This window comes from Cryptomeria japonica, chromosome 3 (assembly GCF_030272615.1).
Source record: "Cryptomeria japonica chromosome 3, Sugi_1.0, whole genome shotgun sequence".
Classification (NCBI taxonomy): Eukaryota; Viridiplantae; Streptophyta; class Pinopsida; order Cupressales; family Cupressaceae; genus Cryptomeria; species Cryptomeria japonica.
In genome coordinates, this window is record NC_081407.1 from 402,861,041 (window position 1) to 402,933,129 (window position 72,089).

General features: G+C 34.9%; 3 protein-coding genes across 3 annotated transcripts; all 3 read right to left on the reverse strand.

Moving 5' to 3' along the window:
• Nucleotides 1-11,451: 11,451 nt before the first annotated feature.
• LOC131874219 (uncharacterized) lies at nt 11,452-12,078 on the reverse strand. The gene has a single exon (XM_059217491.1). It carries the CDS (start codon nt 12,076-12,078, stop codon nt 11,452-11,454), a length of 627 nt encoding a protein of 208 aa, XP_059073474.1.
• Nucleotides 12,079-27,736: 15,658 nt separating this feature from the next.
• LOC131045099 (stigma-specific STIG1-like protein 2) lies at nt 27,737-28,612 on the reverse strand. Its single transcript, XM_057978628.2, has one exon. The coding sequence runs from the start codon at nt 28,553-28,555 to the stop codon at nt 28,163-28,165; it is 393 nt and encodes a 130-aa protein (XP_057834611.1). The 5' UTR covers nt 28,556-28,612; the 3' UTR covers nt 27,737-28,162.
• A 23,976-nt stretch (nt 28,613-52,588) lies between these two features.
• Nucleotides 52,589-52,993, reverse strand: LOC131045111 (protein GRIM REAPER). The gene has a single exon (XM_057978646.2). The coding sequence runs from the start codon at nt 52,991-52,993 to the stop codon at nt 52,589-52,591; it is 405 nt and encodes a 134-aa protein (XP_057834629.2).
• Between the last annotated feature and the right edge of the window lie 19,096 nt (nt 52,994-72,089).

Consider the following 72,089-nt stretch of genomic DNA (forward strand, 5'->3'; position numbering starts at 1 on the left):
AAGTTTGTTGGCCCTCGCCCTAATATTGAATCGGTTAGGGAATGGGTTGCCCGAAAATGGAAAGGGAAAGGTCAGATTGATGTGGTGGCAATGGCTAATGGCTTTTTATCCTTCTCCTTTTTGTGTGATGAGGATCTCAGATCTGTCCTTGCGGGGGGTCCTTGGATGTTGGGTACAACCTCCCTTGCCTTAAAGAAAAGGGAACCTAGTTTTAATCCTAAGTCTTGGGAGTGCAATGAGGTGCCCATTTGGGTCTGTCTTCTTGGACTCCCTTTGGAGTATTGGGATGAGGCAATCTTTGCGGGTCTAGCGGCTTGCTTCGGTGAGCTTCTTTATGTGGATCCGATGACTGCGACAAAAAAGAGGTTGGTCTATGCTCAATTGTGTGTCAATGTAAAACAATCTACTGATTTACCGTCTGAAGTCACATTGAGCTCAAAAATTGGTTTATAGGTGCAGAAGGTGAAATATTAATCTATTCCTTTTGCTTGTATTCATTGTAAAAAAGTAGGTCACTGGGTGAAGGAATGTCCGGCTAAGCCAAAACCCAAAAAGATCTGGAAAAAGAAAGTTGAGGGTTAGGGTACTAGCCAGAACCAACAGGTTCCTCCTATGGGGGAACTTAGTGATGCATTGCAAAAGAAGGAATCTGAACCGGCTAAGGTACTACCTTCATCTGTGCTAGATAAATCAAGCTCGAATGGGAAGGAAATGGTTTGTATTCCCCCACAGGATGACCCCCAAGTGAATATTGAGGATTCTTTTCAAAAGGATAATGGGATGTCTATAGACCCCCTCATTCAGTTGGTTATTGATATGAGTAGCAGTATGGAGCAGGATAAGATTGAGAAATTTGATGGGTTGATGGGGATTGATATCCATATGGATATTTCAGAGGTATCCAACCCTTTTATTCAAGTCAAATCCAGGAATCGAAGAAGGATTGCGTTGTCTCCTATTACCAATGGCTTAACTCTAGGAGCTTTGGGTGCTGCAACCAAAAATTGACAGAGGATGGATTGTGGGTATGAACCCAAAGGGGTGGGAAGACCACCAAACAGTGTAAGTAGGGATAGGCAAAGTAAAGCCCTATTGCAGATGAGGTTCAAAAAACTATTCAGGATATGGGGATAAGATCCCCCTCCCCTATCAAATGAAGATCATCTCATGGAATATTAGGTGTCTTAATCACCCCCACAAACATGATCTCCTGTCCAATATGGTTAGAGATCATAAATCGGATATCTGTCTGATTTAGGAGACAAATATGCCTTCTAGCAGAGCGGAGAGAATCAAGTTAGCCATTTTTAAAGATTGTGGTGTTCATTGCTCTGATATAGATGGAGCCTCGGGTGGTTTAGCCACTCTATGGAACCTAAGGATCCTTCAAGGTATGGTGGTTCTTACTTGTGCTAATCATATTGCTACTATATTCACTAGTCTCAAGGATGGTTCTTCTTGGATTTTATCCAATATTTATGCCCCTAATGGGAGAAGTGCCAAGAGAAATCTATGGGGTTCCTTGATTCAGGCTAGACTTTCTTTCTCAAATGATAGATGGATTCTTATAGGGGATTTTAATACTCCTCTTTCTAACTCAGAGAAAATGGGCGGTGCTCTGATCCCTGAGGAGAGTAAATAGGATCTTTATGATATGATCAATGCTCTTGGTTTATTGGACCTAGATCTTATTGGTGCTAAGTTTACTTGGTCTAATAGAAGGACTGTTTCAGACCTTATTCAGGTCAAACTTGGTCGAGGTCTTATTTCGCCAGATTGGCTTAAATTTTTTTCTTGTAGCTTGTCTTCTCTCTTTATAATTGGATCAGACCATTTCTCAATTATCCTGAATATGGTGCCCCTTTATGGCAGAAGATCTTTTCCCTTTAGATTTGAGAAAATGTGGACCCTCAATCCGAATCTTCAGGATAAGATTTCAGAATGGTGGGACGTTATTATTTAGGGGACTGCTATGTATAGAATTGCTAAGCAACTGTCCAATGTTAAATCCAATATTCAAAAGTGGAACAAATCTATGTTCGGGAATATTTTTCAGCAGAAGGAGAACCTAAAGAAGGAGTTGGATGATATTTAGTTTCTTATTCAAGGATCGGGCTACAACCCTTGCATCATGGATAAAGAAATTCAACTATTGACTAAGCTTCATGACATTATTTCCAAGGAAGAGGAATATTGGAAACAAAGATCCAGAGCTATATGGCTTAAAAGTGGGGACAAGAATACTAATTTTTTTCATATGACCACTGTGAAACACAAAAATACCAATAGAATTAAGAAGTTACAGGTTAACAATAGGTGGGTGGATAAGCAGGAGGATTTGTGTAAGGAGGCCATCGGTTTTTTCTCCTCCCTCCTCTCTGAGTATGGTCCTCTGGATCTTGAGGCCCAGGAGGATATTCTTCAGGAGATTTTGCCTAAGGTCACCCTGGAGATCAACAAGGATCTTATCAGAATCCCAAGTTTTGAAGAGGTTAAGAAAGCCACTTTCTCCTTTGAAGGGAACAAAGTGTCAGACTCAGATGGTTTTCCGATGTTTTTTTTTCTGAAATGTACTGGCAGATTGTTGGTAATGATGTTTTTGAGGCTGCTAGAGAGTTCTTTGACTCTCGTTCTCTTTTGAAAGAGTTGAGTGCCACCTTTTTTGTTTTGATCCCTAAAAAAACTGATGCTAGCAGCTTTTAGGATTTCAGACCCATTAGCTTATGTAATTCAATTTATAATATTTTCTCTAAGATTTTGGTTTTTAGATTCAAAGCTATCCCGCCTATGTTGATTTCTAGACATCAAAATGGTTTCATCCCTATTCAACAGATTTTGGATTCTATTATTGTGGTTCATGAAAATACCCATTCTCTTTTTTGTAATAAGAAGCCTGGTTTCCTTCTTAAGCTCAATCTTTTGAATGCCTATGATCAAGTAAATTGGCAATTTTTGATAAGAGTCATGCAATCTTTTAGTTTCTGTAGTCAGTTTCTTCAATTGGTTGAACAATGCATTTCAACGCCGAAGTTTTCCAGTACTCATTAATGGTGCCCCCTCTGGTTTTTTCTTTGCCTCAAGAGGTATTCGGTAAGGTGATCCTCTATCCCCCTTTCTCTTCATCTTAATTAGTGAAGCTCTGAGTAAGGTGATTCAATGGGAAGTCAAACTGGGCATTTTAAAAGGCCTTAAGCCTTCCTCTCAAGATCATGTATGTTCCCATCAAGAATTTGTTGATGATACTATCCTTATGGGAGAGAGTTTTGTTAGGGAAGCTAAATTCTTGAAGGCCATTCTTTCCCTGTATGAAAGAGGATCTAGACAGAGGACAAGCTTACCCAAAAGCTCTATCTTCTTCCTCAACACCCCTGCTGATAGACAAAATAAAATTGCTAACATTTTGGGGTGTAAACTTGGCACTCTGCCGGATACTTATTTGGGCCCACCTCTATGCCCTGGTTCTCCTCTGGAGACCTTTTGGTCAAGCATTATTGACATATTTCATAAGAAGTTGGCAGGGTGGAAAGGTGCCCTCCTTAGCCAAGTTGGTAAACTCCTTATAAAAGCCTCATTGCAGAAATTTCTGGTCTATGCCATGAGTTTATTTAAAGTCCCGACAAAATTTGAAGAGCACATGGAAAAGATTCAAAAGACCTTTTTGTGGGTTGGGTCTGAAACCAAAAACAAATTGCATCTTCTTTCGTGGGAACATGTGTGCTCCCCTAAAAATCTTGGTGGCCTAGCCCTCAAACACATTCGAGACTTTAACATGGCTTTGCTATCCAAACAATTATGGAGATGTCTTAAAGAGGATAATGAATGGATCTCTATATTCCATCATAAATATCATATTCAAGGAATTCAAGATACCCTAGAGAATTACCTATTGCCCTTTGCAACTTCTGATTTGTGGAAGAATTTTTTCAATTTGAAGGATATTATTGCTCAAGGGATGAGATGGCATGTTGGAGATGGTAGAAAATATCCTCTTCTGGGATGACTGGTGGGCAGGGGAAGGTTCCTTATCCACCTTCTCATGGGCGAACAGTCTCAAGGACAGATGTGTTAGACTTGTTGGCGTCTGGGTTGTTGATTATATTTGGGAGGGAGAGTGGATTGATCTTGTCAGTATTGATCCTTCCCTTTGACCTGTCCAGGAGTGGATTTCACATATTCATATTCCCTCCTTTCTTGCTGTTGACGAGATTTTTTGGAGTAAATCTCCCTTTGGGGTCTTCTCTATGGCTCATGCTTATCAAATCATCACTATGTCCCTAACTTCGGCCCCCTTTTGGGCTGGTATCTAGAACAATGTCCTAATCCCCAAAATTAATATTTTTTTCTGGCTCTTTATGCAGGAGAAGGTTCTGACCATTGACAATCTCTGTAAAAGAGGTATGGCTATCCCCAACACCTTTTTCTTTCAGCTATGGGAGTTAAGGTGGACTTGGTCGAGTGATATCAGGGATTGCTGGTTCCGGTAGGTTTTTCCCTTGGGGAATCCCTCTCTTAGGGTGCTCTGAAGCTGTATGATGCCTCACATTGCTTAGGGTCTATGGAAGGAGAGAAATAATAGGATCTTCAAGGATAGGGAGGCCGTACCTATTGTTGTGGCACATAGAATACATAACAGTATTAAGGAAAAATTCCAATCCTCTTGTCCCTGCCACAAAGGAGACTCACAGATTGATGTGTTGCAACATGATTTTGATATCATTAGGAGATGGAACTTAAATTGGTATTTCTTTCTCCTGACTGCCAAGACAAGACAACCCATTAGTAATGTTATTTGGATCCCTTTGACTAGTGGATGGATTAAAATTAATGTGGATGGGGTAGCTAAGGGTAACCCTAGGCTGGGTGGTTGTGGGGGAGTTGCTAGGAATCACAATGGTAAGCTTGTCTCAACGATGTAGCTCCCTTTGGACACATAGAAAAGCCACTATGCTGAGGCTCACGCGACTTACATTGGGTTACAGATGGCATTTAGACAAGGGTAACTTAACCGTGTTTGGTTGGAAAGTGACTCAATGAACATAATTAATTGCATTAACAAACACCAGGAGCCAAGCTAGACAATCAGGCATCTGATCGAGGATTGTCCTATCATGATTGCCAACCTGGAGGACTTTAAAGCTTTGCACATGTATTGGGAAGGGAATTCCTCCACCGATTATATGGCAAATCTTGGGGTGGATTACGTGGAGGCTGAATGGTGGACGAAAATGGAAAGTTTCACAAGGAACCTATGCGAGCTGTCTAGAAGGGATGCCGAATTAAGCGACCACTCATTACCAATTCATAATGACTGAAAGCCATTGGGATAATTTTTTCTGGTGGAAGGACTTCTCGACTACCGATTCTTGCTATTTTAGAGGCTTCGCTTGTTTCTGGGTTGGTTTGTTGTTGTGTGGTTTGGGTGTTCTTTCCGGTTTTATCAGAATTGTGCATTTCATGGGGGGTGATAAGAACAGGATGAAACCCACCTCTTTTGAAAACTAGAAAAGGAACTCTGTAGTTTGGAATGAGATTTTGGATGGAGGACTGGTGCCGTATATTGAAAGGTTGAAGGGGTACTCGCCGAACACCACTTAAGAATTTGTGAACGGATGGGATAATGGTATCCTTAAGGTCTATGATGCTGATTTTAGGATTGATGAAGACTTTATTGCTAAAATTATTGGACTGCAGACAGAGGGAAGGAAGTTCTATAGAGAGGAAATCTGCAGATGAATCTATATCCACCTTCTTCGACAAGTTGAAGGAGAGGAATAAGGTTCAGAAGATGGCTGATGGTGGCTACAATTAGAAGGATCTTCAGATGCCTTGGACTGATGTGGTAAAAGTGATCATGCGATACATTACTCTTGATGGTCGGTATGCGAGTATTTTTTCCTATCACTTTGTCATTTTGAATCACTTCAAACATGATAGGAAAATCTCCATCCCTTTTTATCTTTTGTCTTCCTTAAAGCATAGTCTATAGAAACATGCTGAGAATGTGGACAACTCGGTCCTCCATGAGGTCCTTATTTGTTTCATTATGAATTATGCTAAGGCCCATGAAGTCAAGTCGTCCCCTATTTAGAATACCCATGTTTCTTCTTCCAAATCAGAGGTCCAGGTAGTTTATGATACAGATTCAGAAGGGGAAGATAGTGGGCTTGTCAGGGATTGGCAGGATCAAGACTTTTCTGATGATCTTGAGTATTGTCCGCCTACAGGTGAGGGGCCCATTCTTACCCCTGGGATAGGTAGTAGTAGACGCAATAAGCACCCTAGGTGAGCCGCTAGTAAATACAAAAAATTAGGGACTAAGCCTACTGAATTTGTCTCTTCTAGACCTAAGAAGCCCAAATCTGGAAAGGGGGGGGGGACAACATTGATAATGAAAAGGAGATTAAAATTGAAATCCCCATTAACGTTAATCCTAGGAAACAGTGAAGGGATGTCATTGACCCTGACCTGGATGATTTTATTTCCCTTGCGGCCAACAGTCAGATGGAGTGCCTCCAGAAAATAGTTATGGAGATACAAGTCCTTAAAGAGGGTATTAAGGGTATTGTTGATACTTTTACGGACAATCTGGGACCAAATAAATCGAAAAAATCATCCAACTGACCCAGAAAGTGAGCGAGGATGTGGACAAGATAAAATCGAATCATGAAAGTAGGATATGGAATTTGGAGGTGAGTGTTGTAGAAATCAAAGGTAGTCTGAAAAATCTGGTTGAAATCAACAAGACCACCATGAATAATAGTTCAGAAGGTTTGTTGAGGGTCAACAACATGATTGCGGATTACAGGGTTGATCCCATTGCCAGTGTGACACCTTCAAACTCTAAGTAGAAGAATATTGTGAAGGGTGCAGGTGGTTAGACGTCTCAATCCCAACTACGACTGGTCCGTGTACTCGTACCAAGAGCAAGGTAACTCTAGATTTATCATGGACGAGTTGGAGGATATCAACAAGAAAATGATTCAGAAGAATGCAGATTTGTTGTATTCTTATCAATAGGTCTCTGTTTGTGTTGGTCTTAATCGTTGGTCTTTTGTAGATTATTTTATGGGCTTGGCCCAATTTCATTTTTCTTTGGCTGTTGGTTTCAAACTTTAATGCTTATTTCCAGGATTTTGGTAAAACTTTTGGGTTTCGGGTCCCTGTAAAACCCGTTTACCTTAATAAAAACATGTCACACAAACAACCAAGATTCAAACTTCAAGTTACTCTCTACCATATCAACAATGAAGAGTTTCTTACCTTGGTGTTAACAAGTATTGGAAGAAAATTTACTATGTTGGTCACTTCCTCTCATTCCTCCTGCTCCTCTTCCCATGTAGGCAATTTTTCAAATTCACTACTTGTTGTAGGTTTTTCAAGACTGGGTTTGGTTCATCTATGGATTTGGTGGTTGATCTATCTCCCACCTCTAGTATTTTGCCTAATGATGTGGGTGTTTTTGGGCCTATTGTTGTTAGTTAAGTTCTCTTTAAGAATGCGACTTTTTCCTATCTGCTTGCCAAAGGGAAGTATTGAGGTTTACCCCTATGCTAAGGGGTTCTTCATGGTTTGTTTCAATTCAGTTGATGATTGTGACATTATTCTGGACTCTAGCTCTTGGTTTTGGGGACAACATGCTCTTCTCCTCAAGCCTTGGGTGGCCTCATTCAAGTTTCTCTTTAAGTCTTTTCACCAACTTCTAGTCTAGATCTACCTTCGAGTTTGGTTATACACTTATTCTTTCAACCATACAACTTTACCCTTCCTTAACCTATAATCTCTATGCCAAATTGTCTTAGAATAATAATACTTCTTTTGTAATCATTTTTTATAATCAAACTACTTCTTATGATAATTCATATAGAAAGAAATCAATTATATAAAATTTTACATCATAATGTTTGGATGAACATGAAACAACCAAAAATAAATCATCCGTCTTTAATGGAGGTCATTTATTTGTAAAAGGGAGATCATTTATTGACTTATTCTTTTTAATTTTTCTATATATAGAGACCCTCATGTAATACCTTGTTCTACTACAATTCCAATATTTTATTTGAATTTTATCTTAACTATTAGATATATCTCTATACCCAAATCTCCTCCCCTTAACTTTTTTTTAACTCTCCTATGAATGAGAGGACATCACTTGAAATCATAATTCATGATTGTAGGGAGAATATACCAATAATCGGTAGATCCAACCATGCTTCTAATGACTTTAAAACCTATTTTGATTCAACTAAGAATTCCTATGACACCATATTAAACTCATAAAATGTTTACATTTATTGAGAATGGCAAGCCACAACCTTAATATCTTTTTATCGTTGCAGCTATCTCACCGAAACATGCTCATTATTGATGCACTCCATACGTGTTATATCCTGCATGCTACACGCTCCAACATAATAGAAAATTCAATTATAAGCCTCCTCCATGTACAAAAAGTATATTGAACAATTTTATATGGAATCTATGCTAACATCTACTAGTTGAAAAAGATTAGTGGATTATTGCATTAGTAGACATGAGTCACTACAAAATAGTTATTGGAGAAGTTATAATTTTGTATCAAGGAAAGTATCATATATATATATATATATATGATACTTTCCTTGATACAAAATTATATATATTTAGGATGAATTATGATGACTCAGTAGTTCATATGAATATTTTCAATATTATGGTAGGTAAATTACTTTTTATTGATATAAAAATTGATGATTAAGAGAAGTATATTACTGTTTTTTATTGTTTACTTAATTTTTGGAATGATTTAGTTATAGTAATTACAATTATTACTTTTTAAATTAAAAAAAAAGATGTAAGGACAATCTCATTTTTAGAAGAGAAGAGAAGAAAATCTATTAAGGATTATCAATTGAAGCATAATTGAAAAACTCTGCGAGGACTCATGAGTACTTGCAGGTCATTTGCTCAGCCGAGTCACTCGCGAAAAGATTCGCAGACATAAAAACCCAACGTATTTAATGTAAAATTAATATTGAGACATGAATTTTTAATACTATGGTGTTAAATTAATACTATTATGACTTAAATAGTTTTCTATTAATATATGTTTATTCAAATATAATTAAAAAATAAATTTAATGACATTAAATTTATATAAATGTGTGTTTTTGAAGAATATTTAAAAAAATATACTTTCAAATGTTGGATAAAGTTGCTGAGTTATTGCCGAGTTTTTCCCCAAGTTTTTGCGAGTCCTTAGTTTTAAAAATATTTTGTGCTTGCCGAGTCCGAGTTTTTCAGCTATGATTTCAACAATTTCTTTCAGTTGATTATTTGGGACGCGGTTTGAGGTATTGCAAAATTATCATATATTGTTTAGAATATCAGTCTCCAATTGTTTCCATACATACAACTCACGAATGGTTATAATGTGTCTTCGACATCTTTTGTCCTATACATTGAACTGGAGCTTATCGTGAATGAATCATGATTTATACATAAAACTAATAAATAGTAAGCTATGTTTGTTCTAATAACTTTGTCCGTTCTTTGTTGTGAGGGTCCAACCATTGTGATATTTGTCTCTTACGGTGAAGGCTAGTAAATTTAAAAGTTATGTTGTTTCTTATAGTGAAGGCTAGTAAATTTTAAAAGTTATGTTGAACATGGTTAATGCAATCAAGTGTGGAATAATCATGCAAAGGAAATTAGGTTTTATAAGATAAATGTGATTTTTAATAAGTAAATAACTGCAGAGGGGCAACACCCTTGTATTAATAAAAAAAGAGAGAATACAAGGCCTGATTCAGTGAGAGCGGTAGGGGGAAAGAACCAGGAAGAAAACCCCCTACCTTAGCTCTATTCTTTAATCAAAGAAAAACCAACAATGAAGGTTGGATGATTACAAGACATCAGATACTAACCTCTTAGAAGTAGATAATAGAGGCTTTAAAAATAAAAACAAAAAATAACAAAATCAGAGAAACCGGAGAGAACAATGACAACTGGAGTCAAAGGGAGTCTTCAGAAACACCATCCACAGGAGCATGAGCCGCATCCAGGACAATAGGGCATTCGATGCCACAGTTTGAGTGAGCTGCCGATTCTACCTTCTCCCTAGGGAGTCGGTAGTCATTTGGGAACCACTCCTCACTAAGCCCAAACCCCCAGTCATTACCAGCCACCAAATCTCCATTCGCCAAAATCCCAAAATCATCAGCACCTGCTAGCTCTTCATCACGAAGAAATTTTGCCCTCCATTCCGACGTGAAGCCATTTTGGATGCCAGCCACTTTAAGCAGAAATTCAATGTTCCTGGTAATGACAGGCCAGGTTGCTTGAAGAGTGTCAAAGTCCAAAGAGTTAAAAATCACAAGCATCCTCACCTCCGCCCCATTGCCTAAAGACATATAGTAATTTTGGGGAAGCGGAATTCTTAGATTGGCATCAATATTGTCCAATACAACATCAATTTCTCCCAATAGGCGATGTTTAAACATCATTTGAGTTAACAACTTTTCTCTCTGCTTGCTAGTACCCATATATATCACCATTGCAAGGAAAAACGCTGAGATATCGACATTGGCTCTGTACTTGTGATAAGCCATAAGGAATTCCTTTCCCAGAATCCTCTTAAGGCTGTGGAGAATAAGAGGATGTCGAGAGAAGAGGACCTCCTGTAGATGTCTATCTGTGATTTCGTCCAGGAAGTCCATTTGGAGACAAGTAGCTTCAAGGAGAATTGGGGTCTCCATAGCAGGTCATCGAGAAAAGAAAGCAACTGTTTGATGGAAAAATGAGGGCATTCCATTGTTAAATAGAAAGACATCAAACCAGAGAATACGACACCCGACAAGTAGTTCATGCCAATTGAATACACACACGCGTGAAATGCCAGTGTCCAAACAACATCTGAGCCAAAGCTCGTCAACTTAATGTCGACCGACTTTAACCATCAGGTGATCATAAGCAAATCTTGAAAGGATCTAGTCGTAACTAGATATTAATTAAAGTACACTTATATCCAATTGCCATGGGGCCTAAACCGGCACAGATCAATGATGACGACAATGTGTCACATCTCGGTGACAAGAAGAAACCTTAACGGGATATCAAATCAATCAGTCGATCTATCCACCAGAAACCATGACCATTAGGTTAAGGAGTAAAGCGGCAACCGGGGAGGCAATACACTAGTTTGCACCACAACCGGTGATTAATACAGAGAAAAATAAATCGGAAGAAGAGAGAAGAGAGCAACCGGCAAGAGACTCAACCAGAGAGCACCCCCCTCAATGAGATAGTGAGGATACCATGTCAACCAGTGGAGGCAATACTACGTCACCAACCGGCCCAACAGAGAACCATCATCTAGAAGGAGAAGACAATCGGTAGGAGCCACTATCGACAAACTCAATTGGAAAACATCATTGCTTAGGAGGATAAGCATGCCATAACACCAGTGGAAGATCAGGGGGGGTCACCAACGACTACTGCCAATTTAGAGAGTCTGTCAGCCTCTCCATTACCTTCCCTATAGATGTGGCTAACCCAAAACTCATCAAAGGTGGCTAATAGCACCATAATCGGTTGAAGCCACTTGTTAAGGCGCCAACTAGGGATTTTATTACAACGGATCACATTAACCACATTTAATGAGTCTCCCTCTAGATGGATTCTCTGCACCCCAAGCTCCTTCCCTAACTGAAGACCTCTTAAAGCCGCTCTAAATTCAGCTTCATTGTTAGTAGCAACTCCAATCTTTTCAGAGATTTCTTTTATACAGATACCATCAGAATCCCTCAAAATACAACCAATACCACTTTGACCCAGATTTCCTGTAGAAGCACCATCGAAGTTTACCTTGCTCCACCCAGACTCTGGTGCATCCCATTTCACCCCCATTCTTGGATTGATTTGATCCACCGGGGTTCCCAAGACAAAAAGCGGTGGAATGAGAAGATTTGGAAGAGCCAACTTAATCTTCCAATCCCAGTTCGTGTACAAATTATTCTTTAATGATTTGGATTGAGCAACCTTATTCAAGAGCTCAGTCAAGTGGTTCTCAATTTTCCCACAAAGAGACATTAAGCTCATCTCTTTACCTTGGAAGATTCTACGATTCCTTTCTTTCCAAATTTCCCAAATCAGAAGCGATGGTAGGATATAAAGCAAATCAGTAAAAATAGCCTTTCCTGCCGGTTTAGGCCATTGCGAAAACCACTTATCCAACCCTGATGGGAAGGGGCTGGAGATTCTCAATTTTCTCATGAAATACCACCAACAGTGGCTGGAGAATTTGTAGTGGAGAAGTAGATGATCCGCAATCTCTTCATGCTCTAGACATAAAATGCATCTGCTGGGTTCATTGATACCCATTGAATAGATCCTTTCTTTAGCTAGGATCTTTTTCTGACAAGCCAACCAGGCAAAAGAGCCTGCTTTGGGAAGGAGGTGTCGATGCCAAAAAAGATTAATAGGCCAATCTTTTTTTTTCTATAGCTGCTTCTTTAAATTTGTAACCAAAGCATACTTTGTATTTACCATCATAGGAACCACACCACCTAATAATATCCTTTTTAGGGGAAGGGAAAATAATCCTTTTGTTGAGGATGTCGGCAAACAAGTCTTTCTGATGCTGATTCAAGTCCAAGGGATCCAAGGAGTTCCATTTCCACTTAGCAATACCATTTTCTTGGATAGGATAACCATAATCACAAATATTGTGCCCCCAAAGGCGACAAGTTTCTACCATAATAGGTTATAGTGAGGGATTGAGACATAAGGCATCTTCACCAGCCCAAGAGTCAATCCAAAAGGAGGTATCCCTACCATTTCTGACATCCCAGGTAACCTGATCACTTATGATTTCCCTGCTATCCACAATAAAATTCCAGATGGCCGAGCCTCTGGGGGGATTATTTATAGTGAGAATCCTTTTTGGCTCCAAGGAGTCCAGATATTTATGTTTTAAAAGCCTTGCCCATTTTTGCTTCCCACCACTACAAATTTCCCAAACCAATTTTGCACCCATAGCTAAATTCATAATCGAGATTTGGCGAATGCCAGCACCCCTTGCCTTTTTTGGTTGGTAGATCTTTTTCCAAGCCACCAAAGGAAATTTCCCTTTGTCATCCGAACCATTCCAAAGGAAATTTCTCATTAGAGAGATCAATTCATCTTCAATTGCCATCGGTAATCTTAGGCAAGCCATGGAAAAAACCGGTAGCGCAGAAAGGACCGGTTTATCATAGTGAGTTTCCCAGTAGAGGATAACCATTTGCCTTTCCAAATTGCAAGCTTGGATTTGCACTTATCAATAAGATGCTTCCAATAGTGAGTTCTGTTGCTGCCAATGAAGAGGGGGGTTCCAAGAAATTTCCATGGGAAGTTTGCAACTCTGAGATTAAGAATCCTTGATAATACACCTTACAAGTTGATCAGAGTGTTGAAAAAAAACACTTCAGATTTGTGCCAATTGATTTTATGCCTGGAAGCCATACAGTAGTCATCGAGGCATGATTTAATTGTTCTTGCCTCCCTCCTACAAGCCGAACCAAATAGAATGGTATCATCGACAAACTGCAAATGAGTCATTTTTTCAACCCCTGTTGCCACATTGACTCCAATCTAACACTCATCTTGCTGAAGAGCTCTTATTGATCGACCTAAGGCTTCAACCATTATGATAAACATAAATGGTGATATTGGATCACCTTATCGAGGAAAAGAAGCCATGAGATGAGCCATTAACCAAAATAGAGAATTTGGGGGAGGCCAGACAACTCGTGACCCATGTGATCCATTCCTTGCAAAAGAAAAATTTATTAAGAACTTCAAATAAGAAATCCTTGTCCACCATATCATAAGCTTTCAGAATATCCAGTTTTAAAATCATACAGGAATCCTTGGTTTTCTTGGCCGTGTGAAGCGTTTCATGAGCAATGATAATGCCTTCCACAATGGATCTTCCAGGGGCAAAACCACTTTGTTTATTTGATATGATGTGTTTAAGGAGGGGCTTCAATCTGTTAGCTATGATCTTTGTTACAATCTTATAGACCGTGTTGCATAAAGCAATGTGCCTAAAATCACACATCTGTTGAGGGTTTTTCTTTTTCAAGATTAGAGTAAAAAAAGGTGTGACTAATAGCACCTAACATAGTCATTTTCTTTCTTGATTCTTCTACTGCAAGATGTAGATCTCGAGCGATGATATCCCAGAAATGATGGAAAAAAGCAGCAGGGAAGCCATCAGGGCCAAGAGTCTTATCAGGTTTCAGCTGGAAGGTAATTTTTCTTACTTCATCAATTGAAATAGGAGTAAAGAGAGTTGTATTTTGACTATCAGATATTATGGATGGGATTGAGTTAAGAATTCTAGCTCTTGCTTCATGATCAATCTGGTGATCACCATTCAATAAAGAATCAAAGAATCTTACAGCTTCTTACGCAATGTCCTCATAGTTTCTGACAGTGACTCCATCCGTTCTCATAATCTCCGATATTCCGTTTCTATTTCAAATGGCAATGGCCCCGATGGAAGAATTTGGTGTTTTTGTCACCTTCCTTTAGCCATAACTCCCTTGATTTTTTGACGCCAATGGATTTCCTCACACCGAAGGATTTCGTTTAGATCAGATTTGAGAGTATTTTCTTTGGTAAATAAATCCTCATTCATTCCTGAAGTAATAACAGAGTTGGTTATTTCTTCCAGCTCAACCTTATTTCTTAATTTCTCCATAAGAATATTCTTGAATTGGCTCTTATTCCATTCTTTGATCTTAACCTTAATATACTTGAGCTTCTTATTGAGTATGAATAATCTCGAATGGTTCCCAAGAACCGGTTCGTTCCACCAAACAGATATAAGATCATATAGCTCAGGCACTCTGAACCACATTTTCTCAAACCGGAAATGAGTACCTCCCTCCACTTGTCCCATAGCGACCTCCAGACAGATCGGGTAGTGATCTGATCTGATAAGCGGGAGAATTGATGACTCTAAAGGTAGATTTTGACCTAGCCACTCACCAGTAACAAGAAACCGGTCAAGCCGTTCAACAATATTAGTAAAACCCACTCTCCTGTTCATCCATGTGAAAACTCCATTTTTAGGAACAATGTCTAGTAGGTGATTCTTCTCAACAAATTCTGAAAAGTCCTTCTGGGACGTACCAGTCCTCTGAATACCCCCACTTTTCTCAATGCCGGAAAGGATCGCATTAAAGTCCCTACCCACCACACAACTACCATCGGTAATACTGTTAAGTTTGATGGTTAAGAGATCCCAGAGAGCACGTTTATCACTAGCAGAAGATGGTCCGTATACATTAAAAAGATTGAAATTCTCAATCCGTCCAAGGATAGTTAACAAGCAATGTTGCCAATGCTTATCTTCCCCAACAAGAAAGATCCTAACATTCATGGGATTCCAAATGATTCCCAAGCCACCAGAGGCTCCATCCGATTGCCTAAACAGACCATTCCACTGTTTCCAAACTCTCATTTTAGCATCAGTCTCAGCCTTACTCCATTTAGTTTCTTGTAGTAGCCAAATATCTCCTTTGGTGTCATCAATCTGGTGCTTAATCTTATAACATAAATGTACGAAATTTAGTTGATTTTAAAGCTGTCCATTCAAAAGGAGAGAGAGAGAATCGATGAATGGGTCTACACGCAATTGGCTGAACCACTTGCAATTTTCTAACTAATAAATCTTCACAATCTCGCTGTCCACTTGCATGAAAAGAGTCATTTTTCTTTATTTTTTATTTTCTTTTCATCTGATGCCATGACGCCCTTGAAGAGGTGTAGAACAATATAAGTATTGCCAATATTTAAAATTAATAAAAAACAATAATATCATACCAATCCGATGCGACTGGTATAAAAATGTATTACTACTTGTTTAATTGGGACGAACAGCTAAGAAACTACACTACACGACTAACTTTTGTCCATCATTGAGTGCCCAAAAGGCCAGTCTCGAATGCTGAATAAGTCACCAGATATATTTGTTTTATTCACTTGAAGTCGGATATCTTATCCACTAGATATGTCCTCGAAAGCCGACCGCTGACTTGGGTTTAAGTGAACTATAATGTACCGATTCCCAATATTTTATATGAATAAAGAAACCAGATATTATATCGAAGTCCCGACTATTATACAAATTCCAGTAAATGGTTGATTTTATCACTGGACTCTACCCAGCTAAAATCACAGGCGAAATAGTGTACATTTCAGCTGTTTTGATTTCGTAGCCTCTTTAAAAGCTACTTTCAAAATAACAAATTCTATAAAGAGAACAATGTCAACAAATATGTTGAGTCATCATAATGCTCACGTTTCCCATCAGTAATAAGCTCAACTTTCCTAACGTAATACGATGTTCCTTAACGCATGTGAAATCTAGGAGAAAGTAAGTAGTCATAGAAGTTTTGTATTCTGTAACCTTTTATATATATATATATAATTTCAGTCTAGTTTTGACTCTAAAATAGAATCTGACGTAATGTTCCTAGGGCCTCTATCTTGTTTTGACTAAGTTTAATAGCATAAGAAAACAAGGGTTAGAGAGTATTTATAGTCCTTGTTAAAAGTTGTAGTTTTAGAGTGACATTTTGGGGGAGGTAGGCAAGATGTGATTATAGAAGACATTTGAATGGTCAAGGTTCCAAGTTATTGTATGCGGGTTAGTGCAATAGCAAATAAGATGTCAATAAAAATAAATTCTTAAAGTTATTAAGAAGATGTTATATGTATTGCATATGTAATTAGTTGTTTTGTAGATATCTAGATAAAGATTAAGAAGATAATGTAATATATTTAATGTGAAATGTTTATGTTCAATGTGTCGAAACATATTGAATATATTTCATTATTTACATCTTTAATTTTTTTTTTAGTCTTGAGGATAGCCATTAGAAATTTTGATTCATTCCCTTTCAAATTAAACTTTTTAAAACATAGATAATAAGAGCTTAACTTTATTAAGAATCATAGTTTATCAACTAAATAGCGTTATAAGGTTAGACTAGTAATGCGCTTGCAACTACATTATTAAATAGAAAATTTCACTTTGAGTACTAGTTCCAAAGTTGACATGTTAGTGAAAGACACTTGCAATTATTATGTTAGACAAAAGGATTCACTTTGATAATTAGTTCCAAAGTTGTCATGTCAACACAACTTGTAAATCTATAATATTGAAAGATGTTAAAGAACATGTACAACTTATGCATTATAATAACAAATATCTTGCAAGAATTAGATACACTATAAGAAACAAACATATACCTTAACGCACACCATACCCATCATATTGTGTACTCCAATTTTTTTATTACTAAATACTTTTTAAAATTTGTTAAACTACTATGTGACACTTTTAACAATGTGGTTTTGATAACCCTAATGTTATTATGCACATTTAGACATGGCAGTGACATAAAATAAAAGGTTATCTTTAGAGCTATTTTAAATATGTTAGGTAATGGGAGGTTGAGCATGAAGTAGGTGGTTAACTTATATCCAACTAGGAAAATAAATTCAAAATGTTTCATACACCAAATATGCAATAAATAGAATCCCTTTGTCACACCATTATCAAGATCTATAACTAAAGATCATATTCCTTTATCTATATACATATATTCTAGGCTCCATATGGAGTTCAATAGGTAAATGATATTATAAAACAAAAATTAAGGAGTGAGAGGCTGCATAGTAAGAGGCAAAGGGAAGAGGTGTGTGCAAACTATTAGGAACATGAGTAAAGGAGAGGAGAGCTCATTGTATGGAGAAGAATATTTAATGCATAAAATTAGGCTTGTAGATATAAGTATAACTGTGTAGAGCAAATAGAACAAAGGAAGCAATAAGCAGAGAGAGGCCATCTGAAGGCCGTAAATTGTAATTTCATTTTGTAGATGTAATTTGTTTAAAAGAATTGAGTAAAGGGATGATTTTATATTGCAATCTTAGTTTGGATCATTTAGTATTGCCTATATGAAATAGTGAGTTGTGTTTTAGTTCTATGAGGCCTATATTTTGTCTTCCATCAATTATGCTTTGATGGATGTCCATACCTTGTTCCAAAGCTCCCATTTTATCAGAGGTAGGGAGGATGCTGGCAAAGGTCGCCTCCTGCCATGTGTGTCATGTCGTCAAGCGACTGTTGTGCAGTTTGGGCATAAATCCAATTAAAGATATGCACAGTGGTCAAATTAAATGTCAATTCTTCTCTCCATGATTTATGAATAACTATTGATGCATGCTCTTCCTTACATTAAGCCCGAGACTTATGCAAAACTTGTAATTGCATGATATTTGCACGCTCTAAGCGTTCTATACATAAGCTAACTAAACCAGATTATAGTTAATCTTTTTATCTCCGCAATCTTCACTTCCATTTTTGAGGCTACATATTGTATTTAACTCAAGCTTTGTATTGTAAATGATTATAGAATTTCATTCATATGCAGATTTGTTTTCTACTTTGTTTTTCTTTTTGTTTCTTCTAGCTAGATCTATTATGTGCTAGGCAGCTACAACTATAAAATTTTACATTTATCACCATATTTCAAGCGAGGCACATTTTTTTTACTGCACTGTCTTATCATTATATTTCAAGTCAAGCACAATTTTTTTTTTTTTTTTTATTGACAATGGCAGGGAAAATAGCCTCTCTTTCCCATCTTAGAAGTCTCAAACGTGAGACATTTTCCCATAAAATAACCTATTTGCTAATTATCTAAGAATTAAATCTTGAATTTTGTGTGTGGGCAAGGCAAAAATAAAACACATAAAATAATTATAATTTTTTGCACTTAATTTCTAATTCATTTGCTTACATAAAATTGTTTTATATCTACCTTTTTTATAGAGGTGTAGAGAAAATTTTAGAATGGACCAACTTACAAAAACTATAGAAGATACTATATGAAAAATAGATTTACATGAGTCAAAGAAGGAACTAACTAAAAATTTAACTAACTAAACTGTGGTAGAAATTTCCTAAATGTTACAACATTAAAATAAATAATAGAAATTTCCTAATCGAATAGAAATATAAAAAATTTCTAATCTAGTAGAAATATAAAAGTTTCCTAGTCTAGTAGAAATTAACAGAAAATATAGAATATTCTAACAATCCACCCTAATTTCTACCACTAATTACATCAATATTTACAATGCCCAAAATTACTCTCAAATTCTCAAATTGTTCTTGTGCTAAGGCCTTTGTGAATATATTTGCAAGTTGTTTCATTGAATTGCAATGTTGTAGATTGATTTCACAACTGTTGACCAACTCACAAATGAAGTGATATCTAGTGTCAATATGCTTTGTCCTTTTGTGATAAACATGGTTTTTTGAAAGTGCAATGGTGGACTTGTTGGCACAATAGATTGTAGTAGACTCCTTTTGTTCATGCATTAGATCCTTCAAGACTCTTTGTATCCATACTCCTTGACATGTTGACGTTCCTACCACATACTTTGCTTCTGTTGATGAAATTGTCACTATAGGCTGCTTCTTTGATGCCCATGCTACAACACCTATTCCAAGATGAAACACATATCCAAATGTGCTCTTTCTGTCATCAATAATGCCTGCAAAATCACTATCTGTATATCCAACCATCTAAAAATTATCTAAATTGGAATATAATATGCCATGATTCATAGTTCCTACAATGTACCTCAAAAACCTTTTTGCTACTTGCCAATATGAGTTCTTTGGTGAATCCATGAATCTACAAATCAAACTAACTCCATACATTATATCTGGCAGAGTTCCAGTGAGATACATCACTACCAACCAATTTTCTGAATATAGTTGAATCAAAATCTATCTCATTATCTTCTCTACTTAGTTTTGTGCCTATTGCCACGTGTAGAAACTGGACTGCAATTTATCATTCTAAACATTTTCAAAACATCCTTTGCATATTTACTTTGACAATTGAAAATGCCTTTATCATTTTGAGTGACTTCAATACCAAGAAAATATTTCATCAAACCCTAATCTATCATTTCAAATTCTTTCTTCATTGCAGATTTAAACATGTCTATAGAATGATTTTGAGTAAAAATCAAATCGTCAACATATAAACAAACAATTCAAATCTAACCTTTCTCATTGAGTTTAGTGTATAAAGTAGGCTCACTAGAGCTTCTGTTGAATCCATTCTTCACCATGTATGAATCAATCCTGTTGTACCATACTCTTGGTGCTTGCTTCAATCCATAGAGTGCTTTCTTCAACCTGTAAACTTTTTCTTCAAATAATTTTATCTCATAACCTGGTGGAGGTGGTTAAGCCATGTCACAAATTCGAGCGTTACGTTGCACAACACAAGGAGACCAAGGGTGCACACCTTGCAATGATCCCCCCCAGAGCAAGCAAGGGGTTTGAACTTGTGACCAAGCTCTGATACCACTTGTTACAAGTATGGTTGTCGTTGCAGCAAAATATCAACTTGTTAATTCCCGATACAACCACTAGACTTATAGAATCCACAGGAGGTGGTTAAGCCATGTCACAAACCCGAGCGCTGTGCTGCACAAAACAAGGAGACCAAGGGCACACACCTTGCAACAATTCTAACAGTATCAAGTCTTGTTACACATGCAAAAATTTCATTGTAATTAACCCCACATTCTTGTGCATATCCCTTAGCTACTAATCTTGCCATAAATTTTTCAACTTCTCCACTTGCCTTATACTTGGTTTTATAAACCCATTTCACACATATGCATTCTTTATCCCTAGGAAAATCAACTAATTCCCATGTATCATTTTTCTCAATTGATTCCATTTCATCATTCATTACATCAATCCAATATTTCTCCTTAATTGCATCTTTAAAATATATAAGATCTTGAATAAATAAAGCAAAGTTTGATTGCAAATCTATCATTTCTCCTTGATCATAAATCTCTTGTAAACTTCTAGTCTTTTTTCTTCTAATTCTTGATCTCAATGATTCGAGTGTAGGATTCGAGTCATTACTTACTTGTGAATTAGGAGAGGAATGACTAGACGATTCTCCTTGCTCAACTTGCCTTTGCGACTTTTCTCTTTGTGGACTTCTTGATAGACTTCCTCCTTGTTCATTTAATTGTTCTCCTTGGTCTTTTTCTTCTTGTTCATCATATGGTATTGGTGTTGCACCTCCAATTGTCTTGTCTATATTGCCATCCCAAGATTCTTCTTCTTTGAATACAACATCTCTACTTACAATGACTTTCTTGGTTATCAGATTAAACAACTTATATGCCTTTGATTGTTCATCATAGCCAATAGAAATAATTTTTTCACTCTTATCATCCAACGTACTTTTTATTTCTTTAGGCACATGTACATATGCAATACAACCAAATACTCTAAAATGAGAAACATTATAATGCTTACCACTCCATGCCTATTGTGGAATTATGTTCCTCACAATCTTTGTTGGACTTTTGTTCAAAATATAAATTGTTCAAAATATAAACTGCACAAGCAACTGCTTTAGCCCAATACTCATTTGGTAGATTCTTGCCTTTAAACATACTTCTTGGCATCTCCATTATTGTTTGATTTTTCCTTTCTGTGACACCATTATGCTGACTTGTGTATAACTTGTAGTGAATTGCTTCTTTATTCCATGATACGTACAATAATCCAAAAACTCTTTTCACTTGTATTCTCCTCTTCTAATCGATCTCAATACTTTGATGGATAATCCACTTTGTTTCTCAACCAATGCCTTGAATTCCTTGAACTTGCCAAATGTCTTATATTTATATTTAAGAAAGTAAATCCATGTTTTTCTACTATAATCATCAATAAATGTCAAAAAGTAAATGCTCTCCCCTAATGATGGTATTTGCATTGGACCACATAGATCTGTATGCACAAGTTCTAAAGGTGCCCATGCTCTACATGAATTTTCTTTTGGAAAAATTTCCCTATGCTTCTTAGCCAAAATATAACTTTCACATGAACTTATTGGTTCTTTGATGGGAGGTAAACCTCTTATCATATTCTTCTTTTACAACAAACACAATCCTTCAAAATTTAGATGTGCATACCTCAAATGCCATACCCATGATTGATCTTGACTTGATGCCTTCAAACTTGCTCCGATCTCCTCCATCATTTCACTTTTCATGCGAAGTGGGAACATTTTGTTATTTGTCATTTCAACCTTTGCATTCACCATATTACTTGGAGAAATATCAAATATTGTGCAAACATTATTCTCAAAAGCAACTCTATAACACTTTTGAATAAGCTGTCCCACACTTACCAGATTATGCTTCAAACCAGGTACAAAATAAACATCAATAATAGTTTTCTTACCAAGTTTTGTCATCACATTAATTGCACCTTTTCCCATGACTTCAACAATATTGTCATTACCCAATTTGATTTCTAATTTGTCTGAAGTATCCAAATTCTCAAACAAATCTTTATTTCCAGTCATGTGATTACTGCACCCACTATCTAGAAACCAAATATTTCTTGAACTTTCTTGAGCTACATGACATGTAATGAACAAAGACTGTGAAATACTCTCAGAAAAATTTGCATTTTGCTTTCCCATATCTGCTTGTTTCTTTTGACATTCATTTGCAAAGTGTCCATACTTCTTGCAGTAATAACATTGAACATTAGATTTGTCATACCTTTGTGATGGCTGATTATTATTTTGTCCTCTAGAATTGAAACTTAGATGTCTCCTTTCTCTTGGATTTGGACTACTCAGACATTTTCTTTCATAGTTGGTTCTTCCTCTGCTCCTGCCAAATGTCATATGTGTCTTAACTTCATTCTCCAATGAAGTATTGTTATTTCTGTTTACCCTGTATTCATGAAGTAACAAAGATCCAAACAATTCATCTATAGATAATTTTGATAAATCTTTGGTCTCCTCAATGGTTACTACAACACTATCAAACTTTCTTGGCAAGATTCTGCTAATCTTTTCTACAACCCTCTGATCTGATAACTCATCACCATTTAGCCTAATTTGATTAACAACATTCATGACACGAGCTAAAAATTGATCTACTGAATCTGAATCTTTTGTTTGAAGATTTTCAAAGTTTCTTCTAAGTTCTTGCAATTTAGCTATTTTAACCTTAAATGTACCTTGATGTGTAGTTTCTAATATCTCCCAAACAATTTTGGCTAAAAATGCATTTTTAATTCTTTTAAAAATAAACTCTTCCATCCCTGTTTGTATAAACTACAAAGCTTTTCCATCTCTTTCTCTATTTTTTTGAAGTTCTCTTCTCTGATTATCATTTAATTCAGACTCATCACCTGGTTCTGAAAATCCTTTTACGACTATACCTAACAACCCTTGAGACCGAAATAAAATCATCATTTTTATTGCCCAATTATCATAATTCTTACCAGTAAAAAATGGAATTTGGGGTTGTACATAATTGATGTTAGATGCCATACTTTTAATCTCTTTGATCTTGTCTATCCTGCACTTTACAATCAACAACCTTTCTTTCTTCCATGATCAACTTGACTCTGATATCACTTGCGAGTGGATAGAGGCAATAATAAAACACAGAAAATAATTACAAATTTCTGCACTTAATTTCTAATTCATTTGCTTACATAAAATTGCTTTACATCTACCTCTTTTATAGAGGTGTATAGGAAATTTTAGAATGGCTAACGACATGTTCCCATGTGGCTGCTTAGCTTATTTTTGCTAGCAGCGACTGCTCAACTTTTTTAGGAAATATCTATGAGTTAGTGGCCCCATGAGTATTTATTTTTTTGCTTATTTTTAAGAGAAATCTTAAAATTGGTATTAATAATATTAGTAATAATTTGTGCACAAGAAAAAATAGAAATAAAATGTTAAAAAAAAAGAGGGAAACAAATTTGTGGAGCCATGTGGCATTTTTGGCAATATAAGCCCCCCTATTTTCCCATAGCTTATTTTCAATTCCTAAATAATAGCTGCTCCACTTAAATAGCAAAAGATTCTAAATTATCCTTTACCAACAATTTTAAATTTGCATGGGAACACTCCAACTGCTTAAAATTAAGCAGAAAATGGAGTTAAGCAGCCGCATGAGAACATGATGTAACTTACAAAAAATATAAAAGATACTATATGACAAATAGATTTACACGACTCAAAAAAAGAACTAACTAAAAATTTAACTAACTAAAGAATAGTAAAAATTTCCTAAATATTAGAATTTAGTAGAAATATAGAAATTTTCTAATCCAACAGAAATATAAAAGTTTCCTAATCTACCAGAAAATCTAGAATACAAATTTAAACAACTCTCTTACCAAGATAACACGTAATATCTTTACTAGTTTGGTCAGGGCCTAGAACACTAGTATTCGCGTACAGAAAGATGAGTGTGAAAAGAAGAAATAAAGTGCAGAGATTGAAAATGGCCGAATCTAATGTTGTATCACAAGTCATCGCTGAATTAAAAAAAACAGTGAGTGGACAATCAGCAAGCCATTGACTGGCGGGTGTGGACAATGTGGAAATGTAGAGGTGAATTCCGACTACTTATTCAGCGGTACGTTCACCATCCCCATAGAAAAAGGTTTAATAATTTTTTTTAATATACGTTTTGATGTTCCTTTGACCTAATGTATAAAGTTGATTTCAAATTGCTTAGGCAAAAGTGGGAAATTTAGTTGTTGAGAATGAGAAGACAGGGTAATCAGTCGATGTGCACACTCTGGAATTTCTAGAAGCTCAAGAAAACGTTTACTAAAAATAGCGATTCAGATTCGATGATTGAAGTCATTCTCACTAAAATAGTGTACATTTCAGCTGTTTTGATTTCGTAGCCTCTTCAAAAGCAACTTTCAAATTAACAATTGTATAAACTTAACAAAGTCAACCTATTTTAAGATTTTAATTTGTCAAGTTACGTAATGCTCACGATTCTCATAAGGTCAAGTTTTCTAACGTAATTAACGCAAGCGTGTGAAATATAGGAAAAAGCAAGTAGTCATAGACGTTTTGTTATATATATATATATATATAATTTGTCAACTTTGACTCAATCTTCCTATTGCCGCTACGTTGTTTTGAGTTAGTTTAATGGTACAAGGGAAACAAGGGTTAGGGGTTATTTATAGGCCTTGTTAAAACTTGTAAGTTCGGTATGAAGGAAAATATTTGAATGGTATAGGTTACAAGTTATTCTATTCTAAGTAGTTTAATAGCAGATAAGATGTTAATCTAGAATGAATTCTTAAATTTATCAAAATCTTATTTGGTCAGCATATGTAACTAGTTAAACTTTCTAGACATCTAGATAGAGATTTACATCATGTAATATATTAAGGCTAGTACTATAATATTTATGTGCAGTATGTCAAAACATATTGAGTATATTTCAATTCTAATATTAATTAAAATTTACACTTTTAATTTATTTTATTATAATCTTGAAGATAGCCATTAGAAATATTGATTCATTCTCTTTAAAGTTGAACCTTTTAAACATAGATAATAAGATATAAATCCTATTAAGAAGCATAGTTCATAAAACAAAGAGATTTATAAAATCAGATTAGCAAGACACTTGCAACTACAATATTAGAGAAAAAAGAACACTCAAATACTTTTGTTCCAAATTTTTCTTGTCTAGATGAAAGAACTTCAAACTATAATATTAGACAAAAAGATTTGCTTTGATACTCATATCCAACGTTGACATGTTGACTTAACAAATGTAATTATACAACTGTGAATGATGTTAAATAATATATGTATCTTTTACATTACAATTACAATAATGTTGTAATAATTAGATACACTATAAGAACATACATATGCCTTGAAACAAACCATAGTTAACACAATATCCCCCAATTTGTCTATCACTAGGTACTTTTATGTTAGTTTATCAATGCAAGGTTTTGCACCTTCTTATAGCCAGTAAACTAATATCTAAATTTTTTAACAATGTGGTTTTGATAACACCTAATGACACATGGAGATGGTAGCCAATATAACTAAAATAATGTGACATAAAATAAGGTTTATCTTTGGAGTTATTTTAAATATGTTAGGTAATAGAAGGTTAAGCATGTAGAAAATTGCGGTCTTATATCCAACTAGGCAAATAGAGTCATAAGTTTCATACACCAACAATGCAATAACATGAATCCCTTTGTGACAATATAATAAAGATATCACTAAAGATTATATATCCTTTTATCTATATACATTAAGCTAGGTTCCATATACAATTGAATAGATAAATAAAATTATATGATATTAAAATAAACACGACATAGTAATACATGAATAAACCCATATACTTCTTATGTAAATCTAAAAATATACCTTTCAAATATTTTCAAGGATTTGATAGTGCTAATTATATTTCACACTTGAATAAAAAAAATGTGTTTAGAAAGAAATATGATATCTTTGAAAACACACACAATAGGCCAGAATATAAGTTCACAAATAAATCTTGGCTGCAAAATTCACAACGCAACAAATTAATCATCATACTATGTCCTTACAAGAAATTATTCACTTACATGTTCACACCAATATCCTTTATTAAATTACCCTTTAGTTTAATGTGGTAAAAAATCTACATTTACTTTTCTTATCATCATCTTTCCCTTGGCTTGCAATGAGTACTTTAAAATCATTGTTAATAAAAATAATAAAAGGGAGGTTTCATTTGGTGTTTGGTTCTCATCCAAATATATCATTGGGAGGGTCACACACAAGTCATGTCTTGTGAGTAAATTTAGAATCCATTTCATTATAAAAACAATAATTTTCTAGTATTTTTTATTTTTTAGTAAAAATATATAAAATATTAAATGAAAATCAAGAAAATATTACAGCAAAAGAAAATTGATATACAAGACAACAAATATATTATTGTAAAATTCCTACCTATAATTTCTACTTTAGAGAATCCCTATTCAACTAGGTGGGCTTTATACTTTTCATATCTCTTTTTTTTTTCCAATTAAATTTGTCAATCTTTATCCTTGTATCTCTAATAATTTTACATTATTTGTAGATCCTTTTCCACACAACTTACTTAAAATAAGTCCATCATAAGAAAAAGAAATTGAAACACTTAGAATAAAATTAAAAATAAGCTTTAAGATATTAATTGTAAGAAAACAAATGTAATAAAATTTGTGCAATATAATTTGAAACAAATATCAAAACAAAAAATAAATTTAGAATGTTTTGTGATACATTCTTTTATGAATTTTTTCTTTATCAAGATAAACATACTTTAATGTTCTTTTCTTTTTATAATTTTCATCGTCTCTCTTAAATGAAATGCTAACTAGTTTTCAAGATGACACATAACTCTCTTTTGTACTATCATATGCACATCTTACAAATTCATAATTCAAATCGTTAAAAGTTATTCCATTTCTATGTCTTCTCATTCTATACTTTGCATATTTTTGTTTTTCACCCTACAAGTTATTGATGAATCTACTCAAGATACGTATGTTTCCAAACATTCGCGCAGCCTGGATGTGACTATAATATTTGTCAAATTTTCCATCATTAATGATCTCCTTATCCATAATTCTGTATACTGTATTCTCCCGTCATATAAGTTTACCACTCTGTTTAACTCAATGCTGTAAAACTCATGATAGAATTGCAAAATGCTGTTGACATGGAACATCCAACACCCCGCACAGTTATTATTTTATATTTGTAAACTACACTAAAGCAATCTGTTCATTTGCCTCAACCAAACATTCATTCTCCAGAATTTACAAAGAAGATATAAGATAATTCCATAGTCTCAATCACCTTATTTACTACTTTGATCTACTACAATACGTTTCACTGGCTGTGAATCATTCTCACAGCTCAACTTGAATCCATTGTGTATTGCTTTCAGCATATTATTCAATTTTCTGCACTGAAGGAATAAACAACTTGCTACTGCCTTGAATACAATCAAATGATGGTTCTGAGCTTAGCAAACCATTATTCTAAAACAATTCCTCCATAGTACTGAAACGCTTATTCTAAAACAATGCCTCAATACTACTAAAAGACTGCAGATTTAGCCATCTATTAAAGAATAATAAGTTTGAGTGCAGAACACGAGAATTTATTTTTTTAGCTCCTCAGTGTTCCTTCCTGTTTGATTTGTGAGTGAAATAGCCCTAGCTGTGTGCATATCCACAAATACCAAACGCACACTTCTGATGATGACAACGGTTGGAGCAACTTCCGCAGTGAGATTTGTCAGTGTTGAGATCAACGCACTTTCCTTTACAGCAGCTTAACCCATAACCGCATGCATGCCCACATTTCCCACAGTTTAATGAATCAGAAGTAACATCAACACAGTACTTTTTTGAGCAGCATTCCCAGTTTCCGTGTGTATACCCATGAGAACGAGCATACTTTGAACAGCTTCCCTCATCAGCACCACACCAAGCGTTTTTGTTTGCAACACGGCTCTTAATTAGAAAGGTGGAGCTCAGTTCTCTGCCATCACATCCAGCATTACTCAGAATTACAAATACAAGCATGAACAAAACTGATAACTTCATTTTGATCTAGCAAGATACGCACGGGATCACAAACAGCACTTTTTTAAAGAGAGGAGATTTAAGGCATAGATTGTAATTGCTCTCTCCGTAGTATAAATTGGCTATTTATAATGCTAGTTACTTGTTGTATTGATTTGAATGGTACGAGGGAGGGTCAATGCAGTAAACTTAGAGAAAATTAAGCATAACAGTTAGGCATGAAGACATGGAATACTGAAGAGTAACGTTGGCTGGAGCCAGAGGTTTTCCATGGATGTATCTTAAACCAAACCCGGTTCCGCGGTTTTAGTTGCCATTTAACACTGACGTGGAAGCTCTCCCAGGTCGGTATATTGACTGCCGCTGTTGGACTACGTGTATCAGTATTACCATTTGCTTTTAGTAGGCAAATGTGGTAATTGTTCGCTAGGCGACATTGACAACCAGTTGTACTTGCATTCCAAGTGAAAAGCAAGTGGAGTACATCAAACGTCGATAGGGGAATTCAGTTGGCACGATTGAAGAAAACCAGGAAATCTTGTTTTGGCTTGGTTGCTACGTTAGTCATCTTTTAAGTATTTGTACATCACATTATAATTGGATGTCGATGGAAAGGCTCGCGTCTAAATTGGCTGACTGACATAAAAGTTAGTCGCACATTATATACTATTGATCGTTTTTAAAACGGTTGTAATTTTTCAAGCAGTCACTAACATGATGTACGTTTATACTATTTTGGAACCAAAATAGATACGTTCGATGAAAATAATTTATAAAAATATGTAATTATGAATAATTTAAAATTTACGAATTTTTGTATTTTTTATTCTTTTTTGGGTTCAAATAAGAAATTTTTTGTTGGAGATATGAGTGATAATTTGGATATAAGTTAATTTAAAAATAAAATAAAATATATAGATAGATAATTATTTTTTTAATAGATATAGATAGATAATTATTATGAGCTCAAAATTAATGTGATAGAGGATTTAATTTGTAGGAAGAAGATATGGATGAAGCAAAACAATTGGATGAATAAGTTGGAAATACAATTATAAGTGTTTATTAAATAAATGAGGAAATAAAAAAATATGCAAGACAAATTTAGGACTATCATGTGGATGAAGCAAACCACTTAGACGAAAGTGGTATTATGCCAAAGAGTTTAACCCCACTTCGAATCATGACAAAAATATATATTTAAGAGTTATAATTAAGGGGAAATGAAAGTTGTTAATTGTATGATCACGTCATCATAGATGCTGAAGTAATAGATAAGCAATACCTAAGAAAGATTGGGAAACAAGCACATGCTTATTTTGCATGAAATAGTTGATGGAGATAGAATGACACATCATCATATAATGTACAATCAAGGATAATTTCTATATCTTGTATTAAAACAACTTAAATTAGACCATTTAACAACTTTATTTTAGGAAGCAAGACAACAAAACCACTAGACCCAGTTCCAGAATCAGGAGTAGAAGCAACAACAAGGGTACCTCCAGATTCATCATGGAGGAGCTGGAGGAAATCAACAGGATTTCCATCCAAAAGAACAAGGATCTGGTGCTCTCTCTTAACTAAGAGCTTTTTCTTTTGTTTTGTCTTATTTGTCTGTGTTTCCTTTATTTTCGTGACTGCTCGGGGTTGCTCCCCTGTTTTGATGTTGTTTCATGTCGGTTTGGTTGATGGCCAGCTGTTGTAAAACTTTAGGTTTCGGGTCCTTGTAAAACCCGTTTATCTTTATCAAAAATAGCTTTATTTCAAGAAGCAAGACTAGAAAAAATTACAAGTTATTTGATCAAATATCATCATATAATATTTGACATTGAGAAGAATGTAAGAATTCCTTGAAGTTGCAGCTCTTGGTCCCTTAGACTTACAATGTTATTATAATATTTCCTTTCATTCATTTAACACCACACCATGTATGCCCAATGATAATTTAAAAAAAAAATCATTAAGTTTTTCTATTTAACTTCACCTTTATTTTAATTCAACCACCAAGATGTAGATTGAACATTAATAGTTAAGATGTTAGCTAGCAAGGTTATAATGCATAGGGGAAAATTTTAGTTTGCAAGTAAGAAGTAAGAAGACTAGCCATTGGTTAGTTTTGTGCACTTCAATTTTTTTAATAAAAGTTGCACATAGTACAATGTAGGTTATTTAAACAAGGGGTAGCATGTCAAAATTATGAAGAATAATAATTGTATAGAGAAAAAATACATACAAATTAAATTTATAATTATATAAAAATACAATCAAATTATACAATCAAGAAACTAAACATGAGAATAAATTATGATTTATTGACACTTATCCATCTAACTTGAACACCACTAATACTCCTATTGCCAAAACTATTACTAACACTGTATGTGTAATTCTTAAAATTCATGACAATGCACAACACATGACATTTGGATGTGTAATTATCTACAATGCAACATTTAACAACTCATTTATTCTAGTAAGATAAACATGTTAATGTAGGCAAAAATGTCAAGTGATGCATTCTAATAAATTATGATAGGGAAAATGAATGTTGCATATTTTCTCAAGGTTGCAAAGAACTGTCTTTTAGATTAAACATAAATGCAAATATATAAATTCATTTGGCTAAGAGTGGGTTGTCTAGGCAGTTGGTCTGCTCTCCTTCCTGTCATATTGAGGTGTCTCTCTCTCCTTTGCAGGTGGAGAGATAGTACGAGGGGGTTTTTAGGCTGCTGCTGCTTGTGTTGCTGGTTGAGGAAGTCTGTCAAAACCCTCATGGAATTCTTTGTACAAGGTTTTGGGTGCCTTGTCAAAACCTTATGCCCCAAGATGTGCCTTTAGGGTGATTTGTTGTTGTCTGGGCCTTGATTAGTTGTTGAATCCTTGTAAAAACCACTCTCGTAGGTTGTGGGAGCCTTGTAAAACCCACTCTCAAGGTTGAGAGAGCCTAGAAAAACCCTATGTTTTTTGTTCTTCTCAGGGTCAGGCTAGATGCTGGCAATTTTCAAGGGCCAAGTTGGCCAGTGATTGTTTTTGGTTAGGTTTAGGCTTTGTTGTTTTTTGTGGCTTGGAGTTTCTGTTACAGGCTATGGAAGCTTGGGAAAACCCTTCTTGTTGGTTGAGGGTGCTTGATGAAACCCTCATTCTCTATTTTTTGAGGTCTATTGCTTGTTGACTTAGACCCACTACTTTGGCCAGCCTGGTTTGTAATGTTTTACACTTGATGATTGGCTAGTGTTTGGTTGGTTGTGGCTCCCCTGCCTAACTGTTTATGCTTTTGGTAGCCTTTGGTATTTGGACGCTTGTAAGACCAGAAGGTTTCAGATCCTTTCTAAAACCTATTGTTCACTACCAGGTAGTCTAGTCCATCATTCAGTGACAACTCTCTGATTGTAAGGGTTTTGGGGCCCCTTCAAATCCTGTTTTACCCACACACACACACACACACACACACACACACACACACACACACACACACACACACACACACACATATATATAGACACACACACACACACACACACACACACACACACACACACACACACACACACACACACACACACACACACACACACACACACACACACACACAGAGTTAAAATAGCATTTTCTATGTTCTAGATTTTTTTTTTCATTAATGTAATTAAAGTTGACTCTATATGATCTAATTTTATAAGATATTTAAAAAAAAAATTAAATTGCGATGTAAATTCATTTTGAACAATTCAAAATCATTCAATAAATTATTATTTATATTTAATTATTTATATTGTTCTAAAAAGTAAGGTTATAAAACTAATTTATACAGTGAGAACTCTTGCAAATTTTAGAGGAGTTTATATCATTATTCTGAAAATCTTAATTTTTAAATATAAATAATTACATTATATAGATATTTTGTTTTGGCTTTAATATACTAGATTAAATATAATGAGGGAGCTTACATCTAAATAAATTCTTTATTTGAGATCTAGTTTGTCAAAATTACTAAAGAATTGGTCATGGTTGAATAATGTAATCAAAGAACATGTCATAATTATCACCAACTAAAGTAATAGTTTGTTTAATTGCATGTAATTATGATGAAATAGAACAATAATTGAATTTGATAATTTGTACAATAGTAAGTATGAAAAATATAATTAGTATATCAATATCAGAATTTATATCAAATTATTGATTATACTAATTAATATAAATATAATTGTGTTCTATTTATATTGTATTATATTTATATTATAATATAGTTAGTACAACTATGTTATATAAATATGGTTTAATTTGGTGTAGATATCATAACTTACATATATCTAAAAATGCTAGAAAAGTGAGCCATTCTGGTTCCATCCCAACATCGAGTTGAGCTTGGGCGAATCGTTCTGCAACACTAACCTGACTCTCGATCTGGACGAGGCCCTGTGATGTAAATTCATTTTGAATAATTCAAACTCATTCAATAAATTATCATTTATATTTATTTTTTATATTGTTCTAAAAAGTAAGGTTATAAAACTAATTTATACAATGAGAACTCTTGCAAATTTTAGAGGAGTTTATATCATTATTCCAAAAATCTTAATTTTTAAATATAAATAATTACATTATATAGATATTATTGTTTTGGCTTTAATGTACTAGATTAAATATAATGAGGGAGCTTACATCTAAATAAATTCTTTATTTGAGATGTAGTTTGTCAAAATTACTAAAGAATTAGTCATGGTTGAATAATGTAATCAAAGAACCTGTCATAATTATCACCAACTAAAGTAATAGTTTGTTTAATTGCATGTAATTATGATGAAATAGAACAATAATTGAATTTGATAATTTGTACAATATATTAAATGGTACAATAGTAAGTATGAAAAATATAATTAGTATATCAATATCAGAATTTATATCAAATTATTGATTATATTAATTAATATAAATATAATTGTGTCTTACCGATTAAAAAAAAAATATAATTGTGTTCTATTTATATTGTATTATATTTATATTATAGTATAATTAATACAAGTATGTTATATAAATATGGTTTAATTTGGCGTAGATATCATAACTTACACATATCTAAAAATGTTAGAAATATCATGTTTGAATTAGATTTTATTCATTTAAGAATTATTTTATAATTTTAACCTTTGAGTTATTTTATTAACTAATTATAGACTAATTATGTTGGTAAAATTACGATCATGGATGTCCATTTTAAGTGCATATTTTTAAATAGGTGCAATATTTTTTCTTTAGGTCCTATGACTTTATAAAACAGCTAGTCATTCTTATAATGTCACTATCATTTGTGATGAATACCCACTTTATAAGCTTATTCTTTTATGCTATTATAATTAACTTTTGAATTTTGTTGATGAATAATTAGTTTCAAAATCTTCAAATTATTGAAAAAATGAAAGAGCATTTATATTTGCACAAATTTCAAAAAAAGTAAATCATGATATTCTCATAGAAAATATTAAAATGCAATTATCATATTAACATTTTTGAGGCTTTACATTGCATTATGCAAAACCTTATAAAGCATTTCATTTCTATAACTTCCACCAAAACTTCCTAAAAAACTACTTTGTAGGAATTAACTCTCAACTAATCAATAATTAATAAAAAATAAGTGCTTTAATAAAATATAACAGAAAAGAAAGAACAAAAACATTGCAACATTTATTGGTTGTAGCAGCCTAACTATAACTCTATAAAAGCATCATCCACCAAGTCTCTATGGAACACCTCACACTAGATTGCCTAGTAAAATGTCTTAGCTAACCACCAAACCTTTTTAGAATACCCTGAACTACCAATATCTAGGAAAATGCCCTAATTATTCAACAATACCAACGAATCAAGACAAGCTCCATCATCCTAAAAAAAAAACCAACAGATAATGAATCATGACTCACTCAATTACCCACAATAACATAACCTATAAAACTATCCTGATCAAGACAATCTTAATTATCCATAGGTTTCACTCTCTAAATATACAAATCCAGAAAAATATAAATTATCCACAAACCAAAAGCAACTACCATGCCCCCCTTCTCCATGAAGGGATGCAAGAAGAAACTTGTGTTACTTCTCATGCAATGTACCAACTTTGAGTGAAAAGATAATTTGAGATAATAATAGACCTTCTATCTTTAATTCTCTAACCTCTATTGAGAATTTCTTGATTTATAAAAATTATATCCCTTCTCACTATCATTGCGAGAATAATCTTGAGGATGTAATATAAAACTACACCTTTTATCTCATTTTGAGTAACAATCAAATCTTCAACTTTCCATCAATAAGATCCTTAGCACATTCAATACAATTCACTTGAACATGTTCTAATTTACTAAAATAATAACATTTAAAATTTATATTTTCCCCTATTAAAAAGTTAACCTTCTTTACAAACAATGTAGTTTCTTTAGTAATTGTATGATTTTTAGTGACTCTGTTCTCTTCAACAATCAAGGAAGAAATTTGTTGTTGGTTGGCTGCCAATTTCGTAAAGTTTTTCTATAGAGAAGATTTTGTATAAAAGGTTTGTGTCCCTTCAAAACCTATTTGATCCATAATAAGATATAATCAAGAAAGAAATCATGGTTTTTAAGCTTGGATTGATTTTGTTTAAAGTAATATTATTTTAAAGATTTGAGACGTGCACTACTTAATTAAATACCTTTTGAAACATCATCATAAATTGTGGAATTTATGCTAGAAAGTTGATTAAGAAGAGAATGAATGTACTAATATGTTTAACAATACTTACACCCTCTTTCATTTTTCAAGCCAAAGAGATTTTCTCTATTTGACATCTTTGGCACTTAAATCTTGTTAAGAGCATTCTATATTTGCTTTGAAGTTTTTGTAAGATCAATATGATGTGCATATGCATCAAACAACTTGAAGTCAATCAATGTCATTTCTTTATTATCTTTTGTTACCCAACTTATATAACTCCATATACATCTTGTAATTTTATGTGATTCCACTAACAATATTTTAAATATATTTTTTTATTAAAACGAATTTCAACTTAATGTGCCATTATGAAAGTCATATCCCTCAAACTTGACCAAAAAAAAAACAAACAAACATATGATTTCTCCATATATTTAAACAAACTTCCAAGATACACTTTTCCTTGCCTACTCAGTTTTACTCTCCGAATATTATTAATCATCTTTTCAAATAGAAAAGTCAATTGTATATTGGAAGTAGCCAAAAATAAATATAGTTAAATAGAATGAAGCACACTTGATATTTTTATTAATCCTCTTTGAAAGAGTAAGCACGTTTTTTAAAACGTAGAGTATACCTTTACCATTTTGCTACATTCCTTTCAAGCTCTTTGTTAAACATATGTTATTGGAATGTATTCTCCATGCCAATAATTGAAAGACCTTCTCCCCATATTTCACAAAACAATTTTTTTTTTCTATTGCCCACAATATCTGTCAACTATATTTATACACACTTTGGAACATTCTCATCTCAACACTAATACATTTGGTCTAGAATTCCGACAGAGAAGGTATATTGTGACCAAATTTGATTTTTTTTTGAAAAAATGCCCGATTTCGTCAGAATTCCAACGACAATTTCACATTTGGTTTCGACGGAGAAGGCATTAGCAATGATTTTTTTTTTTTAAAGTGCCCGCGTTCGTCCAAATTTCGATGACAATGGGCATTACTTAAAATAAAAAAGAGGGCAAGTCATTTGTGCAATCAATCCCGCGTAAGCTTCTGCGTAGACCTCTGACAACCCCTGGCAAGATCAAACAACACACTCACCATTCGAGGTACTTTCACACTCTCACCATTCGAGGTAGAATCTAGCCTGTTAAAACTTGCTTTGAACTTATGGTCGAGTTTCAATACCTCTACTCCTGAATAAAATAACAAGCTGATGAATTTGCCTTTTAATGAACTAATTCCATTAATGAATTTTCATCAGCTGAGCTATCCGACCCCTGCCTGTTGATGGTAGTAGCATGTTGTTGCTTGGATTTGCATATATGAGGAATTGCTTAGGTCGAGTAACTTAAAGTTTCTCTCTTGTATAGGTGGTTTAGTGTGTCCCACCCATTTCTGATGAGTTGGAATGTCTAGAGATATCCACTGCATTTCACAACTACCTGTGCTTTGCTGTTTCTAGGTCAATATCATCGGAAGTATTTTAATGTTGCCCCCATGCCTCGGTTGTCAATGTCTAGTCTTCCCCTTTTGCCACCATGAATTCTATACGGCCCGGAGGGCAACTGACCTCTCTCCCACCCTGCCCCTACCATGGCACTAGGACATATACATAGCGAAGAATGAGCTAACAGGCTAAAGGATCAACCTTTCATGGGTAGCATTGATGATTTTCTAGTTCTCATTAGAAGATATAGTAGGAGAGGCCATTGTCAAACTATTTTTGTAGTTATCAACCACACCCCCTCTAACAGTGAGGTAGTTCCAGATAGTTACTTTCTTTCTCAAGGCTCCATTTTATTACCTAACATAGTAATTTGCATTAGGCTAAATTTTATTAGGAACTTTAGCAAAAACATATTCAATCATCTTTCATTCCTACAACAAAATTATATAGATTTTATTGTCAATAATAGTACACCTCAGTGTATGTTGTTTATTAGTGCTATTTATCCCTTTGTTGTTTTATGATAGGATCTTCATTTTATAGTTCTCTTGTCACCTAAAAAATTATCTAGGGTCCCTTATTTCCCCATTGCTATATCCTTTTCCACTTCCATTTGTTGAGTATCTATAATATGATTAGGTCTTCATTTCCTCAAATTTCTTCTTATGTTAGCTTTCTTTCCTTTGATCTTCTTTCTATTTTTACTTCTGACCATTGTCCAGTTGTTCTCTTAGCTAAAGGTATGGGGATATTTAGGAGGGTTTTTAAAGTCAAGCAAGACTTCAACAATACCTTTTTCTTCATTAGGGGACTTAATTTTTTCATGTTTTATGTTAAGGTCTTTAGCTAGAAAACCATCCTCCTTTTCTACTACTTTTTTTTGTCTATTGTGTTTCCTTGCAAATTTACATATGTGTGTGATAGTCATCTTGAACCACTTCTAGGGAGGTATATAGCAGAGGAAGATTCATAACATTAGAGTTTGTGTTAATATGTTCCAAACTTTTTTAATCTCTAGTGTGAGACTTAGGGATTGTCTCCACAATAGTGGTAGATGCAAATTTATTTGTGTCTTTTGAGGCATGATCCACACTTCAGGAGTCACTTTTGTATTAACTTGTTCTTTTGTTTGTGTTTCCTAATGTTTCCTTCTTTGGACCTTGTCACATTATCATTTGGGTCTAGCTTCTTTGTTCCCTATTGTGTCTTACCTTGAAGGACTCCCTCTTCTTCCAAACTAGTATTTATCCCATTTGATAGATTTATAGTGTGGACTAGCAAGAAAGGGGCTATGATGAGTAAAAAGAGTGCATGAACCTAGTAGGAAAGAGGCTAAACATAAATGTAAATAAAAAATTGACAAATATACCTCAATTTTGAAATGCTTGGCATGAAGTTCCACACAAGCCTTAATGTTTCTAGAACATGTTAGTGTATGCTTTCATCATGGAAAAACATAATGTAGTTGATCATAACTGATGTAACAAAGTTGTATCTTTGAATTCCTTGTTCCTTGATTATAGATCTATGCTCAATTGATTTAAATTGCTTGATTGAAAAGTTGGTAGATGTGGATTGGAGTTGATAGGGGCCGGTTTGAAATGAGAAATAGACTTGTATCTATATGCAACTTGCACCTTTTCAAATTGAACTTTTGGAAAAGTCCAAATTTGGAGAGGAAATTCCTACTATTTGTGAATCCAACATTCATCTTTCAAATTTTAGGTCCAGTTTCCATGAATAAGGGTTCCCAAGACCCTAGTCCTAGAAAATTGAGCCATGAGGAACATCATGAATAAGGGAATGAACCAAATTTATGGAAACATTCTCAAACCTAAGTAAAATTAGGCATAAATAAGGCACAACCACTAAAGTGAGTCCAAACCTAGTGTATATTTAAAAAGAGATACAAGTTATGATGCAATATTTAGCCCCCTCTTAGCAAGAGTATGAAATTATTCTCATGTACTCTTGGGAAAATATGGAGAAACCAAATGTTCTTTCACCAAGATATTGAAGAGTCAAGATGATTACAAGTTTGGAAAGGTGGTAGCTCCAAAGACTTATGATATTGTAAATCTACAATATTGAGATAAAAGGGAAGTACAAAGTGAGTAATATGAGTAACATTGGTAACACACATGGAGCATGCAAAACATAAAGTTGTGACATTTAGAACTAGTAAGATTCATATATTATCACTAGGAACCATATCAAAAAGACAAGGCATAGATCTAGGACTAGTAAGATCCTTATATAGTTACTAGGAGTCATGTCAGAGACACATAAAAGAATGATACCCAAGTTAGTAAGATCCTCTAATACTTAGTCATAGATCGCATTCTAACAACAAATAGAAGGTCATAGCTTGGTAACCTAACTAGTCCATGAGTAGTAGCTCAAAATGTTATCAAAGCTAGGTTAGGTTAGGAGCCCCAAGAACCTATAATGTGTCTTATAATGGGTGTTGAAAATAATCTACACTCAAGCCAACAATGGAATGGTAAGAAAGGGGGTAGTAGCTCAATGGTAGAGAAATTTATTAACAAATAGAAGGCCTTAAGCTGGATTCCTAGCTATTTTATGAGTATTAGCTTAACATTTTCATGCGTAAATAACATCTACTCCCACCTCTTCCATAGATCCAAATTCCACCATTTTTCTTTCCACAACCTCTAGTCACCTTCATGTACCAAAGCCACTAGTGCCACACCATTAGTACTTACATCCTCCTATTATCATCCATAATATGACCTATTTATCAAATTTATTTCTTCTATATGTAAAAGACATATGCATAATATGGAATGACAATTGGTAGATGTAAAAGCCATATTCCACTACCTTTTCTAATATCCTTTCTGCCAATTCCAAAATGTGAGGTTTGTAACAGGATGCGACATCCATCAAAGAATAATAAAGAGGAGATTTATAACAAGATGGCAGATCAAACAATGTAGGAAATCATCAAATAAAAATAAATGCAAGATTGCAGTTTATAGAGTTTAGTAAAAGGGGTAATGAACAAACATAACACTACTTTGGAAGGCTGCAAAGATGGTGCGTGGCACAATATAGAGACATGCTATGCAAGAAACAAGAATAGAAAAGATGCAAGGTTGAGCCATAGAGTAGGTCATGATATCCATCAAAGCGTAAAGGATTTTGAAACTCTACCATAAATATAATTGCCATGTGTTTGATCAAATCAATAAGTATCTAAAAAATTGAAACGCTAGGGAGAGACATTAAATGTGAAGAGGATTGATGTGCATGGAGATTGTTAATTGAATATTTGAATAAATATTTTATCGTAATATTTATGTTAGTTCAATTTGTGTGCAAGATTTACCCTCTTTGGAAGCTGCCATACCATTCAAATATTCATGTATTGGGACCTAATTGTGAAAGTTTGAGTTCCATTGGGAAAAAAGTTGTCATTTTGCCATGACAACTTTGCATTTCTTGTAGCAAATTCTTAAAAATATGGTAGGAAAGTTAGTTTATGGTGGTTTGAGGTTGTAAACAACTTGGATGGGAATAAATAGGCCTTTGCCATGCCATCCAAGAGTTTTTCTTAATGAAATTGGGGTTTTCTGTGCATTTTTGGACGTTTCGGTTTGTTTCTCTTTAGTTTTCATTGTGAAAATCATCATAATTTGATGGGAAGTCAATTGGATGTGGTAGAGCAGTGAGTTAACTTCATTTTGTATTTTTGTGGCATTGAATTTCATTGTGTTTTAAAGAAGATATCATAATTTTTCCAAAAAATGTCACCCTGCCTAGTGTTTACCGAGAGGAGTAAATAATGTATAGTTTGGTATCATATGCATATAAATTCACCCAAATGTGTGGGAAGACCTGTTTTCATTCTATGTATCATATTTTTTTGTGTGCAGGGCTCCAATTAGATTTGGTATGTGTTTGGGCATGAGGACAGTCTGATATCTCTATGTATCAGATAGTAAAAGGTAGTAAGAGTGAAGAATTTGGTGGGAAGACCAAGCAATTGGTATTTTGAAGTGGTTGATGATAGAGAGAGGGGTGAGGGGACCCTATGAAACCTTCGGAAGGGTTTGTGGATCAAAACCAAATGAAATAGATTAAATTTCTATGACTGTCCTAAGGGTATTAATTGTCACAGTCATAGTTTTACTAGTGATATTGTTTTTGTTTTGGCAGAGTTGTGTTTGTAAACCCAAGTGTGGACATGCAATGGAGTCATGAGATGTCTTAAGACTACATCAATACTTAACAACAACTTGAGAAGTTAATTCAAAAGGGTCATATTGACCAACTACTTTTGCTTTGTGGAAGCCCAATTTGTACTTTCCAAGAAGAAGATGGGACATGGTGATTCAAATCGACTATTGGGTCCTAATCAAGACCACTATCAAGAACAAGTATTTCGATCCCTCAAATTGCTGACCTCTTGAACCAGCTCCGAGGAGATGATTTTTTCAACAAGATTGATTTGAAATTAGGGAACCATCAATTCCTTGTTGAGCTAATTAACATTTGGAAGACTTTCTTTGAGACCAAGAAAAGCTTGTTTGAGTGGTTATTGATGCCCTTTGGCATAATCACTACAACAAGCATTCACTCAATTGAAATAGAAGTTTTGTTCAGTACCACTCTTAATTTTGTCTGATTTGTAGCAATATTTTGAGATCAAAATAGATTCCTTAGAGCATGTATGGGGAGCAATCTTGGCTAACATTAGCATCTAGTTGCCTACCATAGTGAGATGTTTTCTAACATAGTGTGTAGGCACCTAAAATATGACAGAGATTTATGCTATTGTTTAGGTATGCATACAATGAAAGGACTACATATTGGAAGGAGACAATCATCCATACTTATCACAAACTTCTGCAGCTCATGTAGACTCAAGGTGAGTTGCAAAATGACCATCAATGAGTGTGAACCCTGTCTTCACAAATTATGATCAGTTGCCATGATACCTATCCCTATCCTCATGGTGTTTAGGATACACAAGGCTAGCATTAGTCATGTAAGTATGCATGAGCACGGGAATGGATAGTTACTTTCCTTTTAGATTGATTTGGACAATATTGAGAGGATCCTATAAGGATGACTATCACCATACTCTCGATGACTTCACAACATTAAAAATGAATTCAGATTAGACACTCATGGATTACCCCAATTAGACATTAGTCAACTTAAGATATGATACAAGGATTGCATACCACAAATCCATTAGCATATCACCTGCTCTAAATCACTACAAAGCCATTAGATATGTTTTGAGATGAAAAAGAAGAGTTAAATGGTTTTGGTTCAATTTGCATTATTTCTATGTTCTATAATGAGCTAGATAGTCCCTCATTTTTGAAAAGAAAACCTTTGAATAGTAGGATACTTTTTTACCATCTTATAACAAGATGGCTCCCATGACATCCTCAGTAGCATTTGTGTAAGCTTCAATGAGCAACAAAGAATTAGGTAAGGTCAACATTGGAGAATTGTGATGTAGAGCATCCCCCAATCTCAATCAATTACGGAGATCTTTCTCCCAACTCACCTATTCAATAGGGAGCAAACCACGATCCCTCACTAGCCTACTAGCCCCTCAAGTTGCTTCAAAAGCCCAAAGACTCACTCCTACTCCCTAGTCCCATACAACCATTGACATACATCACATAGGGAATTCTCACCTTGGCCAAATCTATCTTGAGGTCTTCCAACCCTTGAATCACACCAACTCATAAAATCTTACTCCCTCAAGCCCTTCTCCAATTAGGAATCCTAATGCCAAGTAGGCACACATCAACCCAAGGGTACTCAAATACATCCCCTCTATTTTGGATTTGGTTTCATCCAATTTGACTTTGTTTTTAAAAAGATATTCCAATTTTTGTAAAGCACTGCCAAAACCCTTCCTAGAGTTAATAGTGACCATAAATAATGTAATGCATCATTTGTAGCCATAGGTAAAGCACCAAAATTGGTGGGAACTTGTAAAATATCACACCTTTTCATATTTTGGTGTTTGTAGGGGCTCATGAATAATTTTGGCACGTGCTAGTTGAATGCAAGGGACTGATTTTTGAGTCACAGTCTGAAATACAGTGATTTCATGGAGTTTGAAGTGGTGTGAATGCATCAATGGTTCTTGGGGAGTCTAGTGAAGGGAAAGAGGAATGGGCGAGGGGTCCATTGACAAGGGAAAGTGTTACCAAGTTGAAGAACCAATAAATAAGCAAACCTTTGGCTGTCCTAAGTTAACAGTGACTGTGACTGTCTTAGCAAAACCAATGCGACAACAATTTCTTATTTGCCAAATAGGGTGTGATGGGAAGTTCAGTGGTTGGATTTTTGGGAAGGTTAGTACGTGGACCCTATAAAGTCCTAGAATCCTTTTGGAGGCATTGAGGAGAGGGGAGGAAGACCATGTTCATTATTGTCCCAAGCCTACATGACTAGAACAAAATGACAACAGTGTAACAGTAAGACTTCCTTTGTACTTTGGTTGGCTGGTTGATTTTATAATGTATATAATAATTTCCTTATCTAGATTAGAGACTAACTTAGTAAGCCATTTGATATCCCATAGAGGTAGGGCCCATCCACTGTAGAGAGTTATAACTAATTGCATTTACAAGTATTCTTTGTTCTTTGTAATGTTCCTAGTGTGCAACCTTTTCTTGCAAGTACTACTTATAACTAGGAGAAACATCATGAGACATGCCAAGTTCGGTCTTCTCAAAATCAATGGAGTAAATAAAAGGGCACATTACAAGTTCCCTCTTCTCAAAATCAATGGAGTGTTGGATGTTCAAATATCTTTGGCTCCTCCAAAGTAGCATTCTTTGTCTAGGTGGGTTTCTTTAGTGGGCTGAGTATTCTATGATTATCTTGTCCCTCAATTTCTTCTCTCATATGTCAATGATGGCATTTGGAACCAATATAAGTTTCTCCTCATCATCCAAGGGTAGTAGATCAATTAAGGATATAATATTTTAGCCAGGTGTATTTCTGGGGCAAGACACATGGAAAACATTGTGAAGTTGACTACTTGTGGGAAACTTTAACTCATAAGCCATTTCATGAACCCTTTTAAAATTTTTATATGGTCCATAAAACAAACTTTGAGCTTTTCAAATCCACTTCACTTTATAATAGTTTTCTTGTAAGGATATAGGAGTTGAAAAACCATATCTCCCACATTTAATGATCTCTTGGTATGGTGCTGATCTGCATATGACTTTTGTTGAATGCCTTTTAAGTGACCTCAAATTGTCTTGGTTATCTTTCACCAAATCATTGCTACTGATACCTTGTTGTTAGTAAAATTAGTAGATGATTTCCTTCGTTTATTTTCATGCAATGCTTTGCAAACAATTTAAATATTTTGCATCTAATTCTTGATGGTAATTCTCATGCCTACATATTGCGAACGTTACTATTCATTGAATACTCATGATTGTTATTCTGAAATTCAGTGTTTATTCAATAGTTATTTAGTATGGCATTTCACTTGTAATTTACTATTGATGTTCTATTGTGTTTTATAACTTAAAACTTAACAATCACTAAAAGCTTTGTATTGTAGTAGGTTTTAGGTTAATATTTAAAATATCTAATTTATTATTGATGTGTTACTGTGCTTTATGAGTTAAAATTTACAATCAACAAAAGCTTTGTATTGTAGTAGGTCTTAGGTTGATAAATGTAGCTTTGAATGCAACTATTGTGTCTTAACATATAACATTGTGTGTATGTGCTTGAACATATCCAATTCATGTGTGCTTGCATTGTTAGGAGTGTTTAATCTTAGGATTTATTTTCAATAAAAAAATATAGAATTCTTTGTCTCGTATTGAAAGAGAATCTCAACCTTTTACCTAGGCAAACCCCAAAAGATTGATTTTAAAGTTTTTAAAAGTTTATATAGCTTGACATGCGATCCGTAGAATGACATTCTAAATTGCAAGTACATATTGTTCATAGCAGGTTAATTTTTTATTGTATAGGAGCTTCCCTTTCTAATTGGAAGAGCAGTTAACATTAACACCATTGGGTATTCCCCACAAATTCATGTTCATCAATTGTATTTGGATTTTTACTTTCTAGGTGTGGAAGTTGAGTTCAAAATATTTTTCTAATGGAATTTTCGTTCCTAGACCATAGAAAATAAGGCTCTTCCACAAAAATTAAAATTTCCTAAAAATTTCACACTTGGGAAGATTATTTGAAAGTTGCCTTTACAAAATTTGTAGCTTAAAAAAAATCATTGAATGTAGCTGATCTTTAGCATTCGCCCAAACTTTTCGCAAACTATTCTCCCAATAAAACCTGCCAATATAACTTTTAACATAAGCCCTAATGAGTGGATTCCCTATGCTTTCTCTCTTCACGATGTGCCTAATTGACCTATTATCATGGTCCCTACTTCACCACCAACTTATAGCATTTCCTCCACAAGTAATATTTAGATAGTCATTCTAAAGTGAGGTACCAATAGAGCTGCTGATTGTTAAGGCCTCCAAGCTGAATTTATCAAATATGATCCAGATTCCTTGGCCTCCCCTTCAACAAAGATTTTCAACAAAGTTGTTTGTTCAAGGTTTCCCCGATCTTGGTCTCAACATAAATTCATTCTATTCATGGCTCTAGGAATCTCTCCAATCCTAGCAACTATAGGACTCTAATGATTGGTCATACATTTGTCAAACTTTTTGCCACAATGTTAGACATGCAATTTTTGTATGAGTACCTAGAGAAAGGTAATGTTCGAGCTTGTGGGAAAGCTAGTTTCAAGGGAGATTATCAAACCACTGAACAAATATTTACACTCTAGGCTATTGTTGAGAAGGCACAACACCACTCTTCCATAGTCTTTTGTTGTTTATAGACTTTTCGAAGAACTTTGACTCAATTGGGAGACACTTGCTTTTCCAACAAAAACATGATGTCGGCATTTTGGATTCTCTCATTAGCATTGCTTGTGTAGGCTTTATGAAATTTATCGGGCAACTTCATGCTTACAATGTCTTCAACTTGATGAGGAGAACAATTGGGGTCAAACAAGGGTGTCCTATCTCCAACCCTCTGTAACATCTACATTGAAAAGTTGGTGGAGCTTCTTTGACTACATACTCATATGGATGATAGTTGCAATTTTACATGAGGGATTATTGCTAATCTACTTGTTGATGATATTGTTCTTCTCTCTCATTATGCCAAAGGGTTGTAATATTACTTTCTTTTTCACTCATCTCTTCATTGGTACTTTAGATTTGTACATGCCATCATCGATCCCTTTTGCCAACCCCTACCTTCAAACCGCATTCCTATCATTTTTTATTACCCCTCTCAACCTACCACCCTTGGCATTATGAACACCATTAATGACTACATTAATTTGTAGCCTTGTTGTGCCCCTTCAAATGCTTAATGGCCAAAGAGAATTTTTGTAGATAGATCATCCACTTCACATGCCACACATTTTCCAATTTACTTTGTGTGTGGTAATTGAAGTGGGCGATGATCAATTGAATGGTAGTCTCTTTGTTAAGAATATAATGGTACCATTGTTTGATGACTTGTATGAAGGTGCAAGGCTCCTTTTCATAAATTGAATAGTGACACAAGGTATCATTAATAGAGTTTGAGTGATGGGCAATAGGTTGGCCATGCTAAATTAGCATGATGTCTAGTACATAATCAAATGCATCAATCTAAATATCAAATGATTTTGCAATATTCACTAGAGAAAATGCTAGCACAAAGTAGAGGTGTTGTTTGAGGCCATTAAAGGCATGTTTTTTGTGGAGTCCATAGCAACGTTGCCTTGCTGCATATAACCTTGTTGAGTGCAGTCCACGTGCACACGCTGGAATTTCTAGAAGTTGAAGAAAACGTTGCCTCCTGATAATTGAAGTCATTTACTAAAAATGGCAATTCAGATTAGATCATTGAAATCCCAAATAAAATAGTGTACATTACAGCTGTTTTGATTTCGTAGCTCTTCAAAAGCTCCTTTCAAATTAACAATTCTATTAAAAGAACAAAGTCAACCTATTTTAAGGTTTTAATATGTTTAGTTATCATAATGCTCACGATTCTCAAAGTAATAAGGTCAACTTTTCTAAAGTAATACGCTGTTCCTCAACGTAAGTAAGTAAGTAAGTAGTCATATGAAATCTAGGAGAAAGTAAGTAGTCATAGACGTTTTGCTTTCTATAACCTTTTATTTATAATTTGTCTACTTTGACTCAATCTTCCTATTGCCACTATCATGTTTTGACTAAGTTTAATGGCATAAGGGATCAAGGGTTGGGGGTAATTAAAGTCCTCGTTAAAGGTTGTAAGTCTAGTATGAGATTTTTAGGGAAAAGGACACATAAGAAGATATTTGAATGGTATAGGTTGCAAGTTATCATACGTAGGTTATCGTACAGATAAGATGATAGTGAAGAATAAATTTTTAGATTTATCAAGATCTTATATGGTCAGTATAGGTAATTAGTTGTTTTGTGGACATTTAGATAGAGATTAAGATAGAGATTAAGAAGATAATGCAATATATTAAGGTTGATACTAAAATAATTATTTGTGGTATGTCAAAACATATTGAACATATTTTCGTTCTAATATTAATGAACATTTACATCTTTAATTTCTTTTATTATGATCTTGAGGACAACCATTAGAAATATTGATTCATTTTCTTCAAAGTTGAACCTTATTAAGCATAGGTAGTAGGAGCTTAATCCTATTAAGAATCATTGCTCATAAAGTAAAGAGCTTTATAAGGTTAGACTAGCAATACACTTACAACTACAATGTTAGACAAAAAGCTTCACTTCAATATTTAGTTCTAAAGTTGTAATGTCAATGAAAGACACTTGAAACTATAATTGCAAAGAAAAAGATTCAGTTTGATACTCATATCCAAAGTTTACATGTCAACATAGCATGATAGTATATGATTGTGAAAGTTGTTAAATAATATGTACAAATTTTTCATTACAATTAGAAGCATGTTGCAAGAATTAGATACACTATATAAAACATATATATACCTTGACACTAACATACTTATATATTAACTTTTGTCAATGTAAGGTTTTGCACCTTCTTACAATCAATAAACTACTAGATGAAATTTTTAACATTGTGGTTTTGATAACACCTAATGTTATTATGCACATGTACATAGATGTTATTCAATAAGACTAAAACAACATAACACAAAATAAGGTTTATATTTAGAGCTATATTAGATATGTTAGGTAATAAGAGGTTGAGCATGAAGTAGGTCATTGCCTTATATCCAACAAGACAAATATAGTCATAAGTTTTATACACCAATGATGCAATAACATGAATCCCTTTGTGAAATTGTATCAAGATATCACTAAAGATTATATTTCCCTTTATATATGTATATATAAGCTAGGTTCCATATCTAGTTGAATAAATAAATAAAATTATAGAATATTAAAATAAAAATGACATAATAATACATGAATAAACCAGTATATTACTTATGCAAATCTACAAATATACCTTTGAAATATTTACAAGGATTTTATATTATTGGTCATATTTTAACTTGTCACAAAATTATGTTTACAAAGACCTATGATATCTTTAAAAAAACATACAATAGACATTGATACATTCAAAAAATATAGAACCTAAATGTTTTGTTCATTCTTATGGGATCTCAATAATATATTAAATTCTTGGGACAAAACCTAGATTGTTAAATACAAAAATGCCTTAAACCCTTTGTTAAAGATGAACCTTAATAGCTTAGAATATCTCTTGCTCTAGGTTTTTCTCTACAACCTACTTTTCTATCTTATAAATAAAAATTATCAAACATATATCTACCAACACATAAAGCCTTGGAGGAAAAGACATGTTCATTTCATGATACAAAGGCTTACCATGCTCTCAGACATCACCATCCCACATTTTTGTATAGAAAATCATGTATTAGAAATGTCCAAACATACCTAAGCATATGTGGATTTTTATCCTTTGATCATATCCATCTTGAGCACTAATGGTGACCTTAAATTATTTTAATTAATGAATTTCCAATGGTGGAAAGTCAAGTTATGAATTATTTGCACTAGCTGGAAACCTTAGTTTTTGAATAGGGCTATTAGAAAGATTGACTTGTTAGTCCAATCAAACAATATTTTCTTTGGGATTGGTAAGAATAAAAACATCTAAAATAAAATTATCTTTCCATCCATATAAGTTTCAGACCCGTACCATTTTGTACTAGGCCTTACAAAACAAAATACAGTCTATTTATAGAGAAAAACAAGGTAAAAATGTGCCAAAATGATGTTTCTTCTTATTCAATCCTTCTACAACCTCTCCAATCAATTCTTGATTAAATATTTATGCATTTAAAATCATTCCCTACGTCTAACCGACCATCAATTGCCCATAACCAAAAATGCATCTTTTTGACAATTTTTGACATGACAACTTTTGCAACTCTTACATTTTTTGACAACTTTTCATGAAACATTCCACAGTGGATCAAAATGACCTCAAATGGTCTCAAATGACCTTATTGGACCCAAATACATCCAAAACAACCTAAAACCCAAAAATGACCATATGCATGCCATGATGCCCCTGCATCAAGGTCACACACAAGTAATGTCTTGTGAGTAAATTTAGAATCCACTTCACATATATAAAAATAATAATCTACTAGTATTTTTTATTTTTTGGTAAAAATATATAAAATATTAAAAGAAAATAAAAAAAATATTACAACAAAAAGAAGATATACAAGACAACAAATATATTATTGTAAAATTGCTACCTATAACTTCTTCTACTTTAGAGAATCCTTGTTCAACTAGGTGGGCTTTCTACTTTCATATCTCATTATTTTTAATTATTTTTGTCAATCTTAATCCTTGTGCCTCTAATAATTTTGTATTACTTGTAGATCCTTTTGCACATAGCTCACTTAGGATAAGTTCATAATAGGAAAAATAAATTGAAACAATTAAAAATAAAACCAAAAGAAAGCTACAACATAACAAGGGAGCATGATGGGTAGGAGAGGATGGGTGTGGAAGTGAGAATGCAAGGTTTTCAACCTGCAGAGTGCGAAAATAGGCAAAGAAAAGACTAGTGGAGGTGGTGTGGCTGAGGAGTCTGAGGATGGAGAGGAAGATGGTGAGATTGATAGAGATCGCCCAAGCTAGGTGATGTTCTCCCTTTTGGTTGTTCAGTCATTGTTTCTACCTACCCTATTGGTGTTGGGTGCTGGATTCGCCCCCCACTTGCTTGCTTGGTCTTCAGTTTGTGTTTCTTTTGAGGGCCGTTCTTGGGGTGTTAATGTTTTTGGCTCATTTATTCTTGCTAGAGCTTTTAGCTTGGTATTCAGACTCTTTTCTCTCTTTTCAAGCTACAGTGGGGGCTAAGGGCTTTGTGTTCCATCTTTGTGCAGGGTCTTGTGTGTTTTGCCCCTCTTGCAGCCTGGGCTTGGAGTTTTCCACGTACGGATCTTTAGAAGCTTGTTTTGTTGCTGCAAGTTTGTCCCTGCCATTGAGGTGGTTGTACGGTGGCTCCTTTGTTCTTTGTCTCTCCTTTTAATTTTCTAAGATTTATGCTTATGAGGGAGAGGTCTTTATGTTGTGGGGATTTTTTGAATCTCTTTGGTTTGATATTTCTACATTGATGGGGTCTTCTTTTCATTGCTTAGATCTTTCGATTCTCTAGTCAACCTTTATTGGGGTTTTGGTTGTCCTTCCTTTTTTTGTTTCTGCAACTTTGGTGCTTCAGTTTCAACTATCTTTCATATGGAGGTGGACCTATCTTCTATTGAGGTGGAGATGGTTGTGGCTAGAGATGACAAGAGGTGTTGCAGGGGGGATGATGACACCTTGTTTCATGGTTGCAAGGGAGATGTTGCTACCTTCTTTTCTGACTTCCTTCCTTTCTCTCCTATTGAGGTGGAGATCTTGAAGGGTAAGGTGAGCTCTATGTTTTTCACTCTCAAGGTTAAGGTAATGGGAGCCTTGCTAAAACCCATTGTTTCCTCTTTTACCTGTCCTATCAAGGTGGATGCCTCTCCTATTGAGGTGGAGAGTATTTGGGTGGAAGAGTTTTAGTTCTACATGGTGTCTAATAAGATTGCGTTTCTGCACTAATTGAAGGTTTTTAGAGCCTTGCTAAAACCCAACTTTGTAGCAATTTTTTTATGGTATGAAGGGTTTGGGAGCCTTTTTAAAACCCATTTGTAAAGGTTAAGGGAGTTTGGAAAAACCCTTTTTTTTAGCCTAGTTGGCTTGAGGTTGTTATAGCCTGACACTTGATGTCTAGCTGCTACTGTTAGACTGGTGGCTGGCTATTGTACATCTTTTTCCTATTTTATTGTAGCATTCTGCATCAGGATTCTGGATTCCCACTAATTCTAGAAGGTTTCGGGTCCTTTTCAAACCCATTGTAAGAAGTTTTGAATCCCCTCAAAACCTATTTTATCCTTAATTAAAAACTAAAATTAAGCTTTGAGACATGAATTGTAAGAGAGAAAAATTTAATAAACTTATAAAATTTGATAAACTTGTTCAATATAATTTGAAGCAAATAAAATAAATAAATATTTGTAATACATAATGTTAACGTAGAATGTTCTATTACACATTCTTTTATGAATTTTTTCTTTTTAAACGTAAACATACTTAAGTTTGTTCTTTATTTCGTGTCGTCGTCTCTCTTACATGAAATGCTAACTAGTTTTCAAGATGAAACATAACTCCCTGTTGTACTATAAATATGTACATCTTCTTACAAATTTATAATTCAAATAATTCAAAGTTATTCCATTTCTATGTCTTCTCATTCTGTACTTTGCATATTTTTGTTTTTTTTTACCCTACAAGTTATTGATGAATCTACTCAAGATACGTATGTTTCTAAACATTCGCGCAGCCTGGATGTGACTATAATACTTGTCAATTTTTCCATCATTAATGATCTCCTTATCCATTAATCTGTATACCGTATTCTCCAGTCATATAAGTTTACCACTCTGTTTAATTCAGCGCTATAAAACTCATGATACAATTGCAAAATATTGTTGGCATGGAACATCCAACACCCCGCACAGTTATTATTTTATATTTGTAAACTGCACTAAAGCAATCCGTTCATTTGCCCCAACCAAACATTCATTCTCCAGAATTTACAAAGAAGATATAAGATAATTCCATAGTCTCAATCATCTTATTTACTACTTTGATCTACTACAATACGTTTCACTGGCTGTGAAACATTTTTACAGGACTCACAGCTCAGCTTTTATCCATAGTGTATTGCTTTCAGCATAATATGCAATTTTCTGCACTGAAGGAATAAACAACTTGCTACTGCATTGAATACAATCAATTGATGGTTCTGAGCTTAGCAAACCATTATTCTAAAACAATTCCTCCATAGTACTGAAACGCTTATTCTAAAACAATTCCCCCATAGTACTGAACGCTTATTCTAAAACAATGCCTCAATCACCTTATTTACTACTTTGATCTACTACAATACGTTTCACTGGCTGTGAATCATTCTCACAGCTCAACTTGAATCCATTGTGTATTGCTTTCACCGTAATATTAAATTTTGTGCACTGAAGGAATAAACAACTTGCTACTGCATTGAATACAATCAATTGATGGTTCTGAACTTAACAAACTATTATTCTAAAACAATTCCTCAATACTACTGAAATCCTTATTCTAAAACGATTCCTCAATGCTACTTAAAGGCTGCAGATTTAGCCACCTATTAAAGAATAATAATTTTGAGTGCAGAACACTAGAGATTATAATTCTTAGCTCCTCAGTGTTCCTTCCTGCTTGATCTGTGAATGAAATAGCCCTAGCTATGTGCATATCCACAAATACCAAATGCACACTTGTCGTGATGACAACGGTTGGAGCAACTTCCGCAGTGAGCTTTGTCGGTGTTGAGATCAACGCACTTTCCTTTACAGCAGCTTAACCCATAACCGCATGCATGCCCACATTTCCCACAGTTGAATGAATCTGAAGAAACATCAACGCAGTACTTTTTGGAGCAGCATTCCCAATTGCCATGTGTATGCTCATGAGCACGAGCATACTTTGAACAACTTCCCTCATCAGCACCACACCAACCGTTTTTTTTTGTAACGCGGCTCTCAATTAGAAAGTTGGAGCTCAGTTCTCTGCCCTCACATCCAACATTGCTCAGAATTACAAATATAAGCATGGACAAAACTGATAACTTCATTTTTATCTCCATTGCCACTCAGCAAGATACACACAGGATCACAAACAGCACTATTTTAAAGAGAGGAGATGGAGGGCAAAGATTGTTGCACTCTCTGAAGGATAAATTGGCTATTTATAATGCTATTTACTAGTTGTATTGAGTTGAACGGCACGACGGAGGCTCAATACCGTAAACTTAAAGAAAAACAAGCATAAAGACATTGAATAGTACTGACTGGTAATGTTGGGTGGATCTATCTTAAACCATACTCGGTTCCGCGGTTATCGTTGCCATTTAACATTGACGTGGAGCCATACTCCCTTCCCATGAGTATATTGACTATGTTTCCTTTGTGTATTCCCTTTTATTTTTAGTAGGCAAATGTGGTAATTGTTGGCTACGCGACATTGCCAGCCAGTTGTACTTACATACCATGTGAAAAGCAGGCGGAGTATATCAAACGTCGATTGGGGAATTCAGTTGGCAGGATTGAAGAAAATCAAGAAATCTTGTTTTGGCTTGCTGGCTACGTTGGTTATCTTTTATTCTTGTGAAGTATAGCGAGTTGTACGTCACATTATAATTTGGAGGTCAATAGAAAGAATCTAAAAGTATTTAATTACCTATCAGTAGTTTTAAAATTTACAATTCTCAAATAAGACTTTCTTTGGAGATATGAGTGATGATTTGGATATTAAGTTACTTAAAAGTATATATATAGATAACCATCATTAGTTCAAAGTTCGTGTGGAAGAGGATTTACTTTATAGAAGAAAATATAGATGAAACAAAACAAGTGGATGAATAAATTGGACATTACACTGAAAGAGTTTCTTAAATAAACGAGGAAATAAAATAGTACGTGAGACAAATTTAGGATTGTCATGTGGATGAAGCAAACTAGTTAAAAGAAAGTGTATTATGACAAAAAAAATATATGTAAGAGTTAAAGTTAAGGGAAAACAAAAGTTACTAATTGTATAGCTTAGAAGGATCTCATCATGTCGTCATAGATACTAAAGTAGTAGATGAGCAACACTTGAGGTAGATCGGGAAACAAGAACATGCTTATTTTGCATGAAAAGGGTGGTGGAGATAGAATGACAAATCATCATGGAGTGTACAACCAAGGAGATTATTTATATCTAGTATGAAAAAAACTTAAATTGGACCATTTAACAACTTTATTTAAGGAAGCAAGACTAGTAAAATCACAATTTATTTGATCAAAGATCATCATAGAAGATTTGACACTGAGAAGAATGTAAGAATTCTTGGTTGTTGCTCTTGATCCCTTAGACTACTTGGTAATGTAAATGCCATTGCAATGTTTCCTTTCATTTTATTTATGACCACTCCATGTATGCCCAATAATAATTTAAAAATGAATCATTAATTTTTTCTATTCAGCTCCACCTTCCTTTTAATTTGACCACAAGATGTAGATTGACCATTAACAGTTAAGGTGTTAGCTAGAAAGGTCACAATGCATTGGGGGCAATTTTAGTTGACAAGTAAGAAGGCTAGCCTTTGGTTAATTTTGTGCACTTCAATTTTAACACAAAAGTTACACTTACTACAATGTAGGTTATTTAAAGGGTAATATGAAAAAAATATGAAAAATGGAAATATTGTAGAGGAAAAATACATAAAAAATTGAACTATACATTATTTATTAAAAATAAATAAATTTTATAATTACATAAAAGAACAATCAAACAACTTCTTGTGATGAATCTAGTAATGAGAGCTAAATTAGTATGGAGCATATTTGTTGATGGAGATAAAAATGGGTCAAATACTTGAGAAGAAAATATTTGGACTCTAATGGGCCCACGTAGATTCTAACAATAAGGAATCCTCCACAAGGATTGATTTGGAGCTATATTTTGGAATGTAGAGACATAATCTCCAAACATGTTACTTGGGAGCTAGGGAATGGCTAGAGAGCCTCTTTCTAGATTGACTCATGGGATAAAAATGATATTGTTAATTTCTACCCTAGTATGGAGGAACTCAAGAGGGATACTTTTTCTTGTTGGGGTGCTAAAGTGAGTAACTATGGTTCGATTACTCAGCATGATGGTATATTTTAGTGAAAATAGAAGACCTTAAAAGGATATCAACGACCCAAGAGATCAAAAGGAGAGACTAACATCACTCTTGAAGGACATGTGCTTTATGCCTACTAATATGGAGGATATAGTGAGATGGTGTGGGTCTAAATCTAGATCTTATAAACTAAAATTTGGTTACCAAATTAAAGTGTCTGCCATATCAGGGAAGGATGGGAATATAAATTATTGTTGAATAAATATTGTCTTCCAAAAGCTAGGGTGTTTGCTTGGCTTGCCATCCAAAGGAAAATATTGTCTAATGATCGAATGAGGAAAATGGGACTTTATGGGGCTGGAAGATGTATATTATGTAAAGAAGAGAGTGAATTAGTAATCTAAGAAATATGGAAAGAGAGAAATTTTAGAATATTTCAAGACAAAGAAATGATAGTGGACCTGCTCTACTGAAAGATTGAAGATTAAATTTTAGAATTAGTGAATGTTGCAACTAGGAACCAGTTGGCTAAGAAGAATTTGTTCTCCCTCTGGGATGAAGAAATGCTTAAACAATTTCATGGCCTTGTAGTTCCCTCCATTTATGGGGTCAAGTTGGTTAATCAACCTCTTTCTTGCAGGTATAATATTGAATGGAAAGACCTAGATTCTAAGTGGATCAAAATAAATTTTGATGGGGTGGCCAAAGGCAATCCATGTCTAAGTGGGATGGGATGCATTTCTATGAATGAGCATGGCAAGATGATTGCAGAAAAAGACATGGCCCTAAGGGAAACTACCAAGAATTTGGTGGAAATCAAAGCTTCTCTTCTTGGTTTGCAGTTGGGTTTAGAGAATGGATCTAGGAAAATTCACTTAGAAGGAGACTCCATGATAGCAATCAACATTATTAGGATAAATAACACTCCCAATTGAATGCTAGCACATTGGCTTCACTTGATCATAGAATTAATTAATAAAAATGAAGACTTTAAAATAAGCCATATTTATAGAGAAGCAAATAAATGGACACATAGCCTGGTCAAGCATGCATTCAATAATGGGAGAAAAATTAAATTGGAATTTGATGCCAAAGTGGTTAATGCATGTAGTCTGATGGTTGATGGTTGATTGAGGTGGCATAATAGATTTGTGGCTTGTTGAGGTGTATGAATGAAAGTTGATTTTTGTTTTTTTTTCCTTTGGTTGTCAAGTTGGATGCAATGGTAATGGGACTTCTTCCCTCTCAAGTGGATGTCAGATCTTTTCATCTATCCTAGTAATTTGTTCCCATCCTTCATTTGAAATTCAAATTTTAAAAATTGAATGACATCAATCTTGATGGATCTCTAGTACTTAATGGGTGGCATAGGATATGTAGTCAGATTCTTGATGGGACTTTGTATGATGGTGGCATGTCTTGAATCCCAATCTCTTTATGGAAAACCACATCAGGATTTCCTCTCTTTAATTGGGGATGCATGGAATTGATTTTAAAATTTGGTAATTTTTTTTAAGGATGGTGGACAGGTTGGCTCTTTAGGGCATTCCTTTTGTGAATTAAATGTGGAGATTTTGGGATCTTAATCTATGTGAAAGTATGATTGCTAGCTCAACAGGTGGTGGCAGATTATTTTTTCAATCTGCTAAATAATCATTTTTTAGTGTTGGGTTCGATTCCATATTCCCTCAAATATTTACAAGATGACTTAAAGAGGATGAGCATTTATGTCTTTGGCGATGTGAAATGATGATTTGGAGTTTTTTTTTTCATGTAGGCGTTAATCTCATTATGACCTATCTTTTCTAATTATTTTCAAGAGAGATGGTTCTTATTTCTATTTTGTTATTTGGATTTGAAAGGGTGTTTTATTTCGCTTCTATTTCAAGAAAAGTCAAAATTTTGGGCATTTTTTTCAGATTATACTGGCAGAGGATATATTCTGTAGGACCGTCGATCACTATTTAGGTAATGGACACTCCTATCTAACATGTGCAAAATGATAGATGGATTTTCTTGAGGATATTGGCAATATGTGTAGAATCTGAAACTACTATGTCTCCTCAGAGCCAACCGATTAATCAAATTAAATAACAAAGAACACACAATAACAACAACCCTATTTTTTGGAATTGCACACACCAATTTCTTTATTGAAGCTTAATTAAAAAATTACATAGAGGCTGTATATATAAAGAATTTGCAGCCTAGAAGAATAAATAATAACTGCAGTTCTAAATATATTCCTAGCATTGCATGGAAAGCTACCAAGGCTCTCAAACTAAAAAAAACAAACTACTCCCTAAATTAAGAATACAATAAGTGCATGCACAACATGCTTTATTTACTAAAAACAAACTCATGCAAAAAACAAAACTAAAAATAGTCCTAAAGATTAATGCATGTTGGAGTACATGCTTTATTTGCATGAATAAACAAAAAACTGATTTAAACTAAAAATAGCTTATGCATGGTGATGAATGGATAGCTTCATGTCTAAACTGGAGTTGCATGGAGCTGCATGCTAGAGCAGCATCACTTATCAACATACTCCCCCTTGATGCTAAGAGAGCTCACAATCTTATCTCGTAGTGCTATAAACTGATCTTTTGCAACCTCTTTGGTGAATATATCTGCAAGCTAATCCTGGGTGTTGATGTGCTTCAATTCAACATCCTTCTTCTGCACCAAATCTCGTATGAAGTGTGTAAAGCGGAAAATCGCGGTCGAACCCTAGTTGGTCTCCCCTCTTCTAACTCCGAGGAGAGAGAAGGGAGGTTCGCTAGGATTCGATGGGTTTTCACTTAGGGGGAAGACTTTACATTCAAAAGAGGGGTTGAAACTCATAAGATTCAATCCCACACAATGTAAGATTGGATGCTAAATGAATTTCAAGGGTTTGGAAAGCAAAGCTACCCTCTTTTGTAAAGAATGTTGATTAAGGAAATTAAGCTAAGGATGCATAGAAAGTCATAAAGATTCGCTTATAAACTGAGTTTAGGTTATAGGATGAAGCTGCAGACTTGGAATTAGCAGTAGAATGTCGATACGGCGCTGTCCTGCAAATTTGAGAAAAAGTTGTCAGGACGATGGCGCCCGACGCCACGGTCCTCCTCCGCGAAACGAAGTGGGATCGGTTCGTCTCTGCACAAGGATTCCAAATCTTCAATCTCAGCCGCGTACTTGCAACCTACACACAGAAAAGCGAAGACGATTGGGGGGTTAGGGATTGGGGGTTTGCCTTTAGGTCAAACCCCGGTTTTGGAATTAACCAAGAAATGAGCAAGTGCTGTAAATGTAAATGACTGTAATGTAAAACAAGTACTAATACCTTGTTCTAAGGATGTTTGTATCCTTATGTGCAAAGGTTTAGATGTTGTATGTTGTAGTATGTAGCATGTAATAAGTGATCTCCTCTTCAATGGTTGAATCCTTGACTTGAATGCAACACTTAGCCTTGAATGGAGGCTTGGAATGATCAATTGCTTGAATGCTTGAATGCTTGAGTATAGTTTCCACGTTTTTTCCGTCATGTATGTCTTCTATCCCAAATGAGAGAGAAAAATGTAGTTTATATACTTGTCAATTAGGGCTGATAGACTGATTTTCCCGACCTTAGGCCGACCAGGGAAGTATATTTCCAAATTGCAATCAAAAAGACCCGATATCACTTAAGAAACCGGGCCCAAAATAGGACCCAGGGACCAGGGCGCTGGGCGCTCTGGTCCCACCTCCGGGACAGCGGGGTGCAAGGAGGTTCAGGCCAATGGTGCTTGAAAAATGCAGTTTTCAGTGTCGTGAGCAAGTTTTGGGGTCTCCATTCAGGTTGCGTGTTGCGTCGCCATCGTGAAGACCGAAATGCAGTCGAAATTGCAAGTGTCGCAATTTTAGGACGCTACATTTAGCCCCCACTTTAGCGGGAGTATGTATGCTCATACTTCCGGTAAAGTACAAGGAAACAACGTTGAAAGACTTTCACCACGTCAAGGAGGCAAGATACACCAAGCCCCCAGTGGACTAAGGATCTTACGACTTCGATTGACCAAGTAAAAGGGAAGATCACGAGGAAGAACCATGACTGTCAGTAGTAAGGTTCCCTCACTATGAGTCATGCAAAAGAAATACCAAAAATCTTCAAGACAAAGCTAAGTTTGCCAAGAAATTTTCAAGTATCTTTGAAAGGATAGACAGGGTGTATGCCCCCCTATGTTAAAGCGATCGCACACGCCTCAACGGGGGTGATTGTTTTAACGTAGTGATACACATAAGAAATGAGAAAGGAAAAGGAGCACATTATCGCAAAGATTTAGCCCCCAAGTGTGAGATAAACCCAAGGATAATAGACACAAAACACAAAGCACGAGGTGACTTCGCTTTCCTCGGGGTCAGTATGCTGTATGATAAGTCATGTATATATCATATGGATGTATGCATAATTGTTCTTCATTCCCCAATCAAGGAAGGTCACCTAGAAGAAGGGAACACATGTGTCTTTTGAGTCAACATGAGAGAGACCAAAGAGATCTCAATGCTTTGCATCATCCTCAAGTAGACAACACTAAGGACGACAAATAGAAGAATGAGAATAACATATAGAAGAAGTAACAAAAGAGAGGGGGAGAGAATCTGCTATGCTAATGTAACTAGTCTAGCACGTCATCTACCCCCCGATCTTGCTGATCAATGTTTCGGGAAGGCAGGGAACACGCTAGAGGAGGAACATCCAACACAACAGATGGAGCTATCACAAGATCCAAACAAGGGCTATGTTCATGTTCCAAGCCACATTGTTCTTGTCTAGGAGCTAGGATAAGTGCTTTAGAAAATTCATTAGATAAATGGTTATCAACATCAACAAGTTCATATTCGCTATCAGAAGCAAGAGGAGTAACATTTTCATCATGAATAACATTTTCATCTATATCATCATCAAGATTTATAAAAATAGGATCTTTAACTCGCACAGGATCAAGACCATCATGCATCTTATGTTTAGGAGATTTAGGCTCAATATCCGGCTGAGGAGAAAATGGAATAATGCTTGTTGAAGGTGTTTTTGGAGATTGTAAAGTTTGAGAAGCAGCTGCTTGAGCCCTAAGACGACGCTTTCGTCGGCGTTCCCGTGCAGAACGATTACGTCTAGTCTTAGTAGGAAGTGTAGAAGATAGAGGAGGAGGAATGTTCTCATCCTTATCACTTGGGTGTTTAGGTTGTGGTCTCTTAGGCTGGATAATAGGAGAAGAAGAAGGTCTCTTCTCTCTATAAAAAGAAGGAGGAGGAATTGCTCCATATAAAGGAGGAATATTTGGTTTAGGAAGAAGACCAAGTCCATCATGACGAGGAGGTATAGATCTACTCGTAGAAGATTTATTAGGCATAGACATAGTCACATCCATGGGGATGGGTTGGGAATCTTCTTGAGGAAAGACATTAGTTTTGTCTTTCAAAGGAAGAATTTCCTTCTCAAGAATGATAGGAATGTCAACTTTAGGTGTTCTAGGTTCACTTAGAGATAGGATCATATCTGTTTTCCACTTTTGATAAGATTTAAAAAGATGATCACTTCGCGGAGGAAGAGATTGGAATTGTTTGGGCCAAAAGTAATCAATAGGAACACTAGAGGTTCTTTCGGCTGGTTTAAAGAGACTATGATTGACAGTAACAACTTCACCATTATGGGGAAATTTTAAACACTTATGAATAGGAGAAGCAATAGCTTTCATGGAAGATAGCCAAGGATAGCCAAGCTTCACACGAAATTGTTCGGAAGAAGGAATAATAGAAAAGTTCACATCAAGAGATTTATTATGGACCTCAATAGGCAATGTAATAGAACCAATTGCAGGAGAAGAAAATGCATCAAATAGTTTCACAATCACATCTGTTTTGTCATAGATCACTTGATTCAATTGCAAAGTAAAAATAAATTCTTCAGTAATAACATTAACCATGCACGAAGGATCAATAAGCACTCCACGGCAAGGTGTATTTTTGACTTTTGCAACTATGTATAAAGGACCATCAGGTGCTCTAATGGTTTCACTAGAATCAAATGTGATGGAAGGTTCTTTAGGGATTTCTTGCTGCTCTACAAAGTTAATCACATTCGGAGTCATAGACACAAGACCATCAGATGAGAAAGAGGAATCATTAGCCTCAATCGCATTAGAGGTATGAGAGGTATGAGAAGGTAATGGATCAGTAAAAATCTGAAGATTTTGGTTAGGAGGAGCTACAGATGTGTTGCCTTTATCATTCACTCCAGAAACAGAAATAGTATTATTACCAATCAAATCTTGAATTTTACCCTTTAAAGAAAAACATTTTTCAGTATCATGCCCAGGCTGACGATGAAAGTGACAAAAAGATTTGTGATCAAAATAAGGTGAAGTAATCTTTGCAGGATCAATTTGTCGTATAGGAGGAAGAGTAAGCACATTTTGTCCCAATAACTTATTCATAATATCATGCAATGATTCATTCAAAGGAGTATACTTTCTTTCTTTCCTGAAAAATTTAGAAATAGGAGGCACACCTAATGCTGCATTCACATTGTTGTTGATGATGTTTTCATTGAATTTGATGGAATCTCTGTTCGGTTTAAACTTCCCAAATGGTTGTTGACTACTATCACCCTTATCACTCGGAGCCATAGGATGTGATTGTTCCATTTGACTCACAGTCAGTTGATAATTGTGAAGAGTGGCACACAACTGTTGGAAAGAAGTAAACTCAGAAAACAGAAGTTTGTCTCGAATATCTTTTTGCAAATTAGAAATAAAGATTATTTGAATATCATTATCAGGCACTGGAAAAGAAATTTGAGCATACAAATGCTTATATCTACCAATGAAATCAGTCACTTTTTCTTTAACACCTTGTTTACAATGCATTAAATCAATCAAAGTAACTTTAGGACTTATATTGTTTTGAAATTGTTGAATGAAAGCATTTGCAAGTTGTTCGAAAGAAGTAATAGAATAAGAAGGCAACGAGCAATACCATTGTAGGGCTTTGTCTCTTAATGTTCTGGTGAATAGTTTTGCAAGCAACCTTTGGTCATAAGCAAAATCAGCACATATTGTTTGAAAAGTCTTAACATGTGTTAGAGGATCTCCTTTACCATTATCAAGCTCCAAATGCGGGATTTCAACATGTTTAGGAGGAATAGCTCGAACAATATCAAGAGAAAGTGGGCTCGCAACATCAAATGTGGGCACACTAAACTTAGATTGATTCATAGAGGCAATTTGTTGCTGTAAAGAAGAGACAGTTTGTGCAAGATTATTAATGGTAGCTTCAGTCGAAGAGTTCATATTAGGTGTGTTAGATTGAGATGGAGGTGTGATGTTATTGAAAGAAGGTAAAGAGTAAGGTGGTGGGACCCTATGATAGTCAATCATAGGGGATGATTGGATAGGAGGAACACTACAAGGAGGAATGGAATGGTTAAATGAATTGCCCCCTTGCGTCATGTTCATTTGTGAAGATGTAATAGGAACACTCATTGAAGGAATGAATGAAGAAGTCGGATTGAATGAAGGAGTAGGGTTAATTGAAGAAGGAGGATTGCCCCCATGACTAGTGATCACAGGAGGAATGTCTTGTATAGAAGTAGCCATTATGTTTGATGTAAAGGTAGGTATGTTAGCAATAGAAGTCATCAAAGGAATAGAATGATTGACTTGTGTAGGAGGTTGTGTATAACCTAAAGATTCAGCACAACTCTTCATAGGCATCACATTTGAATCCACAATATGTGCGATACCACGTAAAACATCAATTCCATTCTTATCACTTTGAAGCATGCGTTTTAGACCCTCAATTAAAGGAAGAGCTTGACTATCAGGATACTCATGAGACATCCATTGGTGAAAATCGTCAAATTGGTTATCCAATTTGGAAAGTTGTTCAACAGAAACTTCATGGAGAGCTTCTTCATCATTCGGAGGATTAGAGGAATTACCCATGTCCTCGTTAAAAAGGCTACTCAAATTAGGTTCCATCTCCTCGGTAGTTAAACCTCGGAAGGACTTAATTCTACGGCTTCGTCTAACGGGAATAGTGTAAGTAGGGCTTACTGTTGTAAAACTCATGCACTAGAGAGAGAGAGAAGATTTTGATTTTAGAGGTAGCAATTTTCAGTAAAACCAGCCAATCTTCTAGATTTAAGCTGTTAAATGCAATCACAACAGTCTCCCGAAATTTCGAAAAAAATGTTCGGGACCGTGGCGCTCGGAGTGCAACACGGTCCTTGCAACTTTTTTCGAAATTTGCAGGGATGAAAGGTATGATGATTTTAGAGCTAATCTGAAAAAATTGAGTGATTTTACGATCTGTAGATAGGCCAAATTAAAGTTGCAATCTCAAAATTGAACCCTATCAAGATTGTCGAAAAATGCAAAATTTGAATTTTGAAAAAGAGAGGGAAACTGAAATTTTGAATTTTATGATTTTAGAGGGAATGTCAAAAGCAGTGCAAGTTTTGAAATTTAAAAATTGACTCAATTTCACGCTAAATTCAATTTTGAAAGCGGAAATCAAGGTTGTTGTAATTAAGCACTTAATTTCAAAAGTCACAAATTGCAAGAATTTGAATAAAGCACTGAAATTTTGAATGAATGCAAACACAATTTTCAGATTTAGGACAGTAAGAACACAATTTTGACACAAAATTTCAATTTCCACAATTTTTGAATGATTAGGAGCCTTAAACCAAGCAATCACAAGACCAACTTTGACCGTAATTTTGAAAGTGTTATAATTGACAAAATCAGCCAAAATTCTGGATTTTAGCAGGAAAATACAGCAAGATCTCGCTCCCGAAATTTTGGAAAAAATGTCGGGGACGATGGCGCTCGGAGTGCAACACGGTCCTCGCAACTTTTTTCCAAATTTTCAGGGATGAAAGATATTGTGATTTTATTACAGAATCCAAAGTTACAGCTGATTTGGAGATGTTTTGATCGGTCAAATTGTCAAACAAAGGTTGAATTAAGAGGGTTTCAAAAATTAGGGTTTTGACTTTTAACCACTTAATTTTCAAAATTGAAGCATAAATATGAATTGAAAATTTGTAATAGAAAAGCAGATCTGAAGCAAGCATTAATAATTAAACATTTCGCAAGTTCAATGTTCAAAAAAGAAAATTTAGGGTTTTTATGCAATCACCTCTAAAATTTTGCAAAAGATCAAACATGGAAATGTAATCAAGGAATCAATTTTCAGATCTAATCATGAATAATCAGAAGGGATGTTCACATCGGGTTCACCAAAATGTAAAGCGGAAAATCGCGGTCGAACCCTAGTTGGTCTCCCCTCTTCTAACTCCGAGGAGAGAGAAGGGAGGTTCGCTAGGATTCGATGGGTTTTCACTTAGGGGGAAGACTTTACATTCAAAAGAGGGGTTGAAACTCATAAGATTCAATCCCACACAATGTAAGATTGGATGCTAAATGAATTTCAAGGGTTTGGAAAGCAAAGCTACCCTCTTTTGTAAAGAATGTTGATTAAGGAAATTAAGCTAAGGATGCATAGAAAGTCATAAAGATTCGCTTATAAACTGAGTTTAGGTTATAGGATGAAGCTGCGGACCTGGAATTAGCAGTAGAATGTCGATACGGCGCTGTCCTGCAAATTTGAGAAAAAGTTGTTAGGACGATGGCGCCCGGCGCCACGGTCCTCCGAAAAATCCGCGAAACGAAGTGGGATCGGTTCGTCTCTGCACAAGGATTCCAAATCTTCAATCTCAGCCGCGTACCTACAACCTACACACAGAAAAGCGAAGACGATTGGGGGGTTAGGGATTGGGGGTTTGCCTTTAGGTCAAACCCCGGTTTTGGAATTAACCAAGAAATGAGCAAGTGCTGTAAATGTAAATGACTGTAATGTAAAACAAGTACTAATACCTTGTTCTAAGGATGTTTGTATCCTTATGTGCAAAGGTTTAGATGTTGTATGTTGTAGTATGTAGCATGTAATAAGTGATCTCCTCTTCAATGGTTGAATCCTTGACTTGAATGCAACACTTAGCCTTGAATGGAGACTTGGAATGATCAATTGCTTGAATGCTTGAATGCTTGAGTATAGTTTCCACGTTTTTTCCGTCATGTATGTCTTCTATCCCAAATGAGAGAGAAAAATGTAGTTTATATACTTGTCAATTAGGGCTGATAGACTGATTTTCTCGACCTTAGGCCGACCAGGGAAGTATATTTCCAAATTGCAATAAAAAAGACCCGATATCACTTAGGAAACCGGGCCCAAAATAGGACCCAGGGACCAGGGCGCTGGGCGCCCTAGTCCTGAGGGACCAGGGCGCTGGGCGCTCTGGTCCCACCTCCGGGACAGCGGGGTGCAAGGAGGTTCAGGCCAATGGTGCTTGAAAAATGCAGTTTTCAGTGTCGTGAGCAAGTTTTGGGGTCTCCATTCAGGTTGCGTGTTGCGTCGCCATCGTGAAGACCGAAATGCAGTCGAAATTGCAAGTGTCGCAATTTTAGGACGCTACAAAGTGATATTTCAAATCAAAATGCTTTGTTCTGCTGTGATGAACCAGATTCTTAGCTAACTTGATGGCACTCACATTGTCACAATAAATTACTGTAGGCTGACTTTGTTTTTCTCCAATTTCTTCCAAAACTTTTCTGAGTCAAAGAGCTTGTGTACCTGCTGAGGTAATTGCAACATACTCTGCTTTTATAGATGAGAGGGAAACAATACTTTGTTTTTTTGAGCTCCAGGTAATTAAACCAGAACCAAAAGAAAAACAATTTTCAGATGTAGATTTACGGTCATCCATACTACCTCCCCAATTTGCATCACTAAAGCCTACAAGATTGAACTTTTCAGAAGAGTAGTAATGAATACCAAAACTTAAATTCCTTTTCACATACCTCAAAATCCTCTTGGCTACCTTCATATGTATTTCAGATGGATCTGTCATATACCTTGAAACAAGTGAAACTGAATAGGCAATATCAGGCCTCGTGTGGATTAGAAACATCAAGCTCCCCACAATACTTCTGTAAGTTGTCTCATCAACTAAATCAGCACCATCATCTCTACATAACAAATCTCCATGAGCACTTGGAGTGGAGGCGGGGTTACAATCAGTCATATTAAATTTCTTCAGCATATCTTGTGCATACTTTGTTTGACAAATGAAAATCTCATCCTTACTTTGATAAACCTCCATTCCTAGAAAATATTTCATTAGACCAAGATCTTTCATCTCAAATTCTTTCATCATAGCAGCTTTGAATTCATCTTTCATCTTATAACTACTACCCATATACAAAAGATCATCAACATACAAACTTATGATGAGAATATCAGTACCTTCTTGTCTGTAGTAAAGGGTAGGATCACTCTTACTTCTCTGGAAGCCATTCTCCTAAAAGTATCCATCAATCCTGGCATACCACGCTCTTGGTGCTTGCTTGAGGCCATACAAATCCTTCTTCAACTTGTAGACATAATTATCTTTTCCTTCCACTTCAAAACCTTGTGGCTGCTCCACATATACTTCCTCTTCTAAGTACCCATTCAAGAAGGCACTTTTCACGTCCATATGATGTATGCTCCACTTCTTCTGAGCTGCTAATGAAATCAACATTCTTATGGTCTCTTGTCTTGCTACTGGTGCAAATGTCTCTTTATAGTCAATTCCATACTTTTGTGTGAAGCCTTAGCAACTAATCTTGCCTTGTGTCTTTCAACACTCCCATCACTGTTAAATTCGGTCTTGTAGACCCATTTGGTGCCAATCCTTTTTTTGTCATGTGGAAGTTCTGTTAACTCCCAAGTGTCATTCTTGTGAATGGAATCCATCTCTTCTTCCATGGCTTTCACCCAAACCTCATTAGTACATGCATCTTCGAAACACGATGGTTCAAAATCAGCCTTGGCTAATAAAGCAAAATTCACTGTCTCACCTATTGGGTTTTCTTCATGTACTTGATTTCCACTCTTCTGGTAGATATGACTCAATCTCCTTACCTTCCTTGTAGAACTTGGAGAAGAAGCTGGACTTGAACTTGGTACTAAAGAACTTGATGAAGGATTGCTTGGTGGAGTTAAACCACTGGATATAGAAACATTAGTTGGCTGCTCATGATCAATATCAGCAATTATATCATCATTCAAAATAGATTTTGGCTTCTCAACATGGCCTTTTTGATGACCATAAACTCCCCCTTCATCAAAAATCACATCTCTTGAGACAATAAGCTTGTTAGTGAGGGGATTATACAATCTATAACCCTTGATTTTCTCACTATATCCAATAAAAATACATGACTCACTCTTTGCATCTAACTTCTGTCTATTTTGATCAGGTACATGCACATAAGCCAAACAACCAAAAACTTTGAAATGATTAACATTAGGCCTTTTACCATACCAAGCTTCATAAGGAGTCATATTTTCTAGTGCACTGGTGGGACTACGGTTGAGGATGTACACAGTTGTAGCAACTGCATCTCCCCAATAAGAATTGTTCAATCCCTTGGTTTGTAACATGCACCTTGCCATTTCAACCACAGTATGATTCTTCCTTTCAGCTACTCCATTCTGTTGAGGTGTGTATGCAGTAGTAAGTTGCCTCTTGATACTATTAAAATCACAATAACTTTGGAAAGCCTTTGAGCAAAATTCTCCTCCACGATCAGTCCTTAAACACTTGATCTTGCACCCTTTCTCATTTTCCACAAGGGCTTTAAACTTCTTGAATGTATCTAAGGCTTCATCTTTGGCCTTCAAAAAATATACCCAACAATTTCATGAGTAATCATCAATAAAAGTGATGAAATATGATGACTTACCCAAACTCTTAGTCTCCATAGGACCACATATATCTGAATGAACAAGCTGAAGTGGGTGATGAGCCCTCCATGCATTGCCCTTTGGAAACTTTTCTCTTGCATGCTTTCCTTTAGCACAACCTTCACAAACCTCCTTGTGTTCCTCAACCTTGGGCAAACCAGAAACTAATGCATGTGAGGTTAGAAACTTCAAACTATGAAAATTTAAATGCCCATACCCGAGATGCCATAACCAACTTGAATCCTCATAAGCCATATTTACCAAACTGTTGTTATTTTCACCAAACCTCAAGGGGAACATCCTATTTCTTGTCATAGGAACAACAATAATCACCCTATTACCCTTATTCTTATCATAGATAGTACATGTCTTATTCTCAAAGACTACTTTATAGTTTTTCTCACATAGCTACCCAACACTTAACAAATTGTGCTTCAATTGTGGAGTATAATAAATATCATGAATACTCTTTATACCTTCTTTTGTTTGGACCTCCATAGCTCCTTTGGCAACAACCTCCAATGATTTATCATCACCAAGCTGGATCTTGGATTTGAAACTTCCATCCTTTGTTGAGAACAACTTCTCATTTCCTGTCATATGGTTAGAGCATCCAGAATCTAGGTACCAAACATCTTTACTAGTATTTTCACCCTTGGCATAAGATAAAAATAAGTGATCAAGAGGATTCTCACTACTTTCTTGAGCATAGTTAGCACTTTTACCTTCTTTCAATCTACATTCTCTTTCAAAGTGGCCATACCTGTTACAATGGTAACATTGAACATTTCTCTTATCAAATTTTCCTGTACCTCTTCCTTTGAAACCACCACTTCCTCTTGAGCCACCTCTTCCTCTACCTCTTGAAGAGTTTTGGCTTTGCCCTTTACCTTAGCCTTGATTGATTTTGGCACTACTGCTGCTTGCATCTTCATTTTTTGTGATTAGCAATTTAGAGGAAAATGCTTTCTCTACACCTTCAAAAGAATCTTTCCATCTTTCTTCATGAGACATCAGGGATCCAACCAATTGATCAAACTATAGTTTCGTCAAATCCTTGCTTTCTTCTATGATTATTGCTACATGATTCCATCTGGGTGTCAAAGATCTCAACACCTTTTTTTTATCAAAACTTAATTGCTTACAATTTCCCCAAGTGTAGCCATTTTATTGACCACATCTTTGACTCTGACACAATAATCACTTATACTTTCGGCTTCTTGCATCTTCAAATTCTTGAACTCTTGCTTCAATGTTTGAAGCTTGACCACTTTAACTTGATCACTACCCTGGTAAGCTTCTTGTAGAGTCTTATCAAGAGCTATCTGAATATGAAACAAAGCTTGAGAATTCTTTTTCCTTGCTTCCTTTCTAGCTATTTTGTCATTGGCTGTAAGGGCATTCCAATCAGCTGACTCTTCATAACCTGATTCAATAATATCCCACAAATCTTTTCCAATAAAAAAGGTCAGCATCTTAATGCACCAATAATCATAATCATTCCCATCAAATTCTGGAACGGGCATATGGTTAGAATTATACATGATTAACTTTGGCGAAATTCCAATAATAAAACTTTAACCCAAAACAATTTTACCTACTCTGATACCACTTGTAGAATCTGAAACTACCATGTCTCCTCAGAGCCAACTGATTAATCAAATTAAATAACAAAGAACACACAATAACAACAACCCTATTTTTTGGAATTGCACACACCAATTTCTTTATTGAAGCTTAATTAAAAAATTACATAGATGCTGTATATATAAAGAATTTGTAGCCTAGAAGAATAAATAATAACTGCAATTCTAAATATATTCCTAGCATTGCATGGAAAGCTACTAAGGCTCTCAAACTAAAAAAAAATAAACTACTCCCTAAATTAAGAATACAATAAGTGCATGCACAACATGCTTTATTTACTAAAAACAAACTCATGCAAAAAACAAAACTAAAAATAGTCCTAAAGATTAATGCATGTTGGAGTACATGCTTTACTTGTGTGAATAAACAAAAAACTGATTTAAACTAAAAATAGCTTATGCATGGTGATGAATGGATAGTTTCATGTCCAAATTGGAGTTGCATGGAGCTGCATGCTAGAGAAGCATCACTTATCAACAATAAGTGGCTGAAGGTCACCCTTTGTTATGATCATCTTCTTGTTCTGCATGATATAAAGACCATTTTGGTTGATGATTTCATGACAATTGACCACAAATATAGGATGAATACTGATATTTCCTCTATGTTTTTACCAATTGCTTTGGATTTGGGCTTAATAAAGATAATGAAAGAATTCTTTGTGTCAGACTCTTCAAAGAACAGGTTCTAGGTGGGCTTGATGATGTTTTGTTGGATATTGATCAACATAAAATCATTCCTATCCCTACAAATTTATAAGATGTTTGTGGTTGTTCTCAAATTCCCTCTGGTTTTGCTTGATGATGAAGAAGAATATTAGGACAACAAATGCTTGGCATTGAGAGGTTTGGAATTCTTGCAGAATTAGATGAAGATGGAGACCAACCAAAACCTAGCATGGATCAAATCCTACATTTAGTTGGAGGGACTTGAAGGAACCATTCAAGCTGAGGGCATCTTTTCGTAGGAGATGGCTATTAAAGACTAAGGGATGGGGAAGTGGATTTCCAGGTTTTTTTTGATGAATTTTCTTTGTCTATGCTTATGCTCTTAGGGTTTGGATATTATCCAATCTGATTTAGGTTGTCTTTACCATGTTTTAGGCTCTTGGGATCTTTTTGGCTAAGATAGCCTTATTTTTAGTTGTCTCTTCCAACTCTATTAGGGGTTTTATAGTCAATTCAGGGTTTTTTCATACTCTATGTCCTTTGCTACTCTCTATGGATTATGTTAAAACTTAAGCTTTTTATTTTAATAATATGGGTGCTAGTCCTTCTAGCTATTTAATTACCAATAAAAAGATCAACTTATATAATCAAGGAACTAAATATGACAACAAATTATGATTTATTGATACATCTATTTAACTTGAACATCTCTAACACTCTTATTTCCAAAACTATTACTAACACATATTTAATTCTTCAAATTTATGGTGATGCACAAAACATATGAATGTTGGATGTTTAGTTTTCTCCAACATAACATTTAACAATTTATTTATTTTAGTAAGATAAACATGTTAGCGGGAACATAAATCTCGAGTTATGCATTTTAATAATATGATAGGGAAAATGAATGTTGCATATTTTCTCGATGTTGCAAATATCTACCTTTTATATTACACATTTAAGTGAAATAAAATTATATAAATTTTTATACTATAATTAAAATAATATATTCTACGCCCCTTCATTTTTTCTTTATTTTTTTCATTAATGTAATTAAAAGTGGACTCTATATAATGTCATTTTATACAATATTTATATAAATATTAAATTATGATGTAAATTCATTTTGAATTATTTAAAATCATTTGGTACCTTGTTATTTATATTATTTTATTATTTTATTCTAAATAGTAAGGTTACAAAAATAATTTATTTAATGAGCACTCTTACAATTTTTCGAGGGGATTATACCATTATTAAAAATAAATTAATATTTCTTAAATATAAATGATATTTTTATTTTTTCTTTAATATACTTGATTAAATATTATGAGGGAGTATACATCTCTATAAAAATATGCCTATAGCAACCCAAGATCTAGAGGCCAATGAATAACACAAAAGCAAGATAGAACAAAATAGACAAGAACAAATTGTATTCTCATCAAGATGCAAAAATCAATCAACTATACAATGAACATGAGTTTGCTTATAAAAGAAAGGCCATAGAGAAATGAGAGCACACAATCATGACATGTGGCCCAATGAGATGCAAGGGTAGGTAGAGATAGGTAGGAGAAATAATAGAATATTTCACTAAAGGTGGATCATCCATCGAAGGTGGAATGTGATAACAACATAACACCCTAAAAGGTGAAGTTTCTCCTACAACCATCTTATTTAGATATGCAATTCCCTAAGAATCTCATTTTCAAACTACTATGAAATGCATTATCCGAAGTCAACGTAAGTAAATTGTAATTATGAGACATAATTTATACTAGCAATCTAAATAAATTCTTTATTTGAAATCTAGTTTTTCAAAGTCTTTAAAGAATTGGAAATGGTAGAATAATGCAATCAAAGAACATGCCATAATTATCACCATTTAAAGTAAGAGTATGTTTATTTGCATGCAATTATGACGTAATAGA

What these genes read in the sequence shown, in the direction of transcription:
- LOC131874219 (XM_059217491.1), bottom strand. Translation starts at nt 12,078, where the DNA reads ATGAGCTTAATGTCTCTTTGTGGGAAAATTGAGAACCACTTGACTGAG.
- LOC131045099 (XM_057978628.2), bottom strand. Translation starts at nt 28,555, where the DNA reads ATGAAGTTATCAGTTTTGTTCATGCTTGTATTTGTAATTCTGAGTAAT.
- LOC131045111 (XM_057978646.2), bottom strand. Translation starts at nt 52,993, where the DNA reads ATGGAGATAAAAATGAAGTTATCAGTTTTGTCCATGCTTATATTTGTA.